Source organism: Triticum urartu, chromosome 2A, assembly GCF_056163025.1.
Source record: "Triticum urartu cultivar PI428250 chromosome 2A, HENAU_Tu73, whole genome shotgun sequence".
NCBI classification, from domain to species: Eukaryota; Viridiplantae; Streptophyta; class Magnoliopsida; order Poales; family Poaceae; genus Triticum; species Triticum urartu.
The window spans coordinates 764,368,988-764,440,917 of record NC_141874.1 but is presented as its reverse complement, the minus strand read 5'-3'; the positions used below and the strand labels follow the sequence as shown (position 1 = coordinate 764,440,917).

General features: G+C 47.8%; 3 protein-coding genes across 3 annotated transcripts; 1 reads left to right on the top strand and 2 right to left on the bottom strand.

Moving 5' to 3' along the window:
- Positions 1–19,529: 19,529 nt before the first annotated feature.
- LOC125540495 (disease resistance protein RGA5) lies at positions 19,530–24,657 on the bottom strand. The gene is made up of 5 exons (XM_048704105.2): positions 24,444–24,657; positions 24,266–24,341; positions 23,091–24,101; positions 22,685–22,892; positions 19,530–21,739 (listed from the first exon to the last, which is right to left on the bottom strand). Exons 1-5 carry the CDS (start codon positions 24,447–24,449, stop codon positions 19,747–19,749), a joined length of 3,294 nt encoding a protein of 1,097 aa, XP_048560062.2. The 5' UTR covers positions 24,450–24,657; the 3' UTR covers positions 19,530–19,746.
- Positions 24,658–24,748: 91 nt separating this feature from the next.
- Positions 24,749–27,667, top strand: LOC125540496 (disease resistance protein RGA4). The gene is made up of 3 exons (XM_048704106.2): positions 24,749–25,101; positions 25,187–27,273; positions 27,358–27,667. The coding sequence occupies exon 2, from the start codon at positions 25,233–25,235 to the stop codon at positions 27,246–27,248; it is 2,016 nt and encodes a 671-aa protein (XP_048560063.1). The 5' UTR covers positions 24,749–25,101; positions 25,187–25,232; the 3' UTR covers positions 27,249–27,273; positions 27,358–27,667.
- Positions 27,668–51,332: 23,665 nt separating this feature from the next.
- LOC125530569 (uncharacterized) lies at positions 51,333–52,368 on the bottom strand. The gene has a single exon (XM_048694948.2). It carries the CDS (start codon positions 52,221–52,223, stop codon positions 51,546–51,548), a length of 678 nt encoding a protein of 225 aa, XP_048550905.1. The 5' UTR covers positions 52,224–52,368; the 3' UTR covers positions 51,333–51,545.
- Between the last annotated feature and the right edge of the window lie 19,562 nt (positions 52,369–71,930).

Sequence of the window (71,930 nt, the reverse complement as noted above, 5' to 3'; positions counted from 1 at the left end):
CGGCTTCCTCCTCCCACCTCGATCCCCGGCGAGCTTCAAGTCCGACTCCGGTGAACCTCGGCGTCCGTGCCCCGGCGAGCCCGATCCAGATCTGAACGTGAACAGTAAACCCTAGGGGGTTGACTTTTTCCCTCTCCCTCTAAATTTTTGTGCATTCTTTGACCGATGATATCTCCGCATCCGTAGCTCCGATTTGGACATATAGTATATAAAAATGTTCGTCTCGAAGAGTACATCATTTCATTCCATTGCATCATTTGCATTTGAGTTCATCTTGATGCCCGAAATGCTGCTAGAAGAAGGCTTCGTGAGTTAGATGGCAGATTCGTTAGTTCATCCTAGACTTTTGTCATTTTTGCTATGATTATTGTGTGCATGATATGCCTGTGAGTCCTTGATACTTTTGTTAAGAATTTTGTCTTCTTTCCAGAGGTGCAACCCATGCATTTTTAGGATGTGTGTGGTGTCTTGTGCAAGCTTGCAAAGAGAGGCACCCGGGAGATCTGTTTTCAGGGACTGTTGTTTTCACTAAGTCTGGGATTTTTAGTTCACGATGCCGTATGTTCAGCTTGTTTCCTAATGATCCGTGCCTCTTTTGAGGATGATCAGTAAGGGACTTTTGTTAATCTTGTTATGCTCTATCCATCCATTTCTTTACTTGCTAGTTTGGTGCATCCTAGATTGAGTCAATCGAGCTCTACTTTTGCTTCGTTGTTATTTTGGGCAGATCGTTAACTCTTTTGCGATTTTGACGGAGTTATTGTGGTTGATCCATGCATGCTATGCCATTGTTATTGCCATGTCTAGTTAGAATTTTTTGCCTTCTTAATGGATGTATGCTTGCCTTGCCATGACTTGCACCGTAGTGAGTGCATCGAGCTCGTTTACATGCCTTCGTGAGTTAAGTTTCAGCATGTCTCAGTTTTCACTAAGTCTGAAAACTGATTGTGTTTCATCTATGTTCGTGTGCTCGTTAGAGTATTTTGCGAACCCTTTTGGCCCCAGGTCACTTTGGGTGTTTTGTTAAGCTTGTTGAGTAGCTCCATGCCATGTTCTTACTTGTCATATTCAGGTCTTCTATCATGTTGTTTTGCTGCTCCGAAGAGAGCATCGTGGTCTGAAATTTCAGGCTAGTGTTAATTTCACTAAGTCTGAAATCTGTTTTGCTTTTGCGTTTTTGCCATGCTTGTTTGAACCTCATAATGGATGAATTGGCCGTGGCTCAGTGCTAATGTTTTGATAAGCATCTTGTGTACATCCCTGCCATGTCTTTTGTTGTCTTGTTTGGTGGCTGTAGCATGTTCTTTGCATTGCGTTTAGATGCCTACTTGCTGTAAATCGCAGACCGGTTCATTTCGTAAAACGCTTGCCATTTCCAAACCGTTACTCCGATTGCAATGATCTTTATATCGTTTTCAAGCGATTTCATCCCCTCTATCCAGTGGCACACTTGGTTTTCCAAGTTGAGGCCAGGTTCATGCATTTCCTGTCATGTCTTGCATTTTGCATCCCGCATGGCATCCCGCATAGCATGTCATCTTTGCATCTTATTGTTTGTCCTTGCACGTGGTTGATTGTATCCTTGTTGCTTGTTTGTGTTGTTTGGGTAGAGCCGGGAGACGAGTTCGCTAACGAGGAGCCCGTTGAGTTTGCTTGTGAGGATCCAGACAACTCTGACAGCTTTGCAGGCAAGATGATCATACCCTCGAAATCACTACTATCTTTGCTATGCTAGTTTGCTTCGCTCTTTTGCTATGCCATTGCTACGATGCCTACCTTTTTCTTGTCAGCCTCCCAATTGCCATGTTGAACCTCTAACCCACCATGTCCTAGCAAACCGTTGATTGGCTATGTTACCGCTTTGCTCAGCCATTCTTATAGCGTTGCTAGTTGCAGGTGAAGATTGGAGCCGTTCCTTTTTGGAACATTTATTTACTTGTTGGGATATCATTACCTGGTAAAGGGTGGAAGGCTCGGCCTCTCGCCTAGTGTTTTATTCCACTCTTGCCGCCCTAGTTTCCGTCATATCGGTGTTATGTTCCCGGATTTTGCGTCCCTCACGCGGTTGGGCTATAATGGGAACCCCTTGATAGTTCGCCTTGATTAAAGCTTTTCCAGCAATGCCCAACTTTGGTTTTACCATTTGCCACCTAGCCTCTTTTTCCCTCGGGTTTCCGGAGCCCGAGGGTCATCTTTATTTTAGCCCCCCACGGGCCAGTGCTCCTCTGAGTGTTGGTTCGAACTGAGCTGCCTGCGGGGCCACCTCAGGGAAACTTGAGGGTTGGTTTTACTCGTAGCTAGTCTCATCTGAGTGTGCCCTGAGAAAGAGATATGTGCAGCTCCTATCGGGATTTGTCGGCACGTTCGGGCGGTGTTGCTGGACTTGTTTTAACCTGTCGAATCGTCTTGTTGTACCGGGATACCGAGTCTGATCGGTGTGTCTTGGGTGGAGGTCTATTCCTTCGTTGACCGTGAGAGCTTGTCATGGGCTAAGTTGGGACTCCCCTGCAGGGATTGAACTTTCGAAAGACGTGCCCGCGGTTATGGGCAGATGGGAATTTATTAATGTCCGGTTGTAGATAACTTGAACTAAACTCTTTTAAAATGAATCAACCGTGTGTGTTACCGTGATGGCCCCTTCTCGGCGGAGTCCGGGAAGTGGACACGGTGTTGGAGTTATGCTTGCGCAGTTTGTTCTTCTAGATTCTCGCTCGCGCCTTGCCTCCTCTTCTCGCTCTCTTGCGCGTATAAGTTAGCCACCATATATGCTAGCCGCTTGCTGCAGCTCCACATATACTTGCCTTATCCTTCCTATAAGATTAAATAGTTTTGATCGCGAGGGTGCGAGATTGCTGAGTCCCTGTGGCTCACAGATACTATAATTCCAGATGCAGGTCCAGGTGTTTCCGCTCCAGGTGACGAGTACGAGCTGAAGTGGGAGTTTGACGAGGACTCTCAGCGTTACTACGTGTCTTTTCCTGATGATCAATAGTGGTGCCTAGTTGGGGATCGATTCAGGGCCTTGTCGCATGTTGGGTTCTTTTCCATTTTGGCGCCGTAGTCGGGGCATGAGTGTTTGTTTGATGGATGTTATCTATGTACTCTGATGTGACGTGGCGAGTGTAAGCCAACTATGTATCTCCCCTTATTACTTATATTACATGGGATGTTTGTGATGATTTCCTAACTTGCGACATTGCTTTCAATGCGGTTATGTCTCTAAGTCGTGCCTCGACACGTGGGAGCTATAGCCGCATCGAGGGCGTTACAAGTTGGTAATCAGAGCCTTCCCCGACCTTAGGAGCCCCATTGCTTGATCGTTTTTAGATGCCGAGTTGTGTCTAGAAAAAATGTTTTGAGTCATTTAGGAATTATATATCGGAGAGCTTAGGAATTCTTTTTACTTCCCAGTCTCCTCATCGCTCTGGTAAGGCATCCTGACATAGAGTATTGACTCTTCTCTTCTCAAATTTCACTAAAATTTTTTTAGGATCACGCGAGTATCTTGGATTTGTTTCGGTGGCTTATGATGAGAATACTGTCTTGGTGCCTCCTGTCAGGGGTTTAGTGGAAGTGTCCCGGGGAGTTGAGCTCTGAGGTGTTGTCATCATAATTTTATCGTTGCAATTCTGGAATACTTGAGATATGTTCGCCGACATCGAAAATCTCTTTTATGCAGTTCGTTGGTGAGATAACCTCGACGCCACCCAGTACTGGGGCTGGAGTTCGGGAGTATCGCCATAACTTGTATAAAGGATGCTTTTCGAAGGTTGAGGTAGATAGTTTCCGAAGGTTTCTTGGTTATGTGTTGAAGGATGGATACAGCTGGATGTAGGTATTGCTAGTTTGGGTGAGATATTATGCTTCCCCTGTATCGCCAACACCTGATTGCGTAACCGGACAATTTCGGGAGTTTCATAGGTGGGAATTCTTGTAGCTCTAGTTCTTCTTCCACGGATATTTGTTTGAGATTGGGATTTCTTACCGATTATTCGTTCTTGAGCCGTACCTTGTGGATTTACTTCTTCTACCTTAATTCTACGTGGCTTTGCAATTTAGGGATATGTGACCACTTCAAGAGAAATGCATTCGTTCTTTTGTTCGGATGTGAAGACTATGTTGCAATTTTCATTCCGTTGGTTTCAGCGTCATTTATCTGTCTATGTGCTAACGGTGGTCAACCTCTTCAGGATGGCTCCCGCTAAGAGCACCAGTCAGAACCAGAATCAAGATCCGCCACCTCCTCCTCCTCCTCCGGAAGCATGGCAAGCTGTGATGGCCGCTACAAATGCAAACACACAGCTGATCATGCAAATCCTCCAAGAGCACAATCAAGGAAGGCAAGGGAATCAAGGCAACAATCAGCACCACTTTGCTACACTGAACCAGTTCCTCGCAAATGGTCCAAAGACGTTCAGCAGTTGTGTTGAGGCTTCCGATGCTGACGATTGGCTTGTGGATCTGGGCAAGCATTTTGAATGCAGCAACGTCAGGCCTGAAGATTTCGTCAAGTTCGCTTCTTTCCAACTCAAAGATCAGGCAGCAGAATGGTTCCAGCAGTGCAAGGATTCCAGAGGTGGACGTCTGATCACTTGGGATGATTTCGTCAAGATTTCCGCGCTCATCACATCCCTCAAAGTGTGGTTGAGAGTAAGCGTAAGGAATTCCGCAATCTGAAGCAAGGCTCTTTCTCTGTCTATGACTACAACAAGTTGTTCCAAAAGCTCGCCCGTTTTGCCAAGCAGGATGTTCCTGATGAGAAGAGCATGATATATCAGTTCAGGGGTGGTCTCAGAGAAGACATTCAGCTCGCTCTTGTCCTCTTTGAGCCGTTGAGATACGATGAGTTCTACAACATGGCACTGAAGCAAGAGGCTGTTCAGTTGAGGTGTGATGCTTCCAGGAAGCGAGCCAGAGATGCTACTCCATCTTCCTCTACTCAAGTGGCCAAGCAGCAGAAGTATTGGCTTCCTCCTCCCCTGTTTCGTCAGCCGTATCAGCAGAAGAGCAAAGGTGGCAGTGGTTTCTCCCACCCACCTAACCCAGGCTTTCAGAACAAGACTTCGTCTCAACCTCCAAGATCGAGTGCTCCGTAGCACCGTCCGCTTTCAGAGGTCACGTGCAACAAGTGCCAACAGAAGGGTCACTACGCCAACAAGTGTTTCAACCAGAGGCGTCTTCCTCCTCCTCCTGTGAGATCGGCAAGTACAGCTGTGGTCAAGCATAATCCCAAGCATGCCAAGGTCAATATGGTGAATGCAGCTCAGGCAGAGGATTCTTCAGATGTCATCATGGGTAACCTTCCTGTTAATGAGATTCCTACAGAAGTTCTTTTTGACTCTGGTGCATCGCATTCTTTCATGTCATTCCCATTTGCATCGGAGAACAATTTTAGCACTAAGGCTTTACCTAGAGCTATGCAAGTCGTCTCTCCGGCTAAGCGACTGAGTTCTAGTATGCTGGTTCCGGATATTTCTATCTTGATGGGTGATTTCAAGTTTCTTGCTTCTCCAATGGTTCTTGGTAACTCCGATATTGATCTTATTCTCGGGATGGATTGGCTTTCTAAGCACAAGGCTCAGCTTGATTGTGCAGCCAAGCAGATTCAATTGACTCATTCGTCTGAGGAAGTTATTATCTTTGCCGCTCGGGATAATACCATCCGCCTGTTTTCTCTCAATGAGAAGGGTGAACTGGACACTATCTCGCAAATTCCAGTCATTTGTGAGTATCAAGACGTCTTTCCAGAAGAGCTCCCAGGAATGCCTCCGCACCGGCCAGTTGAATTCGTTATTGATCTTGAACCCGGCACGGAACCTGTGTGCAAACGTCCTTACAAGCTCGGACCTGAAGAGTTGAAGGAGCTGAAGAAACAACTCGATGAGCAAGAAAGAATGGGTCTCATCCGGCCTAGTTCTTCTCTGTGGGGCTGTGGTGTTCTTTTTGTGAAGAAGAAGGATGGATCGGACCGACTTTGTGTTGACTACCGTCCAGTGAACAAGAAGACCATCAAGAACAAATACCCACTTCCCAACATCAATGAGCTGTTCGAACAACTCAAAGGTGCTTAAGTATTCTCCAAGCTTGATCCCCGTATGGGTTATCATCAGATTCGAATCCGTGAACAAGATATTTCCAAGTGGAAGTTCAACTTCACAGTCTCCACTAAGCACCAATATATAAAACAATGTTTTGGAACTAAATGATGAGATGTGCCAATGAGACTTTGTGGGGGATTGTTGGAATTTTGCTAGTAGGCCTTTGGCCCAAAGCCCAACTAAAATTCTGAAATTCTCTTGGCCCATTCATGCACACATGTGAGTGAAGTGAGTGAGGCTAAAGTTTAGTCCCACCTTGGAAGTTGAGAGAGAGTTGCACCTCTTTATAAGGTGAGCTCTTCTACCACTTGTATGAGCATGAGAAGAGGAGACCTACACGCGCGCTCCTCCTCCTCGCGCGCCGCGCCGCGCCGCGCCGCGGGTTGCCGGATTGAGCCGAGGACAGAGCTATGCACGTTGTCTATATTTTTGCTGCATGGGAAAATTAATGAGTCATTAATTAATAATTAACGGACGCGTTAATTACTGAACCGTTTCCGATTCTTTTGGATCGTGACGACTCGGACGTGGGGTTTACTCACACGACCTACCCGGCCCGCAATATATAGTCAGGCAGACGTCTACCCTAGCCGTCGCCGCTTCGTATGGTTTCTCATCACCATTCCAGATCATTGCGCCGCCAAGCTAGTCTTCTTCATCCCTCCTTCCGGCGTGCACCGCGAGAAGGGACAGCAGGCCTCCGGAACCCCGCCTCTCGTGATCCTGTACGGGAGAGGGGCGATCAGGTTTTTGGGGAGCGCACTCGCGCGACTGCTGGCAGCAACGACTTCGCGAACGACGGCTTCTTCCCCGACCTCGGCAACCTCATCCTCGACGACATGGGCGACAACATCAACGCCGGTGGTGCTGCACCCGCTGCACCGTATGTGATTCTATCCTTTCTGTTCGAGATCGTGGTAGAATTCATGTTTCTAGTATGTGCCCTAGATGTGATATGTTCATCTGCTATGCTAGTTCGCATGATTAGTTTAATCTCTGCTGCTGTGGTCATGATTTATATTCTGTTTATTCGGATTAAATCTCGTGATAATTTGCTCATATTTCCAACAGAAAGCAGACCTGATTCTTCTTTAGCCAAGAAAAATGCTTTGCGTTTGCTTTGCATCCATAGATAAAGCAAGAAGAGAGGGGGGGGGGGGTTGAGAGACTGTTCCCTGGCACTGTGACACACCAACACACCGGCATGGGATGGACTTGGTTGCAACAAAAAGCACGGCATCTTTTCCCAAAAGCCCTCCTCCGTGCGCCATACATCGTCTTTATTTGACTTGCAAAACTATGTGAAACATTTTTACTTTTATTCGGCTTGTAAAACTATGCAATTTTATTCAGTTGAAACTATGTTAGTTGACTATACATTTGAATGCAAAAATTATGTGTGAAACAATGCAAAAATGAGCTATTTGTTAAAATAGGCCGGCCAGCCGGCCACGCCGGCACATATGGATCGGCGCGTTGGGCGCACTGACGACCCAAATCTAAAACAGGGCGGACGCCGAGCGGGGGCCGATCCAAACAGACAAAAAAGGAACAAAAGCGCCGTCCCCACCCTCATCCCCTCGCCGTCGCTGCCTGCTCTTCCCGTTGGCTGCGGGCGTTCGCGGGTTGGGGAGCTCGTGGCGGCGGCCTTCGGATGGCGGCCGGTGTTCATGCTTCACGTCGGCTGCGAGGTGGAGGTGCTGCCGGGATGCGGCGACGGCCTGCGGGTGGCTGGTCATGGCGGGGTGGCGGGGTTTGTGCAGGCCCGATCTAGGCTCGATGGGCCTGCTGCTGTCGTGCACGGTCACGGCTCATGGTGCCACTGTGGTTGGCTGTGGCTTGAGGCGGCAGCTCGGTGGCGGTTCCGGCTTCTGTGCTCGTGCACTGGCCACGGCGTGGAGGCACTTAGTGCTGTGGTGGTTTGGCCCTAGCGTTCTTCATCCGCCAAATCGTCTTTCTGTCGGACTTCGACCTCTTCGATCTGGCTGCTGACTAGTTCCATTTTTTCCGTCAGAGATCTATACAGAATGGCGTGTGTCGCCCCAAAATATCTAGGTCAGAAAGGTCCAGTCGCGCGCGCTCATATTATCAGCTGGCACAGCTTCAAGTGGGCGCGGCATGAAGCTTCGCTTTCTTATCGGAGTCACGGGACATGTCTAAGTCAAGATTTCCAAGGCATTGATAAAGGTAGAGAAAGTCATAGCGGCTACGATTGGAGGTCTTGAAGCATTGGTGAAAAGGTATATTGGATGCAAGGAAGACAGTGTGCTAGGTGTTTCGTGACTTGCAGCAGCGGCCTTGGCAAGCAAGGGGCGTCAACACTGGAGGACGGCAATTTTGGTTGGGCCCCTTGGTGGGAACCCAAGGTCTGGCCTTTATTGCTTGTACCTGGCAATGACCTTATTGAAGACATTGTTTTTGGGTGAATTCGGACTTTCTCCAGAGTGAAAACCCAAGATCTTCGATCGGGCAATGACAATGCTTGTGCATTGTTTCCTTCTTGGAGGCGTTGCTCTGGAGAGCCTCTTTTGTAATCCGGGTGTTGTCCCCAGTGGTGATTAGAGTGCTACTGTTGTTAGTGATTGATCACCGTGGCGCGGCCTTTTTTCTTTCTTTTTTTCATTTTCTTTTTTTGGCTGTGTGTATACTTGGTGCATTTGGAGATCTTTTTAGTACAGAGACCGGGTGTAATTAGTATCTTCGTGATATTAATATATATATTTTTTTTTTGAAAAAAAAAGAGAAGAAGCACAGAAGTGGTCGAAACGCCACAAAAAGAGACAGTGAGACCTAATGAGCCAGTCACGCGTAAAATAGAGGAGCTCTGAGAGTGACGATTCCAGCCAACCCAAATAACAGACGCAAAGCGGATAAAATTTAGCGGGATAATGATAGCCTTTTTTCTGGTTTAAAAAATGCAGTACTAAAGAAGATGCATGCTCTCAATGAAAAGGTGGGCTTTTACCGCTGCAAATTTTACCGAGAACAGACGCAAATCAAAGCGGACGTGTGCGAAATGATTGAGTAAAAAGAAGAGGGTGCACTTAACTGAAATGCAACGAGTCTGGTAAGCCATGTTGTGCTTGAGTCATCGGTAACACACAAACATTTGCAGTGGAGGAGATGATTTGGAGGCAAGGCGACCAAAGTTTTTGGGTCTCCCGTCCCATCCAACCATGTCACCACGTTCATCATAATCAGCACCACGTTCCATTCCCACCCCAAACTCAAAATCATCTACCCCACGTTCAACTATTATTCAACATTTAGCATCTCAAGGAAGGTTCATCAGTTACTAGCTAGTTTCGAGAGGGCAAGTAAACAAAACAGAGTGGATTTCACGCCCGTGATAGTATTTATCCCATTTAGCAGCTTTTTCACAATTTTTCTCAAACCTGTGTCTCGAATTATCTCATTTAATCTTTCTTTTTTCCATTTTTCTGCTGACAGTACACGATGGTTTAGTTTGTTTTTTAAGGCGATTATTTATGTTTTCTTCTTTTACAAGCATCCAAGTGCTATTACTAGTACTCTACTACAGTAGCTCGGAGTAAAAATCGCAGAGATTAGCCATACGAGGACCGAATATGTGCCCTTGTTGTAGATGCCTAATACAGTAACAATAACAATGGGGCTCTGACAAAGAAGTCCGAACGAACGATTGATTAGCGTGAGAAAACCTGCTCGTCCATCCCTGCAAGTACGTACTAGCAAATTAAGCTTTGATTTAATTAAGCGCCGTAGAGACAGAACCGGCCCTGCACTTGCAGTCTGAAAGTAGCAACCACGATCTCTTATCCCTGCGACTGCAAGAAAGAGTGAAACTATTGGCATGGCGCTGACAGATGTGTGCTAATTAAGTAGGGCACCGCAAATAAAAAGCTTGTCAAGCGCAGTGCAGCTCAGGGAGGAGCCTGGCCCAATGTTTAACTAAGCCACCTTAATATTTGCCAGTCAAGTACTCCCTCTTTAGTGATCTAAACGCTCTTATATATCTTTACAACTCTGCAAGCTGCTGCCTCAAATGTGTATGTGTGAGGCTTTGTATCTTTATCTATCTATGTGTGTGTGCGCGTGTGGCAAGCAAACAAGACTCGTTTAAACATAAAACAGACCCGTCTCATGACAAGTGGGCCCGACACTTATCATTGTGATGATAAAGAGAGCTGACATATAGGTCCAGGTGTATTTCGATAATATAACATGGTCAATTGGTTTGACCCGATAATAATAATGTCTAATGGTATTTTTTAGAAAACATCTAACAGAATGATGACATTTTTATGGTCTTTACTGGCATTTTCGAGCAAGCATCAATAAATTCCGGCCACTGGATTCGAACTTGGGTCTGCCAAGGCAGACAACCGTGCTCTTGCCACTAGGCTAAGAGCCCTTCCACTCAATTGTCATTTATTCTAGCTTGATTTTGCAGGCTAATATGGGTTAACACCGTAGAAATTATAGGATGGCTAACGTTTATTGTTGTATTGATCAGACCCTCGTAGGAGGGGCACTCACGTCCAGACGGCCACCCCACAGGCTGCACATCGCCTACTCGGTTGGTTCATCGTCATCGCCATCGACTAGATCGACTCCACCGTTGACCACACGGATGACGCCGGGCCAAGCTACACAACCTCCATCTTACGTTTAGATTTTACATAAAAGTGATGCGGGGGTTGCTAATTGGGCCATGATTAGCAGTTGGGACCCACCCCGGTTAAAATCAGAAGGAGGAGAGAATTTTATGGAAGGTTAAGTAAGCCTACTAGCACCTTTCGTAGATGTAGAATTATTGATTCAATAAACACCCTCGCCGCGGTGACTCGTGCGCCAGATTTTATTTCCAGTCTTTTAGCGTACGATGTAAGTATTGTTTAAATTAATAAAGCTAGTCATGAAGCTCTTTTCCTTAAAAAAACTTGAATAGTGTGCAAGTGCTCCAGTCAGTCGGTCAGTGCAGCCCTCTCCTCTGTCGAGCTCACATGTGAAAAGAATAAAAGATCTACTTCCTCCGTTCCATAATATAAGAGCGTTATTTACACTAATGTCAAAATACTCTTATATTATGGGACGGAGGGAGTAGTTTACTGCTGATTGGCTCTTTTCTTTACCCTTTTCACCGTCTCTGCTAACTAGATTTCCATCCAAAACCGAACGAAACTACTCCCTCCGTCTCATAATGTAAGACCTTTTTTGACACTACACTAGTGTCAAAAAACGTCTTACATTATGAAACGGAGGGAGTATCTGGCTGTCAAAACGTGCAGACACACCAAAGGAAGGAACGAATAGCTCCTGGGTCTGGTCTGGGTGAGGACATTCTTAATCACATTAAGCATGACTTGACACGACGCAAGTTAATTAGCAGCACGAGCACCACTATTCATCACACATTATAGATATATGTAATTAATTAGCTCAAGGTCAGCTTGACATAGTATGATTGATGGCCGTGGCCAAACGGATTGATGGATGATTTGCCACGCGTGGCTTTTCCCGACTCATGCGACCATTCACATCACCGGCATCGACAGGCACTGGTTTGATTTACCGCCTAAATTTGTGCGAGAAGCTGATTTTTTTATTTTTATTTTTTTGCTGGGAGCGGACGCAAAGCAGAGCCCAGAGAAAAGCAAAGTGGAGGTGTGTGAAATGATTGAGGTGTAGACGTGCAGTAAAAAGAAGAGGTGGTGCGTGTAAGGCCAACTCCACCGTGCGACTCCAAACGGACGTTCGTTTTACCCGGATTTTGTCCGTTTAGGTAGGGCAATAGAGTCGTGTCCGGACCGTTTCTGGGATGTGGTGGCCGTGCGCCCAACGTGCGGACGCATCGCGGCCGCGTACACTTTTCTTTGCAAGCTCTTAACTTTCTTTTCATCATTCATTTTCTATACATGGGAATATATCACCAAATTTTGACTAAAAAAGTAAGACCAAAGAAAACAAGAACCACAATAATACATTTTAGAAGATATCCAACTTCCATAACTGCTCCTTTAAGTTGGATTAGTGCCTTCTCGATGCATTCATTGTTTATCTGCGAAGGAGGCTCGATCTTGCATGCTTATTTTTTCTTCGAGTCTAAAGAAGTAGAGGTTGTTTTTTCGCATCTAGTCTCATGTCTAGCCTCTAATCTAGCAACAAGTGCATTAGTCTCATCTCTAGCCTCTATGATAGCTAAAAGTGCACGAACATCTACTAAATTGCGCTCTATCAATATATCGATGTACTCTTCTTCCCAATACCAAAACTTGCATCCATGCTACACAATAAAATTTTAATTTAGCACAACTAGTCAAATCTAAGAGCACAACCGAAGCTAAAAAGAGCACATACCCCGTCGTTTAAGCACTTGATGAACACCCATTCGGGATGTTCCGGCGTTGTAGACACGCGGCGCACGACCTTCTTTGGGCAGTGGTCGCATTTAATGACTGGCAACGGTGCGCAGACGAGCTTTTGGGCTAGCACCGAGCCCGGCCGACCGCCATTCGTGTATCTGCCGGCGGACCAACGACGGTGTAGATCCGAGCGGCTAGAGGAGGAGCCACTGCCTGCATGCGGCCTTGCGGCCATGCCAGGGCCTTCCGGCCCGGTGCCCGGCCAGTCCATGGCGCGGCGCGGCCTCCCACAGCCGGGCGAGCTCAAGACCGACCGGATCCGCCCCAAATCCGGCCGGCGGGTGCGCAAATGAGGTGGCCGTGGTTGGGTAGCTCGGGGGCGCCGAGGGGAAGGGGCTGGGCGAGCGCGCGTCCGAGCTGCACAGCTACAATGGCAGCGGCAGCGACGAGGGGAAGAGTGAGAATGAGTGGAGAAGAGTGGAGGGGTGCGGCTGAAGGGAGGGAGGGGGGCGGATAGAAAAAAGCGTCCCTGTGCCACCGACGGGCGAGCCAGGGGAGGACAGGCGCAGACGGTCCGCGCGCCCGCGTGCTGTCCGTTTCACCCCAAAAGCGGCACAAACTTGGGTCGGGGATGGGTCGAAAGCGGACAGAAAACGGACAAAAGTCTGTTTGCGCCCGCGCGCTGGGCCGTCTGGTTCGTCCATTTTACCCCAAACAGACGCACGTGGACAGGATGAGGTCGCGCGGTGGAGTTGGCCTTATCGAAATGGAGCAGTACTTGCTTGCTTGAGAGGACTAACACATAAACAGTACACCAATACTAAGAGGAAACAATGATCACAAGCCAGAAATCAAACACCAACGGATGAAATGGTCAGGGATCACGCTCTCGCTTTTGCTGCTGCTGCAGCTGCACGCACCAACAGCTACTGTTCACTCACTCGCTCACCCACTCACTCACTGTGAGTAATAAAGTCAACTCCATCGCAAGACCCCAAACGAACGTCCGCTTTGTCCGAATTTCGTCCGTTTGGGTGGCAATAGGTAGCAAAACGGACACGCATGTCCGGCTCTGGGTGAAGGCGCCCAGCGCAGCCACTACTCCAAACTGTCTGCCTCGGCCACGCACACGCCGAGTACGCCCGCGCTCGCCGCGAGCCCTGTCGCGCCGCGCCCGCCGCTAGCCGCCCTCGCGCCCGTCGCCGTCCGCTGCAGCGCCTGCCCACCGAGCTCAGCCGCAACAGCGCCCACCAGCCTCGCTCGCCTTGGCCGCCGCGCCTGTTCCGCGCTCGCGCGCTCGCGTCCGCAGCGCTCCGGCAGCCTACGCCCTGGCCACCGCGCTGCGCTCCAGCCGCGCGTGCCTGCGCCCGAGCCGCCCCCGCCCACGCCGCGCCCCAGGAGCCCGCGCCCGCGCCCCACCCGCCCCGCCTCGCCCCGGCCCGCCCTCGCCCCGCCCCCGCCGCGCCGCGGTACGCCCGCGCTCGCCCTCGCCCACCTCCGCCCCTGCTCGCGCGCCCGCGCCGCGGTCCCCTGCTCGCGCGCCAACCACCGCGCCCTGCTCGCGCGCCAACCACCTCGCTCTGCTCCACGCGCGCTCGCGCTCCACCTCCGCCCCGCCCGCGCGCTCGCGGAGTAGCCGCACGCCGCGCCGGCTGCGCAGCCGCTCGCGCTCCGCCCCGCTCGCGCGCTCGCGCCGTAGCCATACGCCGCGCCGGCCGGGCAGCCGCCCGCGCGCTCGCGCCGTAGCCGCACGCCGCGCCGGCCGCGCCGCCGCTCGCGCGCAGCTCGCTTGCACGCTGCGCCGGCCGGCAGCAGCGCGCGCTCCGCCCCGCCCGCCGCGAGCTCCGCGCTCTGTCCCGCCTCACCTGCTCCGCTCCGCGCCTACGCCGCTCCCCACTCGGGCCGACGCGAGCTCCGCGCTCTGCCTCGCCGTCGCATGCAGCTGTGCGTGGGTAGGTCGGAGAGAGAGAAAAAGGAAGAGAGAGAGAGTGGTGGGGGTGGGTGGGTGACAAGTGGGGTCACCCCGGACGGGCGCGGACGGAGAGGGTGCAGAACGCGTCCGGTTCTATCCGCTTTGACCCCAAATCCAGTCCAAGTTTGGTCTGGAAATAGGGTCAGACGGATATAAAACGGACAAGATGGATTCAGTTCATTGCGCGCTGGGTCGTAGGGTTTGTCCGTTTTACCTCAAACGGACAAAGACGGACAAAATGAGGTCTTGTGGTGGAGTTGGCCTAACTGATTGTTATCAGCAGTTGTACCACTACAGCTACTAGGTGGAGTCATAAGTAATCTGACCAATCTTTTCTACTGGCAAAGCTAGGGAGGACCCCGCCCGACAGAGGGCAGCTAGCTGCACCGGATCTGCAGACTGCAGTAGCGAGGATACTACAGGCTAAACCTGATTAAAGCTGTAGCAAATGCATGCAATGCAACGATCGAGCTTGGAACTTGATCGAATCCCAGACTAGGCACATGCAACTCAGACTAGCTTAATAAGTGGTGCCAACACAAAACCTGTCCTACCCTTTTTTTCCGGAAAAAGACCTGCCCTACCTGAGTATATATCTCGACTACATTACCAATAAAAACTTTGGAACGAGAGAAATGCTCGTGTCTTCCACAACAAGAGTTCCCCTTCGGCGGTCCTCCTCCACAGCATCAAAACCGAGGTGGCAATCTAGGTTACCGCTGGTGCCAAAAAGTTGGGATCAATAATGTTGGGAGAGAAATGCCCATTTGTATTGCCGGTGTGTTGTAACACAAACAATTTCTATTCTCTCTTAATTAATATATGAAGCAATTCTTTTACCTCCATTTAAAAAAGCATAATACAAACTTTATTAGCAACATGTTTATACAGGAGCTAGCAAACTGCTTCTGTTTTTTCCTGTGCTAGCTGCACTCTCAAAGTGCCAACCACTAAGTGCATAACCGATCCTCTATATCAACTTAGTCGAGTAAATTTCGCTTTTTACTCCACTAAGTTTGACCTAGCCGGTCCCCTATATGGCTTATTGGAGTAAATTTTTACTCCATCCCTAAAATTCTGAGTATATTTACTCCATCCCTATGCGTCCGAGTAAAATCGGTGCCTCTTCTCTCCGCCTCGTCTTCTCCCCCCGCCCCGAATGAACGGCAAGAAACGGCCAAAGGAACGAATCGGCTAGACATGGCCTAAGGTAAGAATCCCTTATTCCTGTGCCTGCACTGTTGGTACTAGCATATGTTTAGTAACTTAAAAGGCTTGTTAAGTGCAGTTGAGTCGGGAAGGCTGATCGAGTCAAATGATCAACTAAGCCACCGCCTAATGATCAACGGCGACTTAATGTAAAACATTTTTTTAACACTACAACAATGTTAAAAGAAGTCTTGAAATTTGATGTAGAGGGAGTAATTCGTACATCTGGCCTGTAGGAAAAAGAGAAGAACCTGAATCTGTTAATCTGACGCACGCCGGAACTGGAGTGGCACGCGCGCTCACGCAGGACGCACGCATGGGCATGGCACTCTGCCTTTTCCCTCCCTGCTGCTTTGGATGGAGCCAGCCATGCATATGCTTTTGCTCCCTCTTTCTTTAGCAGCATCGATCAGCGGCAGCAACAAGTGCCTGTGTGTGCGCGTGGCAAACAAACATACACACATAGAGATTGCATTTGCTTCTTCATGGACAGCCGGAGGACGACGACGTCTCAATGGAGGACGCTGCCGATGACGAGCCATCGCCACCCTCCTCCTCCTCCGCGCCCCCTTAATGGTGCATTGCACCATGACCATCGGCGAGGCCCATGCCCATTACATGGACATGGTGCGGGAAGAACAATTGATGGAGGTGTAGGCCAACGCCATCTACAACCACCACCTCCTTCAGGAGAACTTGCAGGCGGAGGAGCAGCTCGCCGCCGGCAGGGCGGTCGTGCCCAACACTGACCTGGCGCAGCAGGCGACGCTGCTCGAGTCCTACCGCTCCACCTCGCCCGCTGGTTGTACCGCCACCGGGTGGCGGAGGTGGCGGCCACGTACAAGGAGTACGACGGGATGCGCGAGGTGGTGTCCGGCGAGACCGACGAGGAGGAGGACATCGCCGAGGTCGCGCTCTGCCGCCTTGACCACGAAGCCGTCACGTCCGCGGGCGCCGCCGGCAGCGAGGGGTAGCTCACCGTCGCTCGTGTCCTAGGAAGACCACCGCTCCCCCCTCCCGTCAACGCCAAGTTTGGTGGGCTCGACATCGGTGGCTGATTAGCCGCTTGGCGACAACATGGAGGCGGACAACTCCACTTCCCGGGTCTTCGGAGGGGAAGGTGGAGCTAGAGAGCGTTGAGGTGGAGCTGGAGAAGGAGAAGTTTCAGTTCTCGGGGCTTATGGCCAGACACGGAGAACGGGCGCTGGTGACCATTTAGGGCGAATATGAGGCGGCCCGGGCATGACCGGGTGCGTCAACCAGGTCAGCCTGACCCACCTCTGGCCCACCATGACCCCACAAAAAACCCCATTCGGATTGAACCCTAACCTCACTTCACTCCGCTCTGCTCCCCCTTTCTACATTTTGTCAACTTTCGATCTCCGGTGAGTATGTCCAGCACCGGCAGCCATTCCGAGAAATCCGACGACGATGAATGGGATGGGTTCCTCCGCGATGTTGCCGGCGACGAGGATGAGCTGGCCCTCCGCATCTCGCTGCTGTGCTTGCAGGTGGATACAGAAGGCAGCTCCGGATCTGGTGCGACGCCCCCTTTCGCCCGCGGATGCATCGCCGACGCCGGAGCTGGCCCTTCCCGCCCCGCGTGCGGCTCGTCCAGGGCAGCTCAATCGGCGCCGAACAGTAGGCAACAACCGAACACTGAGATAAATAGCTATCAACTCTGTATTTCTAGGCTACAAGTCAACCAAGCGTGGAGCTTGATTGACTTGTAGCCTAGAGAAGCCCCCGTGCATTGTAACTGCCTGGAGAAGCTTCCGCCGCAAGATGCGCATCGGACGCCTTTAAGCTCGTTTGGATCTATCCACAAAAAATAGTGGTTCGTTCGATATAGATTTCTCAAAAAAGTAAATCATACTATGCTTGTATTTGAGGCGCACATTACGGCCGCTCATACTCCCTCTATAAACATTTTTTTCAGGGGAAACTTGAGAGCTTTATTAAATAAAAGTGTTTTCTGCGCAGTCAGTCATAGGCTGCTGATCAAGAAGCTAAGAGTATTGTCTAGCTAGCTCTCGGTCATGTCAATCGCGCAAGTATGCTTGGCACAAATATGAGCCAGACTGTTCGCTGATCTTGATACATGCTGGATTACAAAAGAAGTAACACTACTAGCTAGCTCTCCAATCTCTACTATGATCAGCGTGAATCGTGGCGGTTGGTCCAGAGGTTAACAACCTCCAGACAATCCATCTCAAAGACGACTCTCATGAAACCCCTAAGCTTAGCGAAGATGACACCATCTCTTACTGCCATCGCCTCTGCGATGAGATGATCTGTTACGCCTGGATATGGTTTGCTCCAAGCCCCCTGAAAGGAACTTGGTGACCTTGCAACTCCTCCGCCACCCCCTGTGCCTTCCTCTTGCCGAACTGCGGCGTCGGTGTTAATCTTTACCCAAGCAGGATCAGGGGGTCGCCAATCATGTTCTGGTAAGACTAGTGCATGACGACGGGGTACGTCTAGGAGTGCGAGCGACTCCTTGGTTTTCCGAACTGAATGCGCATGATCGAGTTTGTCTTCTCCATGTGTCAGCTTGTTACTTGAGCGCCAAATGGATCACATAACCAAAACGATGATGGCCCGCTCCCAGCTAGTGAATTGACCTTGCATATGATATCTTTGGCCCATGTGTCTGGGTGTAGACGTGGCAAATGGAAGTCGAAAAGCTGCTGAGCCTCCTCCCAAAAGAGTTTTGCATGTGAGCATTTCAACAATGCGTGCTCCAGGTTCTCCTCCATTGCCATACAGATTTTGCACAGGTTTGTCTCTCGTAAATGCCTATGTTTGAGAGTGCTCTCGTATGACAGTCTACCCCTCAACACGCCAGAAAAACATCCGCACCTTGGATATTACATTTAGCTTCCACAAGGCGTTCCACATCCGCTGATTGTCAATTGAGGGACCGGTAGCCTGCCCTTTCTCTAGAGCTTGAGCTTGACGTTCTTTTTGAGTCATTAGAGCTCGGTACGCCGACTTGACGTCCTTTGTAAACATGTTCAACCTGGTTTCAAGCAAGTTATCAACTGTGGTTGTAAAATACAGAAGAATTCCATGGTATTATAATACTCCCTCTGTAAAGAAATACTCCGAAACGCACTTGTATTTCTGAGCCAGGAATGTTTAGATCACTACTAAACGCACTTATATTTCTTTACAGGGGGAGGGAGGCAGTATAATGGAGCAACTTTGAAAGTTTGAATTCCACAAGCTATTTTGAATCCCGTATTGGTAATTGTCGGTCTGAGGATATGGATGGCTCGCGGGGTCTGTGTACAGCGCCGACTAGCCGGGAGCCAGGTCCTCCGGTCGCCGTTGGCCGGCGTCCTCCTCCGCAGACCGCATGGCCGCTTCCCCTGCCTCCCCCATCCCGTCCTCCCCACCGCATCCACCACCCCCTCCCTCCTCTCTCCCCGCTCCCTCTTACAGACCCGTCGGTCTTGTCCTCCGCATTCCTCCAATGTGCCCCTCTGTTTCCGCTGCTTCGGACGTGCACGCCACCTGTTCGACCGTTGGTCCGTCCTGCTCCAACCTCGGCGCCACCGAGCGCCCTTCCTCCGCCGACTGAGCAGGTGCCCTCTAGGTGTTCGTTCCAAGGTCTGGTGTCCTCCGCACGAAACAAGCTGCCTGCTCCCTTGTGGCGCGGTGGGCCTTGAGCCGAGCTGCTGCGCGTGCAGCGGCCAGTTGAGCCTGGCTTGTGCCGTTGCCATCAAGCGCTGTGCGTCATGAGCTGCCTCCTGCGATCGCTGCTTCGCCGGGGATGCGCTGCTTTGGTATGTCACACTATCTCCTCTCCTCTGCACCGAGCCAACCTCTTTTTCGATTCAGCTACTGGAACCTGCCTTGCTACTAGCCCTGGCCTGGTTTCACCTTCAAACAAGAAGGTAGTACATACACACTGAACGTTTTCCCTTGAGCTAGGAAATTGGTTATAATCCGTCAGCATTTCGTCAAAAAAAAAAGAGAAAGAAGATTACACAAATGACATCTTTAGTCTTGGAAGAAAACCCACGCCTGCTCTTATCTTGCTTCTTCACATGTTCCTCCAAACGTTCCATGATCTACTTCTTGCCTTATTTAATCTCCTGACGCTTTTCCTCTATTTTTAAGTGTTGGTTCTCTTATCCTCCTCGGTGCAAAAAATCGCATCAACACATTGTACACTGATTGTAGGAGTGTTTGGGGGATTCCTAACGGCCGCCTCCAATGCAGACTCGGCAGCTTTTATATCGAATTTTTCAGCATTCCGTGCCCCAAGTTTTACGCAGATATCTGTAAGGTCTGTCAAGTGACAGAAGCCAACAATTTCAAAGGTATTTGGCTCCATCTTGTTTGAATTAAAGCCTAACTTCAGCTTTTGGACTTTGGGCATTGCTCCTGGCACAAAGGACAGGCATGGTGCAGCATCCATGAACTTGAAGTACGTGAGTAGTTGGAATCCTCCCCTGTCGATGATGATCCTGTCTGCAGGAGCACTCTGGATATACAGAGTGAGAGCAGAGAGAGAAGGTAGTCCTTTCAAGACATGTATATCATCCACCGTCAGCCCCCCAACTGCAATCTTTAAAATACGAAGGTTGACAAGATCTCCAGTCCACTCGGGCAGTGTGGAGAAGATGCAACATTGCCGCGACAACTCGAGTCTCTGAAGAGTCGGAGGAGGGTAGGTAATGATAAAGCCATCAAAACAAATTCCCATGCTTGAAGTACTAGTGTCATCCAGAGACGAGGCTGCAGGTGCCAGAGTTAAACATTTTAGGCTGATAATTTTCCCGAGAATCAAGCCCAGCCATTTAATGTTGTTCTCCAGACGATCAGTATGTAACTTGGCACAAGTGAGATGAAGATCCCAAAGATTGGTAAGATCGCCAAGGTCCATCACATTGTCAGCTGGGTTACTGCTGAGATCAAAATACCCCAGAGTGCGAAGAGATGTCAAGCGCCTAATATCACTGGGCAGATCAGCCTCACTAGGAAGACCAAGGTACAATAGACGCGGCAGACGAACAATATCTGATGGAACAGCAGATAATCTTGCATCAACTTGCAGTGTCTCCAAGTGTTGCAGCCCTTGAATATTGTTTGGAAGTTTGACGGTGATATTACATTCAATCTTGATATACTTCAGTCGAAACAACTCCCGGATTCTTGTGAGGTCAAAACTCTTCTTGCTTTGATCAGCCCAAATATGAAGAATCAGAACTCGAAGAAGTCCACAATCCATGATGGAAGGTACACACTTGATGAAACCCCCAAATACAAGTGATCTAATTTGGGATGTTATGATGCTTTCTGGTATATACGCACTTCTTACCCCTCCAAACTGGACGGACAATCGGCGAACTTTTTCAGGAAGTGCGAGAGTTGATTGGAAATAGTCCACAGTGATGACGAAATTTTGCTCCCTGGATTTTTGCCTAATAAAATCAAGTACAATGTGGTGAACTGAACATGACAACACCTTGCCATTATAACCGGTGTCCACAGCATGGACTACCCCTCTGCTGACAAGCTCATCAAAATAATCCTCAGCAATTTCTTCTGTGTCTCGCCCTCCCACATCACTGAGAAAACCTTCAACTACCCACTGCTTCACCAACTCATCCTTCTTGATCACGCGGCCCTGTGCATACATGCTGAGATATAGCAAGCATGTCCTCAAATGAGGAGGAAGATCATTGTACAGAAGGTTTAGAACATCTTTCAACCCTACAAAAGTGGAGGGCAAAGAATCTTGTATGTGCTTCCATTTTCCCCTTGCGACAATAGATTCGCTTGCTAACAGACTAGCAATACTTACAATTGCTAATGGTAAACCACCACATTTACTTATAATCTCATATGAAACTTCTTTGATATCTGTTGGACAACCCTCTTCAGAACCAAACGCTCTACTGAAGAATAACTTTCTAGAGTCATGATCATTAAGAGGTTCCATCTTATATATATGGTCTGAGTCATAACTGCAGCATGCCAATGCTACATCATCAATTTCTGTGGTGGTTATTATTCTGCTGCAATAATGACCACGTGGAAAAGCACGGCTAATAATATTCCATACTGATGCAGTCCATAAATCATCAACTATGATGAAGTACCTGCATAATTTTGTAAGTTACATCAGGCCTAACAACAAATTAATATATACCTCAGTCACGAGGCAAAATATATTGCAAATAAGTAAATATGATACCTATTGTTTTAAAGATAGTGTGCTAAATTTTAGCATACGTCCCTACCATTGGTAATACCTACATAACCCTAACTTGTAGATATTTCATGACCATAAGTACATGGATTATAGACGTTAGATGTTTACTTGTGAATAGCCTGATAACTCACATGTAGCTTCATAAGTTTTAACCCAGGAAAACAAGGGTCGTCAGAACATACTGACATGAGATTTAGTTTCTACGATCTTGTCACGGCGAATTTAGTGGTGGAAACCAATTTTAAATTGGTTTTGCCGTCTGAGTGCTAATGTTTTTTGAAAATTTTAAATTGAAAGAATTTTGCTAACATCAGTATTTTTCTCATTAATTACATAACATGTAGGTTTATGAAGAAAATAAAAGAGATGCAAGGAAATAGGTCATGGGTGGCTAGGGGTGCTTGGTAGCTACACCTAGGTACCGAACGGCCGCCAAATATCAGAGACTCACAGTCCTAAATTATGGCGTTTAATATGTACTTCCTCCGTTCCTAAATATAAGTCTTTCTAGAGATTTTACTATGGACTACATACGGATGCATATAGTCGTAGTTTAGAGTATAGATTCACTCATTTTGCTCCGTATGTAGTTCATATTGGAATCTCTAAATTCATAGAGTTGTGTACATCACAGTAAACAACAAGAATCTAAAGAAAAATAATCAAATGTCCCATAAAAGCGCGATCCTATTTGAGAAGTGTAAAAAACACAGGAGATGTTTCTCTCGTCTCTCAACAGTTCAAGAACAACACCTGAAATATTTCTGTGATTTGTTTTCAGAGAACACACAATATGCTTATTTAAACAGTACCTACTTTACAGATTGGTTACCTTTTGCCTTGGAGATGTTTGCTGATACCTTCAATAAGCTCCGGTATATCAGGAAAGCCATGGGGCCTTGGTGCCTTGAGTTGTGAGAGCATGCTGGTGAGAAACCCCCTCATATCTGGATTCCGGGTCACAGTTACGAAAGCCCGGCACTGAAATTTCCATCCATGCCTGTGATACAAGGCTCTGGCAGCTGTTGTCTTTCCAACACCTGCAAATCCAAAAAACAGGAAAAACTATGAAGAACTGTACAACTTGTACATGAATAACTTGAAAAGACATGAATTCAGCCGAGGCGAAGATAGATTATTTTTAGAGGAAACACGTCACTGCACTGCTTATTTATAAAAATGAAGATAGATCATGGAGTAGGGAAGCACATGAAATCCGAGGTGAAGCTAGATTGTACCTGCACATCCATTTATAGGTATCACCCTGAGTGTCTGATTGTCGGCGTCATCGTCGTCTAAAGCCAGCAACTCGACGAGCTTCTTTGGGAGCTCCACAACACCAGCTTTGGTACGGCCGGTGAGGCAGCTCACACCGGCTTCCCCAAGGTCAGCTGGTTTGATAGCCTTGGGAGGTGACCACTCGAAACATTTCCGTCTTTCAGCCGCATCCTTTGCTCGAGCAAGTAATCCTGAAAATTCGTCCTTGGCACGAGCGAGATCGTGATGAGGGCCGCCGCCGCCGGCGTCGCTGTCAATCACCTCGTCCAGGTGATCATCCGCGTCATAACAAAGTTCCCGAACTATCTTCATCCACCACCGGACCATGATGCTAGCGTCCTCATCTTCCGACATTTGCTTCAGGGAGATGCATAATTCCTTGAGAAGACGGATCTCATACGCACTGAGCAGATTTGGAGGCAGAGACTGTATTGGACCGGGAGCCGTGCGCCCATGGAGTTTCAGCAGGAGGGGGCCCACGGGTCCCAGCATGACAGTAACAGGAGCCTGCATCGCTGCCTCAAGAGAAGCAGGATGATAAATGACATCTAGAGAAGAAGAGGAAGAACCAGCATCCGCCATCGCCGGCAGAGTGGATCCGCCACCCCCAGGATTCTTCTTCACCGAGAGCGCCAAGAATGCAACATTATCCTTATCGGCGCTGTGGACGGAGCGCCAAGGGTGCGGGTCCGGCGGCGGCGGGTACACCGGGTGCTGCTTGGCGTCCTTCTTCTTGTCATCCTTGGCTGGGCCGACGGAGATGATCTTGTCGCCGTCCTTCTTCTCATCTTTGGCCGGGCTGACGGAAACGATCTTATCGCCATCCTTCTTCTCATCTTTGGCCGGGCCGACTGAAACGATCTGCGCCGTGGGGAAGTGCTTGCGCAGCTTGCCGACGACGGCGACGGGGTCGGCCGTGCCCACGATCGTCATCTTCTGGTCCTGCATGCTCATTTCCATCTGGTCGATGCCTGAGAAAGCCATAGTTGTTGCCGTCAGAAGTCGATTTCGGTCACGAATGACCAGGTGAACATTCGGGCTATTATTACTTGACCGACGACTCCCTCCGTGATGAGCACGAAGCAGAGCAAGAAACAGGAGTTGGTCGGAAGGGGAGAAGAGTATAACGTAGTACCGTGGAGAGCGGAGACGGCCTTGAGCGCCCTCTGCTTCTGCTTGTCGTCCTGCACGTCCAGCTTCACCACGACCTTCTGCATCCATCCATCAGAGAGGAGATGGCAAGCATAATCAGGAAACCGGGCCAGCGCGCAATCAGAAAGGAAAGAAATCTCGGATCGGCTGTAAGCAATCACCTTCATGGCGGCAATTGATCCAAGCCAACTTCAGGGAAGATGTTGTTTGTGATGGAAGTGCGCGTGCTTCTGTCCGTCCGTCTCTGGCGATGAACTTGTCCGTCTCTAAGAGTGGCGTGTGATTTTGGCAGGTGGGCTTACAGCTCTAGTCTTGTCAGTGCGCTGGCTGTCCTGTCTGGACACTGGATGCACTGATTCCCGTCGTACAGTGCCGCCCTTGTCTCTGCCGGCTTATTGCAATTTTTTTCCGTTCAATAATGCAGCCGACAACACTTTTTTTTTCCCTGTCTCAGTCGATTCTATATTCGTTAGATCTTATTACATTATTGCACTTGACTAAGACTTGGAAAAACCTCAGTCGACTGATAGCTAGCCAATTTTAATCAATCTTGGGATTTTCTCTTTTTTGAGATAATAAAGTGGCGGATCCTTCCGGATGCCCGCCACGTCTATCGGGAGGAAAGTCGTTGAGCAGGCAAGCATATACTGTATCAGAGAAAACGATCCTTCTCCACTCGTCCACTAGTACCTGCATCATCCACATAGTGTGGGTAAACCCATTTCTTCTCCACTCATGCCTCCATCAAGCTCGTAATTGCAGCAAGAGAGAGGACACAAGTCCGAGAAACCATAGATCTCCACTCCACTACTGGATTAGGTACATGCGCCTCCTCCTTCTCCCCACCTCTCCCTCTCCCTTGCGTTTCAAGCATCACTAACCCCACTTTGCCATGCATATGCAGATCTATGGAGGAGGGGTAATCGGCGGAGCAATAGAAAGAGAGATCGATGGAGGCGTTTGCTGTAGCCTTATTTGGCGCAGCGGCCAGTGCCGCCGTGTCGAAGCTCAGCAAGGTAATAGGTGAATTAAGCAAAAGGAGAGAGAGAAAAGCTAGTGTGGCGGTGAAGAATGATGCTAATTACATCAAAAATGATCTCGAGTTCATACAAGTTATCATGCAACAGTGTTTTGATTCCAGTGGCGGACACGTCAGTCCTTTGCAGCTAGTATGCATTGCATTGCTGAGGCGCTTGGCATATGACATCCAAGACTGCATGGACAGCTTCAATGCCGACAAGACGACCTTCACTGAATTTGCCAACGAGATTGCTGGCCTCAAGGCCAGATCAATCGACACGAAAGATCAGATACTGAGTTATATGAAGGTGATAACACTAGCAGTTAACGGGACATCACAAGGGGCAGCTGGGACTGCACACCAAGCAGCTCCTTCTGTCCCCAGGGAGCTTCAGGATCTTCTTAGCGACCAGAGCCGCCAGGCTTGGCTTGTTCGTAACCTTGACTGCTTGCTTTATTTGTGCTTGTTCCCTCCTGAGCATGATGTTAGGACTAAGCCCCTAATCAGGAGATGGCTGGCTGAAGAATTAGTAGAGGTTGAACAAGGCGCAGTCAACAATTTGAAAATCCTCATCACAGCCAGTATCATCTGTTCCACCCGGAGAGGCAACAACGGGGATGTAAAGATATGCCGACCCACTGATGAGACACTCCAATGGATCTCTGAAATGTCAGTCTCCCAGAATTTCATTGTCTTGTGTGACGGCAGGGCCCAATTGCCGGCCGATGAAGCCCGCAGGCTATCTGTGCACCCTCCTGCAAATGTCAAACTGAATTTGCCTCAGAATTTATCTCGTCTCCGGACCCTGGCGGTATTCCCTGCTGCTGGGGCGAATCTCTCCAATTATGAAGCTGTTTTCGATTTTGCCAAGTATGAAATGCTGAGAGTGTTGGATCTGAAAGAATGTGGTCACCTGAGTGATGGCCATATTCAGGCTATCTGTGACCTGGTGCTGATGAAATATTTGAGCATCAATTTGGGCAGCATTGGTTTCATTACAAGGGATATCGGCATGCTGAAACAGTTAGAGACGCTCGATCTGAGTGGAAGCCAAACTGTGACGGTGTTCAAGGAAGTGCTCCTGCTGCCCAAGCTGAAGCACCTCCTTGGCAAGTTCCAGCTTTCTAGAATAGATATCACCTCTGTGCCCGTAGTGGGATGGTTTGAATCAAATCTAGAGAGGTTCCTAAGAGATAAGAGTGTGCTGGAGACACTAGCAGGATTTGTCACCGGCGAGACACTAGGATTTCCACAGCTGATGAGTCTTATGAGGCGGTTGCGGGAGGTGAAGATATGGTGCGGATCCAACGCAAGCAAAAGAAACCTGAAAGATCTTTCAAATGCCATTACGGAATTCATTCATAGAACTACCAGAGAGCCTCATGTTCATTGGTCCCTATCGATCCATTTCGAAGGATCCTCAGGGGAATTTACCAAGAAGATAGTGTCAGTCGCCGGCAAACTCGACTCGCTCAAGCTGCACGGTAACCTCAGCCAATTTCCTCTGTTTGTTGCAGGGCTTAGTGATATCAAGGAGCTGTGCCTCTCGTCCACTGGTCTGAGCTGGGATGTTATTCGAGACGGGCTGACCGATGTGAGGGGATTGAAATATCTGAAGCTTATTGAAGATAACCTTGGGTCCCTCGACATACTGTCTGAAGCTGAGCACCTCAAATCCATTGAGCGAATATTCGTTGTGTGCAAGCAAACGCTGGAAGTAGCAATCAGAGCAGTCGCGCTGCCCGCTCTTGTCTCACTTCATATCCTCTGTGAAGATCTGCATGGCATTCCTGATGAACCCCTCATCGAAATCATTCCCATGGCGAAACTCCAGGAAGTCGCTCTCCATCAACAAGTCGAGGGTGCAACAAAAGATGAAATGCTACGCATTGCAACGGGCCATCCTAATAAGCCCGACGTTTTGTTCCTCGAGTATCCCCAGTAATTAATGCAGACTTAATCAAACAAAGGTCAGTTCTCCTTCATCTTCACTTGAAAGTCTTCAAGTATATATCTTTCAATTGTTATTAAGCCTACTCTTTCATTTTGTGCAGTGGAAATCAGCCAGGGTTTCACCCAACAACTTAAGCTGGACGCTTCTTCTCTCGTCGTGCGGCGGGTTTCATTATAATAAAGGTGTACTACCACAGGTTGTTCGCTTTATCTTTCCAGGTTACTCCTGTGCAGTGCAGCGGAGCACCGTATCTTTTATATGTTTCAGAGAGATAAAACCGTACTCTTACTGTAAATTTTATTTTGCTCCTTCAAATCAGGAAATTTCCTATTAACTGTTGTGTTTGTTTACTCCCATCCATTATTTTAGCTTTGGGCTTTCTATATATGTTGAACAAGCTTGGTGATCAACTGTTATGTCAATTTCGGTGATTAATTGTTGGGTCATGTTTGTACTTTTGATGACTTGTAATACGTGATATAATAATCATGTCCATACAAACAACTTCAATCCCAAACTGGTTGGGGTAGGCTTGAGATGAAACCCATAAGATTTCGAAACCAAGTCATAGTTCTGACACGTGGATAGCTGTCTTTCACGCACCCCTGTCCATTGATACTTCATTAGTGATATTCCAGTTCTTAATATCTCTAATTATCAGTACGCTTTACCCATCACTAGCTATGCATTGGCACTTCTGGAGACCTGTCTTGTATATGCACAAACCATCTCATATTCCAGTTCTTAAGATCTCTCATTATCAGTACGCTTTACCCATCCGCTAGCTATGCATTGGCACTTCTGAAGACGTGTCTTGTATATGCACAAATCATCTCAAACGATGTTGGACAAGCTTCTCTTCGGTCAGCACTACACCAACTTTATGATGTATATCTTTATTTCAGACCTGATCTTTTCTTGTGTGGTTACATGTCCATCTCAACATGTACATATATGCTACACCTAACTGTTAGACATGCCATCTTTTAGTTGGCCAACATTCAGCGACATACAACATCGCAGGTCAAATCGTCATCCTATAGAGCATGCCTTTTAGCTCTTGTCACCGAAAACGACAGAAGCTTTGCGTCACTTCATCCATTAGTCACTCATTGTGCAAAATATGGTGAGCATCTCCAACAGCTTCTTCTTCGGCAATAAATTGTCGCGCGGCCGTCTTTGCAATGGTGAGCGATTGGTCGCGGGCCGATGCGTTAGCGCGACATCCTCATGGACCAAGGTCGGCGCCTCGTCGGACTTGGCGGACGTGGAGTGGCGCGCCTCTCCTGCCTCCCTGGCCGCCCACTCCCCTGCCGATATGGTGGCCTAGGACAATGATGTTTTGATGCGGCCCCGAGGTAGTGCAGGATGCGCCGCATGCCTTCGCGACCGCCAGCGGTAGCTCCAACTTGACGACCTTATTGTGCCAGTTGTGGCGAGGCGGCGGCGCTGGCTCGTTTATCTGGTCGTAAAGGCTGTGCGTCAGCGAGAGCAGCTTCTCCTTCACGTGGCACCCGATTTGGACGCCGAGGTTGTGTGTGGGGGATATGGCGGCTCCTGCTTGATAGGACAGAGATGCGACGATGGTTCCTGCTTGATGCGGCAGCGTGGCAGCGAGTGTGGTTCCTTCTTCACACGTGCTGGAGGCGACGAGGGCGGCACCGGACCACATTTCTGTATGCAGCGACCGCTTCGTCAACAGTTCAATCTGCCGAAATAACTCTTCGTCCGTGGCCGCGGCCTCCGATAGGAGGCACGACTGCTGCTACGGGCTTGGTCCTCCTCGTCGCCGGAGGAGATGACGATCTCCTTATTTTTGGAGGAGCCATTGGCCGTTGAGGAAGATGGCCCCGGAGATCGACGACGGTGGCACCAAGATCCGATGTCGTCGCCTACCGGGGCCGAGAATCACGACTTGGGCATGGTGTAGAGACGATGGTGTTGCCGGTGCCAGAGCAGTGAGGATCGAAGAAGGTGGTGCGGAGAGGATCGAAGAGGGTGGGAGCGGACAGGCCCGGAGAGAGGAGAGGTTTGGACTGCGCCGGAGCACAACTTAAATAGGCGTGACGGGCAGGCGAAGGGACTGGAAGTCGGCTACAATGTGGCACAGCGGCCAGAGTAAGCTTCTCGGTCGGCATGTGTGCATTGAAAGCGGCGCTATCCACTCGTCCGCTCATGTCACTCTGATCGACATCAATGCCGCCAAGTCACGTCCACTCTGGAGCGACGCTGATGGGCATTCGTGCAAGAGGTTTTGTTCGGCGGGAGGGTTTTCGGGTTGGACCGGGTTGTCGAAGGTGTGTGTGACAGGGGTTCGGACACCTGTAAAGCCCCTTTATTTTCCTCCTATTTATGGGAAAACAGATGTCAGACCGGTCTGCGGATCGATGGAGGACCGTGTTGGATGGTAAAACGGGTCCACATCGCTCGGTACGGATGGGTGCGGGCAATTTAAGGGTTAGCGGTGGAGACACCCTAAGTAACATTCTATTGGGAATGGAATTATTGGGGAGCTACTGGAGACGCACTAGTAGAAAACAGGGCTTTGGTCCAGGCCGGGCCAGCCCATTAGTCCCGGTTCAGTCTAGAACCGGGACCAATGTGGGCATTGGTCCCGGTTCGTGAGCCCAGGGGGCCGGCCGGGCCACGTGGGCCATTGGTCCCGGTTCATCTGGACCTTTTGGTCCCGGTTGGTGGCATGAGCCAGGACCAATGGCCCTCGCTCCTGGCCCACCACCATTGGTCCCGGTTGGTGGCTTGAACCGGGACCAAAGGCTCCCCTTTAGTCCCGGCTCATGTCACCAACCGGGACCAATGAGGTGCCTATATATACCCCCTCGCGCAAGAGCAGAGCACAATGCTCTGTTTTTTCTGGCCGAGGGGGAGAGGGCTTTGTGGTGCTCTAGCTCACCTCCTATGCACATGAGGTGTTTGATGGAATGCCCGAGCCACACTACTTACGCTTTCTCCTCTCGAAGCTCGACCTCCAAGCTCCATTTTCCTCGAGATTTGTCTAGATTTAGCGGTCCGTCACGCCCCATCCCCATCTTCACCGTCATCGATCACCCGCGCCGATCTCATCACCGACACCACCGTGGTGAGCCTCTTGTTCTTATCTTCTTTCTGAAAGAAAAATATTCTTACTTGTATGTTTAGATAGATACCTGTATCATTTTCTTACATTTATTATTGCATCTTATATAGTGCGATGGTTTTGGTATCCGCCCCCGTCGGCCCTCGTCCTGTCTATGATTCGGATGTGGTATGTATATTATCTTTATAACTATTGGTTTATTTATTGTTTATGAAAATTATGCCGACCAACGTGACATAGATTTTATTTATCTAGGATGTATGTGAATCGAAAATGCCAATCGACCCTATTGTCGAGAGGTTAAATTTAGTTGAAGAAGAAAACAATTTGTTGAAGGAAAAAATAAAAAAATTGAGGAGGAGAAGATGATATTGGAGTTGCATGTTGCGGATGTCGTCGATGATCACAAGATCAAGATGGATGCAATGCGCTTGAAGATTAGAAAGATTAGAAAATATGCCATTCATACCGAGGCTTGGTATCATGATGCCGTTGGATCAATTGTTACCTTGGTTGCGATTATGATCGCATTTGTTTTCGCATTGAAATGTTTTACATAGTTTCAGTGTATGGTTTAATTAATTAGATGCTCTGGAGAGCTATATGTTGTTAGATGAGAACTATGTATGCACTTTGGTTTTAATATGATGATGAACTTCTATTAATTTGGACACTTAATTATATATAATGCACGCAGATGAACCGGCAATGGATGTACGGTGACAGACACACCCGCGAGTACATTAAGGGCGTGCATGAGTTTCTCGATGCGGCTGAGGCAAACAAGCAGAATGGTTTTATGTGTTGTCCATGCACTGAATGTGGGAATACGAGGTCTTACTCTAACCGGAAAATCCTTCACTCCCACCTGCTTTACAAGGGTTTCATGCCACACTATAATGTTTGGACGAGGCACGGAGAAATAGGGGTTATGATGGAAGACGGCGAAGAAGAAGACTACGATGACAACTATGTGCCCCCTGAATACGGTGATGCTGCAACGGGGGGAGCTGGTGAAGATCAAGAGGAACCAGACGATGTGCCCAATGATGCTGCAACGGGTGAAGCTGCTGAAGATCAAGAGGAACCAGACGATGTGCCCGATGATGACGATCTCCGCCGGGTCATTGTCGATGCAAGGACGCAATGCATTAGTCAAAAGGAGAAGCTGAAGTTCGATCGCATGTTAGAGGATCACAAAAAAGGGTTATACCCCAATTGCGAAGATGGCAACACAAAGCTCGGTACCGTACTAGAATTGCTGCAGTGGAAGGCAGAGAATGCAGTGGCTGACAAAGGATTTGAGAAGCTACTGAAAATATTGAAGAAGAAGCTTCCAAAGGATAACGAATTGCCCGACAGTACATACGCAACAAAGAAGGTCGTATGCCCTCTAGGATTGGAGGTGGAGAAGATACATGCATGCCCTAATGACTGCATCCTCTACCGCGGTGCATACAAGGATCTGAATGCATGCCCGGTATGCGGTGCATTGCGGTATAAGATCAGACGAGATGACCCTGGTGATGTTGACGGCGAGCCCCCCAGGAAGAGGGTTCCTGCGAAGGTGATGTGGTATGCTCCTATAATACCACGGTTGAAACGTCTGTTCAAAAACGAAGAGCATGCCAAGTTGATGCGATGGCACAGTGAGAACCGAAAGAAAGATGGGAAGTTGAGAGCACGCGCTGACGGGTCGCAGTGGAGAAAAATCGAGAGAAAGTACTGGGATGAGTTTGCAAAGGACCCAAGGAATGTATGGTTTGCTTTAAGCGCGGATGGCATTAATCCTTTCGGGGAGCAGAGCAGCAATCACAGCACCTGGCCCATGACTCTATGTATGTATAACCTTCCTCCTTGGATGTGCATGAAGCGGAAGTTCATTATGATGCCAGTTCTCATCCAAGGCCCTAAGCAACCCGGCAACGAAATTGATGTGTACCTAAGGCCATTAGTTGAAGAACTTTTACAGCTGTGGAATGAAAACGGTGTACGTACGTGGGATGAGCACAGACAGGAGGAATTTAACCTTAAGGCGTTGCTGTTCGTGACCATCAACGATTGGCCCGCTCTCAGTAACCTTTCAGGACAGACAAACAAAGGATACCACGCATGCACGCACTGTTTAGATGACACTGAAAGTATATACCTGGACAAATGCAGGAAGAATGTGTACCTGGGCCATCATCGATTTCTTCCGACCAACTATCAATGTCGAAAGAAAGGCAAGCATTTCAAAGGCGAGGCAGATCACCGGAAGAAGCCCGCCATGCGCACCGGTGATCACGTGCTTGCTATGGTCAATGATTTACACTACGTAATCTTTGGAAAGGGTCTCGGTGGACTAGCTGTTCCGAATGACGCTGAGGGACACGCACCCATGTGGAAGAAGAAATCTATATTTTGGGACCTACCCTACTGGAAAGACCTAGAGGTCCGCTCCTCAATTGACGTGATGCACGTGACGAAGAACCTTTGCGTGAACCTGCTAGGCTTCTTGGGCGTGTATGGGAAGATAAAAGATACACCTAAGGCACGGGAGGACCTGCAACGTTTGCACGAAAAAGACGGCATGCCTCCGAAGCAGTATAAAGGTCCTGCCAGCTACGCTCTTACGAAAGAAGAGAAAGAAATCTTCTTTGAATGCCTGCTCAGTATGAAGGTCACGACTGGCTTCTCGTCGAATATAAAGGGAATAATAAATATGCCAGAGAAAAAGTTTCAGAACCTAAAGTCTCATGACTGCCACGTGATTATGACGCAACTGCTTCCGGTTGCATTGAGGGGGCTTCTACCGGAAAACGTCCGATTAGCCATTGTGAAGCTATGTGCATTCCTCAATGCAATCTCTCAGAAGGTGATCGATCCAAAAATCGTACCAAGGCTAAGGAGTGATGTGGCGCAATGTCTTGTCAGTTTCGAGCTGGTGTTCCCACCATCCTTCTTCAATATCATGACGCACGTCCTAGTTCATCTAGTCGACGAGATTGTCATCCCGGGGGCCGTATTTCTACACAATATGTTCCCCTTTGAGAGGTTCATGGGAGTCCTAAAGAAATATGTCCGTAATCGCGCTAGGCCAGAAGGAAGCATCTCCATGGGCCATCAAACAGAGGATGTTATCGGGTTTTGTGTTGACTTCATTCCTGGCCTTAACAAGATAGGTCTCCCTAAATCACGGTATGAGGGGAGACTGACTGGAAAAGGCACTCTTGGAAGAGACTCAATAATATGCAGGGACGGATATTCTTGGTCTCAAGCACACTACACAGTTCTACAGAACTCTACCTTGGTGACCCCGTATGTCGATGAACACAAGAACAGTCTGCGCTCCAAACACCTGGAGTAGTGCGACGACTGGATTACATGTGAACACATCAGGACTTTTAGCAGTTGGTTGGAAACACGTCTCAGAGGTGACAACACTGTTTGTGATGAGTTGTACTTGTTGTCCAGGGGACCATCTTTGACTGTATTGACTTACAAAGGATACGAGATAAATGGAAATACATTTTACACGATCGCCCAAGATCAAAAGAGCACCAACCAAAACAACGGTGTCCGCTTTGATGCAGCAACTGAGAGCGGAAAGGATATATATTATGGTTACATAGTGGACATATGGGAACTTGACTACGGACCTGATTTTAAGGTCCCTTTGTTTAAGTGCAAATGGGCCAATCTGTTAGGCGGCGGGGTACAGGTAGACCCACAGTATGGAATGACAACAGTGGATCTGAAAAATCTTGGGTACACTGACAAACCGTTCGTCCTAGCCAATGATGTGGCACATGTTATCTATGTGAAGGACATGTCTACCAAACCGAGAAAAAGAAAAGATAAGGAAGCGAATACATCATACGATGAGCCAAAGCGCCACATAGTTCTTTCAGGAAAAAGGGACATCCTGGGAGTGGACGGCAAGACAGACATGTCTGAAGATTATGAAAAGTTTCATGAAATTCCTCCCTTCAATGTCAAGGCTGACCCAAGCATCCTGATAAAAAATGAAGATTATCCATGGTTACGGTGCAATAAGCAAATGACACAAGCGAAAAAAAAGTGAAGACTTTCTCCCGCAACTATTATGATGATACCATGCCAAATTTGTAACAGACGAGTATGCTATGCCAACTTTTTCAGAGTTCATTTGAAAACTATGAATTTAGGTGGAATTTTCACTGTAGGTGCATCTATGTTCAAATTTTAACTATTCAAATTTGAAAACTAATGGCACTAACAGAAAGTTTATATTTTTTCTAAAACTAATGACAGTAACAGAAAGTTTATAATTTTGCTGACCTAAAAGCAAAAAGAATTAAAAAATAAAGCAAAAAACAAAAGAAAATAAATAATACAGAAAACAAAACAAAAAAAACTGGAAAAAAAATAAAAATAGCAACAATAAGTATTTTGTTGTAAGTAGAAACAAAATAAAATAAATAAAGCAACAAAGAAAACAAAAAAAACTAAAAAAGTGTTTTCAAATTTGAAAACTAATGGCACTAACAGAAAGTTTATAATTTTTCTAAAACTAAAAGCAAAAAGAATTAAAAAATAAAGCAAAAAACAAAAGGAAATAAATAATGCAGAAAACAAAACAAAAAAACTGGAAGAAAATAGGGCTCACCCCTATAATATTTGTTATGACTAACTAAAATTACCAAATTGAGTATAATGATAAAACACAGTAATATTAAATAGCAGGAAAAAGATTGACTCAAAAATAATTTTTTATAGTAAAGTTATTCATAAACTAGTGATTCACACAAATTTAAAAAAAATCAAATTTGAACTATTCAAATTTTAAAACTAATGGCACTAATAGAAAGTTTATAATTTTTGTGACCTAAAATAAAAAAGAAATCACTACAAAACTATAAGTATTCAGTTCTAAGTAGAAACAAAAAAAACAAAAAAGTGCCACCTAGTAGGCCCCCACGGCCTGAATACGACTAGAAACCCTACATTGGGCCAGGATTCAGGCCCGCGGGAGGCCCAGTAGGCCCACATGCACATATTGCAGTGTTAGGCCCGAAAGCCTGCTTTAGAGAGGAGCTCGAGAGGGAAGGCGCACCGCACCTTATAAACAGGTGCGCCTCCCTCTCAACTAGCGAGGTGGGACTAAATATTTGGGTTCGGGGCAGCACAGGCCTTTGGTCCCGATTGGTGGCACCAACCGGGGCTAAAGGGCGGCATTAGTCCCGGTTGGTGCTACGACCCGGGACTAATGCCCCCCCTTTAGTCCCGGTTGGTGCCACCAACCGGGACCAAAGGCCGCCGCTTCCCGCCCTTTGGGCTGTTGAAAAGATGCCTTTGGTCCCGGTTGGTGGCTCCAACCGGGACTAAAGGGGGGCATTAGTCCCGGTTGGTTTCACGAACCGGGACCAATGCTCTTGCTATATATACAACACTTGTCAAAAATTTCATTCAGTTCCTCATTCTCCCCGCCGCTGACGCTGCCCTCTGCCCCGACGCCCTGCTCCTCGTCGTCGCAGCCCCCGTCGTCGCCCGCGCCCCGCGCCGCCCCATCGTCGCCCGCGCCCCCGCCGTCGCCCGCGCCCCGTGCTGCCCCGAGCCCGCCGTCCTCGTCGCCCCTGCCCCGTCGCCGCCAGGCACTGCCCCGACGCCGCCCGCCGCCCGCCCCCGCCAGCGCCGTGGTCGTCGCCGACGCCATCGCCGCCGCCGCCGTCGCCCTCGCCGGCCGCCCCCCTTGTGAGCCGCCGCCGTCGAGGCACTTTTCATAGCATTTTTTTATGTATGTTTTTTCATATATGTATTAATTTTTTTGTTTATAGCTATATGATGAATGGATGTGGCTATATATGTATGTATGAATATAATGTTCATAGCATTCTTTTGTTTATATATGTTTTTTAATATATGTATTAATTTTTTATTTAGTTTGTTAGTAGATATCGATTTTAGGTTAGTGCATTTTAATTAGGTTAGTGTAGAGGAAAAAGTAAAATAAGGAAAAGGAAGAAAAGAGGAAGAAGGAAGAAGGAAGAAGAAGAAGAAAAGGAAGGAGTGGAAAAAGGAAAATAAGAAGAGGAAGACTTCTTTTTTCTTCATGGATATATGCTAAAGAAAACGAGGGGGGTGATAGATGATGATGAGGGGTCGAGAGTGGGACGAGAGGTCGAGAGGTGTCGAGGGGAGAAAAAAAATGTTATCAGGGACGAGGGTCGTCGAGAGGTCAAGGGTCGAGGGTTTCAGGTCGAGGGTTCGAGGGTTCTATAGGGTCGAGGGTCGAGGGTTCCAGGGTCTTCTAGGGGTCGAGGGTTCCAGGGTCGTCGAGGGTTCGAGGGGTCAAGGATCGCCGAGGGGTCGAGAGAGGTTTCCTAGTGTCAAAGTATTGAAGAAATCCATGCCTTCATCATTAGCCGGAAGTAACCAGGGCATGTTGGTACGAAGTTCTGCAAAGTTGTTCTGGAATGGAGTCCCGGATTGGATAATCCTCCTTTTGGTATGAATTCAGCAATGGCCTTCCAAATAGCGATATTCGGAAGGCTCTTGCTGAACTTTGTACCAAAAAGCGAATTATCCTATCTGGGACTCCGTTCCAGGACAACTTTGAAGAGCTTTGTACCATCATGCACATGTTACTTTCGCCTAATGATGAAGACATGGTTTTGTTGAGTCCTTTGACACTACGCAACCTCCCGACCCCTCGGCGATCCTCTCGAACATGAGAGGAAGAAGAGGATCGCCGAGGGGTCGAGGGTTCCAGGGTCGTCGAGGGTTCGAGGGGTCGAGGATCGCCGAGGGGTCGAGAGAGGTTTCCTAGTGTCAAAGTATTGAAGAAATCCATGCCTTCATCATTAGTCGGAAGTAACCAGGGCATGTTGGTACGAAGTTCTGCAAAGTTGTTCTGGAATGGAGTCCCGGATAGGATAATCCGCCTTTTGGTACGAATTCAGCAAAGGCCTTCCAAATAGCGATATTCGGAAGGCTCTTGCTGAACTTTGTACCAAAAAGCGAATTATCCTATCTGGGACTCCGTTCCAGAACAACTTTGAAGAGCTTCGTACCATCATGCACATGTTACTTTCGCCTAATGATGAAGACATGGTTTTGTTGAATCCTTTGACACTACGCAACCTCCCGACCCCTCGGCGATCCTCTCGAACATGAGAGGAAGAAGAGGATCGCCGAGGGGTCGAGGGTTCCAGGGTCGTCGAGGGTTCGAGGGGTCGAGGATCGCCGAGGGGTCGAGAGAGGTTTCCTAGTGTCAAAGTATTGAAGAAATCCATGCCTTCATCATTAGCCGGAAGTAACCAGGGCATGTTGGTACGAAGTTCTGCAAAGTTGTTCTGGAATGGAGTCCCGGATAGGATAATCCGCCTTTTGGTACGAATTCAGCAAAGGCCTTCCAAATAGCGATATTCGGAAGGCTCTTGCTGAACTTTGTACCAAAAAGCGAATTATCCTATCTGGGACTCCATTCCAGAACAACTTTGAAGAGCTTTGTACCATCATGCACATGTTACTTTAGCCTAATGATGAAGACATGGTTTTGTTGAATCCTTTGACACTACGCAACCTCCCGACCCCTCGGCGATGCTCTCGAACATGAGAGGAAGAAGAGGATAAAAAAAGAAGAGGAAGAAGAAAAAAAAAGAAGAAAAGAAAGAATAGAGGAGTTCTTTGTTGGGGAACGTAGTAATTTCAAAAAATTTCCTACGCACACGCAAGATCATGGTGATGCACAGCAACGAGAGGGGAGAGTGTTGTCTACGTACCCACGCAGACCGACTGCGGAAGCGTTGACACAACATAGAGGAAGTAGTCGTACGTCTTCCCGATCCGACCGATCCAAGCACCGTTACTCCGGCACCTCCGAGTTCTTAGCACACGTACAGCTCGATGACGATCCCCGGGCTACGATCCAGCAAAGCGTCGGGGAGGAGTTCCGTCAGCACGACGGCGTGGTGACGATATTGATGTTCTACCGACACAGGGCTTCGCCTAAGCACTACAACGATATGATCGAGGTGGAATATGGTGGCAGGGGGCACCGCACACGGCTAAGGAACAATCTCAATGATCAACTTGTGTGTCTAGAGGTGCCCCCTGCCTCCGTATATAAAGGAGCCAAGGGGGAGGGGGCCGCCGGCCAGGAGGAGGGCGCAGGAGGAGTCCTACTCCTACCTGGAGTAGGACTCCCCCCCCCAATCCTAGTTGGACTAGGATTCCCCGAGGGGGAAAGAGAGAGAGGGGGGCCGGCCACCTCTCCTAGTCCTAATAGGACTAGGGGAGGGGGAGGCGCGCGGCCACCTTGGGCTGCCCCTTTCTCCTTTCCACTAAAGCCCATTAAGGCCCATATGGCTCCCGTGGGATTCTGGTAACCTCCCGGTACTCCGGTAAAATCCCGATTTCACCCGGAACACTTCCGATATCCAAATATAGGCTTCCAATATATCAATCTTTATGTCTCGACCATTTAGAGACTCCTCGTCATGTCCGTGATCACATCCGGGACTCCGAACTAACTTCGGTACATCAAAATGCATAAACTCATAATAACTGTCATCGTAACGTTAAGCGTGTGGACCCTACGGTTCGAGAACAATGTAGACATGACTGAGACACATCTCCGGTCAATAACCAATAGCGGGACCTGGATGCCCATATTGGCTCCTACATATTCTACGAAGATCTTTATCGGTCAGACCACATAACAACATATGTTGTTCCCTTTGTCATCGGTATGTTACTTGCCCGAGATTCGATCGTCGGTATCCAATACCTAGTTCAATCTCGTTATAGGCAAGTCTCTTTACTCGTTCCGTAATACATCATCTCGCAACTAACTCATTAGTTGCAATGCTCGCAAGGCTTAAGTGATGTGCATTACCGAGAGGGCCCAGAGATACCTCTCCGACATTCGGAGTGACAAATCCTAATCTCGAAATACGCCAACCCAACATGTACCTTTGGAGACACCTGTAGAGCTCCTTTATAATCACCCAGTTACGTTGTGACGTTTGGTAGCACACAAAGTGTTCCTCCGGCAAACGGGAGTTGCATAATCTCATAGTCATAGGAACATGTATAAGTCATGAAGAAAGCAATAGCAACATACTAAACGATCGGGTGCTAAGCTAATGGAATGGGTCATGTCAATCAGATCATTCAACTAATGATGTGATCCCGTTAATCAAATAACAACTCTTTGTTCATGGTTAGGAAACATAACCATCTTTGATTAACGAGCTAGTCAAGTAGAGGTATACTAGTGACACTAAGTTTGTCTATGTATTCACACATGTATTATGTTTCCGGGTAATACAATTCTAGCATGAATAATAAACATTTATCATGATATAAGGAAATAAATAATAACTTTATTATTGCCTCTAGGGCATATTTCCTTCAGTCTCCCACTTGCACTAGAGTCAATAATCTAGATCACATCACCATGTGATTAACATCGATAGTTCACATCATCATGTGATTAACACCCACAGTTCACATCGCCATGCGACCAACACCCAAAGGGTTTACTAGATTCAGTAATCTAGTTCACATCGCTATGTGATTAACACCCAAAGAGTACTAAGGTGTGATCATGTTTTGCTTGTGAGAGAATCTTAATCAACGGGCCTGCCACATTCAGATCCGCATGTATTTTGCAAATTTCTATGTCAACAACGCTCTGCATGGAGCTACTCTAGCTAATTGCTCCCACTTTCAATATGTATCCAGATTGAGACTTAGAGTCATCTAGATTAGTGTCAAAAACTTGCATCGGCGTAACCCTTTACGACGAACCTTTTTTTCACTTCCATAATCGAGAAACATATCCTTATTCCACTAAGGATAATTTTGACCGCTGTCCAGTGATCTACTCCTAGATCACTATTGTACTCCCTTGCCAAAATCAGTGTAGGGTATACAATAGATCTGGTACACAGCATGGCATACTTTATAGAACCTATGACTGAGGCATAGGGAATGACTTTCATTCTCTTTCTATCTTCTGCCGTGGTCAGGATTTGAGTCTTACTCAACTTCACACCTTGTAACATAGGCAAGAAACTTTTTCTTTGACTGTTCCATTTTGAACTACTTCAAAATCTTGTCAAGGTATGTACTCATTGAAAAAACTTATCAAGCGTCTTGATCTATCTCTATAGATCTTGATACTCAATATGTAAGCAGCTTCACCGAGGTCTTTCTTTGAAAAATCCTTTCAAACATTCCTTTATGCTTTGCAGAATAATTCTACATTATTTCCGATCAACAATATGTCATACACATATACTTATCAGAAATGCTGTAGTGCTCCCACTCACTTTCTTGTAAATACAGGCTTCACCGCAAGTCTGTATAAAACTATATGCTTTGATCAACTTATCAAAGCGTATGTTCCAACTCCGAGATGCTTGCACCAGTCCATAGATGGATCGTTGGAGCTTGCATATTTTGTTAGCACCTTTAGGATTGACAAAACCTTCTGGTTGCATCATATACAACTCTTCTTTAAATCCATTAAGGAATGCAGTTTTGTTTATCCATTTGCCAGATTTCATAAAATGCGGCAATTGCTAACATGATTCGGACAGACTTAAGCATAGATATGAGTGAGAAAATCTCATCGTAGTCAACACCTTGAACTTGTCGAAAACCCTTTGCGACAATTCTAGCTTTGTAGATAGTAACACTACTATCAGCGTCCGTCTTCCTCTTGAAGATCCATTTATTTTCTATGGCTTGCCGATCATCGGGCAAATCCATCAAAGTCCATACTTTGTTCTCATACATGGATCATATCTCAGATTTCATGGCCTCAAACCATTTTGCAGAATCTGGGCTCATCATCGCTTCCTCATAGTTCGCAAGTTCGTCATGGTCTAGTAACATGACTTCCAGAACAGGATTACCGTACCACTCTGGTGCGGATCTCACTCTAGTTTACCTACGAGATTCGGTAGTAACTTGATCTGAAGTTTCATGATCATCATCATTAGCTTCCTCACTAATTGGTGTAGGTGTCACAGAAATCGGTTTCTGTGATGTACTACTTTCCAATAAGGGAGGAGGTACAGTTACCTCATCAAGTTCTACTTTCCTCCCACTCACTTCTTTCAAGAGAAACTCCTTCTCTAGAAAGTTTCCGAATTTAGCAAGAAAAGTCTTGCCTTCGGATCTGTGATAGAAGGTGTACCCAACAGTAACTTTTGGGTATCCTATGAAGACATATTTTTCTGATTTGGGTTTGAGCTTATCAGGACGAAACTTTTTCACATAAGCATCACAACCCCACACTTTTTAAGAATGACAACTTTGGTTTCTTGCTAAACCATAGTTCATATAGTGTCGTCTCAACGGATTTAGATGGTGCCATATTTAACATGAATGCAGCTGTCTCTAATGCATAACCCCAAAACGATAGTGGTAAATCGGCAAGAGACATCATAGATTGCACCATATCTAATAAAGTACGGTTACGATGTTCGGACACACCATTACACTGTGGTGTTCCAGGTGGCGTGAGTAGTGAAACTATTTCACATTGTTTTAACTGAAGGCCAAACTCGTAACTCAAATATTTTACCTCTGCGATCATATCGTAGAAACTTTTATTTTCTTGTTACGATGATTCTCCACTTCACTCTGAAATTCTTTGAACTTTTCAAATGTTTCAGACTTGTGTTTCATCAAGTAGATATACCCATATCTGCTCAAATCATCTGTGAAGGTCAGAAAATAATGATACTTGCCACGAGCCTCAACACTCATCGGATCGCATACATCAGTATGTATTATTTCCAATAAGTTAGTTGCTTGCTCTATTGTTCCGGCGAACGGAGTCTTAGTCATCCTGCCCATGAGGCATGGTTCGCAAGCATCAAGTGATTCATAATCAAGTGATTCAAAAAGCCCATCAGCATGGAGTTTCTTCATGCGCTTTACACCAATATGACCTAAACGGCAGTGCCACAAATAAGTTGCACTTATCATTATTAACTTTGCATCTTTTTGGTTTCAATATTATGAATATGTGTATCACTATGATCGAGATCCAATGAACCATTTTCATTGGGTGTGTAACCATATAAGGTTTTATTCATGTAAACAGAACAACAATTGTTCTCTAACTTAAATGAATAATCATATTGCAATAAACATGATCAAATCATATTCATGCTCAACGCAAACACCAAATAACACTTATTTAGTTTCAACACTAATCCTGAAAGTATAGGGAGAGTGCGATGATGATCATATCAATCTTGGAACTACTTCCAACACACATCGTCACCTCGACTTTTACTAGTTTCTGTTTATTCTGCAACTCCCGTTTCGAGTTACTACTCTTAGCAACTGAACCAGTATCAAATACTGAGGGGTTGCTATAAACACTAGTAAAGTACACATCAATAACATGTATATCAAATATACTTATGTTCACTTTGCCATCCTTCTTATCCGCCAATCACTTGGGGTAGTTCCGCTTTCAGTGACCAGTCCCTTTGCAGTAGAAGCACTTAGTCTCAGGCTTAGGACTAGACTTGGGCTTCTTCACTTGAGCAGCAACTTGCTTGCCGTTCTTCTTGAAGTTCCCCTTCTTCCCTTTCCCATTTTCTTGAAACTAGTGATCTTGTCAACCATCAACACTTGATGTTTTTCTTGATTTCTACCTTCGTTGATTTCAGCATCACGAAGAGCTTGGGAGTTGTTTCCGTTATCCCTTGCATATTATAGTTCATCACGAAGTTCTACTAACTTGGTGATGGTGACTAGAGAATTCTGTCAATCACTATCTTATCTGGAAGATTAACTCCCACTTGATTCAAGCGATTGTAGTACCCAGACAATCTGAGCACATGCTCACTAATTGAGCGATTCTCCTCCATCTTTTAGCTATAGAACTTGTTGGAGACTTCATATCTCTCATCTCGGGTATTTGCTTGAAATATTAACTTCAATACCTGGAACATCTCATATGGTCCATGACGTTCAAAACGTCTTTGAAGTCCCGATTCTAAGCCGTTAAGCATGGTGCACTAAACTATCAAGTAGTCATCATATTGAGCTAGCCAAACGTTTCATAACGTCTACATCTGCTCCTGCAATAGGTCTGTCACCTAGTGGTGCATCAAGGACATAATTTTTCTGTGCAGCAATGAGGATAAACCTCAGATCACGGATCCAATCCGCATCATTGCTACTAACATCTTTCAACACAACTTTCTCTAGGAACATATCAAAATAAACACAGGGAAGCAACAACGCGAGCTATTGATCTACAACATAATTTGCAAAATACTACCAGGACTAAGTTCATGATAAATTTAAGTTCAGTTTAATCATATTACTTAAGAACTCCCATTTAGATAGACATCCCTCTAATCCTCTAAGTGATCACGTGATCCAAATCAACTAAACCATGTCCGATCATCACGTGAGATGGAGTAGTTTGATTGGTGAACATCACTATGTTGATCTTATCTACTATATGATTCACGCTCGACCTTTCGGTCTCCGTGTTCCGAGGACATATATGTATATGCTTGGCTCGTCAAGTATAACCTGAGTACTCCACGTGTGCAACTGTTTTGCACCCTTTGTATTTGAACGTAGAGCCTATCACACCCGATCATCACGTGGTGTCTCAGCACGAAGAACTTTCACAACGGTGCATACTCAGGGAGAACACTTCTTGATAATTAGTGAGAGATCATCTTATAATGCTACCGTCAATCAAAGCAAGATAAGATGCATAAGAGATAAACATCACATGCAATCAATATAAGTGATATGATATGGCCATCATCATCTTGTGCCTGTGATCTCCATCTCCGAAGCACCGTCATGATCACCATCGTCACCAGCGCGACACCTTGATCTCTATCGTAGCATCGTTGTCGTCTCGCCAATCTTATGCTTCCACGACTATCGCTACCGCTTAGTGATAAAGTAAAGCATTACAGCGCGATTGCATTGCATACAATAAAGCGACAACCATATGGCTCCTACCAGTTGCCGATAACTCGGTTACAAAACATGATCATCTCATACAATAAAATTTAGCATCATGTCTTGGCCATATCACATCACAACACGCCCTGCAAAAACAAGTTAGACGTCCTCTACTTTGTTGTTGCAAGTTTTACGTGGCTGCTACGAGCTTAAGTAAGAACCAATCTCACCTACGCATCAAAACCACAACGATAGTTTGTCAATTTGACTCCGTTTTAACCTTCGCAAGGACCGGGCGTAGCCACACTTGGTTCAACTAAAGTTGGAGAGACTGTCGCCCGCAAGCCACCTATGTGCAAAGCACGTCGGGAGAACCGGTCTCGCGTAAGCGTACGCGTAATGTCGGTCCGGGTCGTCTCGTCCAACAATGCCGCCGAACCAAAGTATGACATGCTGGTAGGCAGTATGACTTATATCTCCTACAACTCACTTGTGTTCTACTCGTGCATATAACATAAACATAAAAACCAGGCTCGGATGCCACTGTTGGGGAGCGTAGTAATTTCAAAAAATTTCCTACGCATACGCAAGATCATGGTGATGCACAGCAACGAGAGGGGAGAGTGTTGTCTACGTACCCACGCAGACTGACTGCGGAAGCGTTGACACAACATAGAGGAAGTAGTCGTACGTCTTCCTGATCCGACCGATCCAAGCACCGTTACTCCGGCACCTCCGAGTTCTTAGCACACGTACAGCTCGATGACGATCCCCGGGCTCCGATCCAGCAAAGCGTCGGGGAGGAGTTCCGTCAGCACGACGGCGTGGTGACGATCTTGATGTTCTACCGACGCAGGGCTTCGCCTAAGCACTACAACGATATGATCGAGGTGGAATATGGTGGCAGGGGGCACCGCACACGGCTAAGGAACGATCTCAATGATCAACTTGTGTGTCTAGAGGTGCCCCCTGCCTCCGTATATAAAGGAGCCAAGGGGGAGGGGGCCGCCGGCCAGGAGGAGAGCGCAGGAGGAGTCCTACTCCTACCGGGAGTAGGACTCCCCCTCCCAATCCTAGTTGGACTAGGATTCCCCGAGGGGCAAAGAGAGAGAGGGGGGCCGGCCACCTCTCCTAGTCCTAATAGGACTAGGGGAGGGGGGAGGCGCACGGCCACCTTGGGCTGCCCCTTTCTCCTTTCCACTAAAGCCCATTAAGGCCCATATGGCTCCCGTAGGGTTCTGGTAACCTCTCGGTACTCCGGTAAAATCCCGATTTCACCCGGAACACTTCCGATATCCAAATATAGGCTTCCAATATATCAATCTTTATGTCTCGACCATTTAGAGACTCCTCGTCATGTCCGTGATCACATCCGGGACTCCGAACTAACTTCGGTACATCAAAATGCATAAACTCATAATAACTGTCATCGTAACGTTAAGCGTGCGGACCCTACGGTTCGAGAACAATGTAGACATGACTGAGACACATCTCCAGTCAATAACCAATAGCGGGACCTGGATGCCCATATTGGCTCCTACATATTCTACGAAGATCTTTATCGGTCAGACTGCATAACAACATACGTTGTTCCCTTTGTCATCGGTATGTTACTTGCCCGAGATTCGATCGTCGGTATCCAATACCTAGTTCAATCTCGTTACCGGCAAGTCTCTTTACTCGTTCCGTAATACATCATCTCGCAACTAACTCATTAGTTGCAATGCTCGCAAGGCTTAAGTGATGTGCATTACCGAGAGGGCCCAGAGATACCTCTCCGACATTCGGAGTGACAAATCCTAATCTCGAAATACGCCAACCCAACATGTACCTTTGGAGACACCTGTAATGCTCCTTTATAATCACCCAGTTACGTTGTGACGTTTGGTAGCACACAAAGTGTTCCTCCGGCAAACGGGAGTTGCATAATCTCATAGTCATAGGAACATGTATAAGTCATGAAGAAAGCAATAGCAACATACTAAACGATCGGGTGCTAAGCTAATGGAATGGGTCATATCAATCAGATCATTCAACTAATGATGTGATCCCATTAATCAAATAACAACTCTTTGTTCATGGTTAGGAAACATAACCATCTTTGATTAACGAGCTAGTCAAGTAGAGGTATACTAGTGACACTAAGTTTGTCTATGTATTCACACATGTATTATGTTTCCGGTTAATACAATTCTAGCATGAATAATAAACATTTATCATGATATAAGGAAATAAATAATAACTTTATTATTGCCTCTAGGGCATATTTCCTTCATTCTTCTCCTCTATTCTTTCTTATCCTCTTTTTTTTCTTCTTCTTCCTCTTTTTTTATCGGGAACGAGGGTCGTCGAGGGACATAGATGTAGTGTCGTCGTTGTCGATATATACCCCCTCCCGATAGCTAACTATGATTAGGTAGCTAGTTCTACGTTTGGCACTAATATATCCATCTGTCTTGTTTGAATAATAATTGCCATGTTGTAAATATTTGTAGAAACTATGGACACCTCCCTAGACGAAGCAAAAGAAGCGTTGTTGAGGGACATAATCGCAGAAGGAAGTGATGCCGTCTCGTTGTTTCTCAATGAAACTGATGGTCTGGAAGGAGAGGGTGAACAAGCTGGCTACAGTGACCTAATGCCGGTGCAAGAAGAAGAACATGAGGACGGCTCCGGTGACCCAATGCCGGTGCAAGAAGGAGACCGTGATGACGGCTCCGGTGACCGAACCGAGTCCGGCCAGGTATATATATATTAGTTAAGCCTGTGCTGACTAGCTGATTGATGCATTCATTGTTTTGGTACGTACACATATTAATTAAGTCTTTGTTCTTTTTTCTAGCCCTCCGGATCGAGCACAACTTCGGTAAAGAGACGAGGCCCGAAGGAAAAGTTGAGCTCGGATGAAAAGTTTGGGATCATAGCAATCGCGCCCGACGGCCAACCGATTGAACCCCTCCGAACAAAGAGCGCATTTGTTGCTCAGTGCGGGGTTCTGGTTAGGGACAAGATCCTGATAAGCATCCAGCAATGGTTTAAGCCGGCTACAGAAGACCTGAGGTGTCTTATGTCAATGATATGCAGAAAAATGATCTTTGGACTGAGCTGAAGTCAAATTTCACCCTACCGCTAGAGGATAATCCAGAGAACCCAATTAAAGAGAAATTAATCAAGTCTTTTGCTCTTAAGAGGATGGCAGAACTATTCAGGAGGTGGAAGAAAGAGCTGAATAAGTTTGTCGAAAATAATGAGACACCAGAATTCAAGGGCAGATATGAGAAGATCAGAGATCACTGGCCCGCATTTGTGGCCCACATGACATCGGAAAAGAGTAAGAAGATGTCGGCGACAAACAAGCAAAATGCTGCGAAGAAGATGCTTCACCATCGCATGGGGTCAGGTGGCTACCTCGTAGCCCGGCCTAAGTGGGCCAAGACTGAGAATGATCTGGTTCATAAAGGGATCGAACCAGAGACAATTAGCTGGCCAGACCGTTGCCGGACTTGGTTCTTCGGGGCTGCCGGAACCTTGGACCCTGTAACAGGGAAGTGCATTTGGACGAACGATCAAATGGACATACCAGTCAGGAAGCTTAAGCAGTATATCGAAGCAGCACAGCAAGGGAAGTTCTTTCCAGACAGAGAGAACGACGAGCTCACAATGGCCCTCGGGAATCCTGAGCACCCTGGACGGACACGAGGCACGCCAGGCTCCATTCCGTGGAAGGTTGGGTTTCCGGACGCAGGCAGTTACAAATCCCATGAGAGGAGGAAAAAAGTGCAGCAGACCCAAATGCAGGCGCTGCAAGCAAGGGTAGACGCGATAGAGGAACGAGAAGCAAATCGCAGCAAACGTACTGCCGAAGCCTCCCCCGAAGCTACCCTGCCATCTCAGCGCAGAAGCAGCGTGGCTTCCACCGAGCTGCTTCAGCCGGAGCATGCCTTGATGGCTCCTGCCAGCTATCCCGTGGATGCTATCACGGAGTCTCAAAATTGCCACCTTATGACGCAATGGATGAATTTGAAGGTCAAGGCGGCTGTTGGCTCTGTTTATCCTACTGAACCCGGTGCAACTTTTCACTGCCAGCTGATTCCAGAAGGATATGCTAGGGTGATGGTGGATGAAATAACGGAGGGATTTAAGGACCTCCAGCTTGACCACCCTACCGGTGAAGAGGAGACTTGGCTGGGGTCTGCTCTGAAGACTCCATGCCTATGGCGGAAGGAGCTCATCAACCTTCCGAACTGGACGCCTCCGCCTCCTCCTCCTCCTCCGGCAAGTCAGGGCACTCCGCCTCCTCCACCGCCTCCTCCTCCGGCGAGTGACGATCAGGGCCCTCGGCCGGCTCCTTCTCCGGCGCGTGGCGGCACTCCGCCTCCTTCTCCTCCTGCGCCGACGTGCCTGAGCAGCCAGCCTCCTCCTTCTCCGCCTCGTCAGCAAGGGCGGAAGAGACCTGCCGCCGCTCCAGCTGCTCCGGCGCGTCGTAGTCCTTCTCCTCCGCCTCGTAAGCAAGTAAAGAAGACAACCGTTCCGTCTGCTCGGTCGGCGTCTAGCAGTACAACCAGAGGCGGGAGGACATACAGATTCGATCCTTCTCTGAAGACTCCAGAGAAGTTACCATATGAGAGGACCCCGGAGGAGAACGCCGAGATCGCGCGAACCGAAGTGGATGACTGGTTTCAAGGGTTGAGAGCAAAGAGACATCCACCTCCGGAGGAGAAGGTAGATCCGGTGAAAGTGAAGCGCACTCTGGCTGCCCTGGCAAAACCACCCAAGTCTCCGCCGAAAGGCAACTATGAGCGCATTATTGCAAAGACATGGGCCGAAGCGGAGCGGTCGGGAAGTACAGTCAGTGATCAAAGGCTGAAAGAACGACGAGCAGCTGGGAAACAAATTGCCCAGCTTGGCGAACAAGCGAAGCAATCGTGCCCCCCCCTCAAGGTGCCTAGCGACATCGTCGATCCGAGGATGGTGCTCGGTTATGGCAATGTTGACGATTACCTACCCGACGATGTACATTATGATACCATGGAGGTGCAGATACACAGATACGAGTACAGGAAGCCTCTCGTCAAAGATGAAAAATCTTTAACAACGATGATGCGAAGATTACATGATTGGTACTTGAAAATCTGCAGAGAGTCTGGGGGGAGGAGTACTTTGTATGCGAGAGTTAAACCAGAGCATGATCTCGTTGGAATTGAACTGTTGCCTATTCCATTTGAGGAATTCTATCAGTTTTTCAATCAATTGGCCCTCGATAAAACAACGATCACCTGCTACTGTCTGTAAGTACTACTACTTCTGTCATTAAGTCTCTCTATATAGCTCATCTCTTTCATTGCATGTATTTATAATTATCCTCACTATATTATGCAGAATGAAGATCGCCGAATTGAAGAAAAGACAAATCGGTGATATTGGGTTCGTTAACACATATCTCATAGATGCAACTGAGGTTGAACATCATCCCGGAGATACCGAGGCCAACTTACTACGATCATTCAAAAAAATGAAAACAAAGATATAATACTCTTTCCTTACAACTTCAAGTGAGTGTTACTGTCTTGTACATATTCGGTTTCCCTTATATATTAGTCCAGGTTATAGTAATGTAATTGATGAGTTATGCATGCGTGTGCAGTTTCCACTATATTCTCCTAGAGATTAGGCTTGAGCAGGGAGTAGTAACCGTCTTGGACTCTAAACGAAAAGATCCCCAGGAGTATGCGGACATGACTGAAATTCTCAAGAAGTAAGTTAAATCGATCATTATCCACCATATCAGCAACTTTGTTCATTTCCTGATATCAAGTAATTGTTTTCTTTGTCCGGCAGGGTTTGGAGAAAATTCACCAGAAAAGTTCTGGGACTGCCGAAGGAGCTGGAATTTAGACACCCCAAAGTAAGTACTATAGTAGCATGTTCCGCGCATCTCCTAGTGATTCAAGCGCTAGTTTCATCAATACCATTTAGCATTCTTGCTTATCAGTTTGATTCACCTCCATTTCTTGTAAAGTGGTTGTGGCAGGAAAAAGGGAATGATTTTTGTGGATACTACGTCTGCGAGTCCATCCGCCACACGACCTGTGAGCGGGGCGGGTACTCTGACGAACAATATGAAGTACGTAAATAACAACATTCACAATTTTATTTTATTACCATCATTTGTATTGAGTTTCATTCATTCATATATATATGTATTGACCACATTTCTTCAAATTAGATGTTTCGGAAGCGGGATGAACTCCTAGCACCAGCTCGCATGCGAGCAATTCAAGAGGAATTGGCGGCATTCTTTCTTGACCAAGTGATCGCTGAAGACGGAGAATACTATGTGGACCATGAGTCCGTATGATTATATTTGTAAGAGATAATTATTGTATATATGTAGCCGGTAGTGTCGGATAGATATACGAGAACTTGTTGTTCGACCAATCTCTCGGAGAAGGAGAGGTGGTCGACATCACTTCTCTCTGTATGCATATATGTTCATGACAATCTTCTGTTTCCTTCGTTTGCTTACTAGCTAACTAGCGTGTCTAGTCCTCTCTATATGTATGTATAGTACGTAGCGTCGACCAAGCACGGACGTAAGAGAGGACACTTCTCTCTATTAATTATAGCTAGCTAACACAATATATGAAACACCTAAATTAACCCCCCAAAACCCCCAACCCCCCCCCCTTTCAAAAATAAAAAATAAAAACCCCAGCCACAGAAATGCTGACGCGTGGATGCCTATTGGTCCCGGTTGGTGCCACCAATCGAGACCAAAGGGTCTCCTGCCTGGGCTCTGCACTGCCCACGTGGAGGCCCATCAGTCCCGGTTTTGGATTGAACCGGGACTAAAGGGTCGGGGCATTAGTACCAACACTGGCCCTTACGAACCGGGACTATAGGCTCTTTTTCTACCAGTGACGCTCAATTTGGGTAAGCTTGACTACGTCTGCTATACATGTGGCTGTTTTTTTTAACAAAAAGATAATTCGTAAACATTTATTTCTTCTATTTTTTTATGAAAATGTTTCTTTTGAAAATGATCGGATCTACTATAAAAGTTCATCAAAAGTACAAAGCATCTTAAATATAATAAAAATTATATCAAGATCCACGCACCGAACAACCACCACAGCTCACTCAATTGTACTCTTTTTGACGGGTCCTCATTGCTACTTCCATTATGTAAATAAAGGGAGATAAATGTTGCAAACTACAAGCGCTTTATGTTTTCAGAAAGATGAGGTGCTAGTATACATTTGTCAAAAGACGATTTTCCTGGGCTTGTCAGGTATGCACTCGACCTCATGGAACACGACGTCATCAGGGTCAGGGCCTGGCACCGGCGGTGGCGGGCGCCGCAGCGCGAGCGGGCAGCTAAGCTCCAGCCCACGGTTATTGCCGATGCCGAGCGTGATCCCCACGGAGAGGCGCATCTCCACCTTGAAGACGCCCGTGGCGTTCTGCTTCTTGAACAACTCGGCCGCTGCAGGGTCGAGCACGTAGGGGACCTCCCCGCCGCCGCGTAGGAGGTGCAGGTCCCTCTTGAGCGGCTTGTGGTCATACCCCTCGTCCGCCACGGTGACGTTGTAGAGGCGCCGGTCGTCGAAGAGGAAGGTGGCCACGAGAGGCTTGGTGTACTTGATGGCCATGGCCCCGTTGGGGTTGCGAACGGTGAGGGCCACCGAGACGGAGATGTTGTACGCCCGTGCGCCTGCGGGGGCGAAGCTGCTGAGGCGGGCGTCCTGGACGTAGGCCTTGATCTGTGGGGCAACGGCGAAGCGTAGCAGAAGGAGCACGCCGGCGGCAAGGACGGCGAGGGCAGGTAAGGTGAAGAGCAGACCTTTGAGCAGCGACGAGGCATTCCTTTGCGCTTGCAGGTCGCAGCAGAGATCGCGGAGCCTGTGGGAGGACCGGGAACTGGATGTTGTTGTTGCCATATCGGTCGATCGAGTCCCCCCCAAACACTCAAAAATTACTCATTTAATAAGCTGTGAAGCTTCGATTGGTGAATTTGGCCATCCATGCATTATGCTTAATATGGGTCTGGACGCTTGATGATTGAGCGAAAATCGGGGAGTTGGTTCGCCCTATCATGGTCATCTTGAAAGAAAACCAGCCTGTTTATTGTGCGGTTGGCTTTATAATATAAAGCGGGGCGAAAGCCTTTTTCGATAAAAAAAACCAGCCCGACGAACTGCACAAACGATATTTTTCTCTTCGTAAACTAAGATAAGCTGTGGTAAATCCATCAATGTGTTCTTTTTTTTTGCTGGAAAGGGACTTTTCATTGATCAACCATGATGATTACATTCAGATTCGGCAATGCTAGCTATCTCCCTAGGGGAATTTCGGAGCTGCTTGACACTGTTGCGAGTGACCCATACAAGCTAGGGTGTGACTCGCCACATTCGCGTGCCTGCTGACCTTTTCTTTTTTGAAAAAGAGAGCAGTCTCTCCGATTTCCACATATTAGAAACCACAATGTCTTGGGATGAAACATTGCCGACCTTAGCTAGACTAATGTTTCTTTCTTGAACCAAAATTCTTCTGATCTCACTAACCCAGTACGCATACCTTGACCATTCTACATCTCTGGATTGTGTTTCATAGGTTTTGTTGACGTTCCATGTGATCCAGAGCCTAACTAACGGGTACGGTTAGGGCCTCTTTGATTCATAGGATTGTCAAAATGAAGGAATAGGAAAAATGCAGGAATAGGGTGACATGTCCCATAGTATCCTACATGATTTGAAAGAATGTTTGATAGCATTAGGAAAAACAAAGAAATTCTACAAAGAGGTTTGAGTGGATGAAAATTTTCCTCCAAAATGTAATACAAATGGATCATATGAAAAAATTCCTAAAGATGCCAATCCTACGAATCAAACGAGCATCACAGGAAAAATTCCTAAGAGTTTAAATCCTCCAAAAATCCTATGCAATTCCTTTGAATCAAAGGAGCCCTTAGAGGCGTGGGTGGTGACAGTACCATGCAAAATTCTAATATGCATGCTCGGTAGGCGGTAGCTTGTTATGGTGACGCAGTGGTCATTCGATGGCTCAAGAACTTCAATGTAATTTTTTATTATATTGATAGGACAAATTTTTGTAACAGATCTTAGAAAAAAAAACAGCGACCGTGAAAGAACATTAATGGCGTTGCATCTGTGTACATCCCATGGACTGTAAAGAGATACTAGAAAATTCGTCCCTCCCCTGATCTCTATCGGAGACTGGCATGCCATGACAAGATGCCGACATGAGTGCGAGTTCTGACCAATTATTCATGCCAGACAGGCATGGCCTCACCGTCCTTAGCCCCACAGCGTCCTCGGCGGCAAGGAGGCAAGTGGCTCCTTGCCATCTTGTGGATCAGCGTCATTTGGTGGGTCACGATTCTCTTTTCTCACAGTGCCAAGGGTTTTTCCAAAGTGGATCAAGATGCGCAATGATGCAAAGTGGATGGGAGTGAGCGATAGTCCTGGACAAAGTCTTCTATTTTCTTCGCTCGACATCAACCAATAATGCACAGACACATGAACAGTATCTATACTGCAGGAATAGTAGTCCCTCATCAGTAGCGTAGGGAGAAGAAATATAGGGCCTATCACAAGAATTTTTCCTATCAGGATGATAACTCTGAAAAGCAAGATATCCTATTATTTTTTTAACTCAAGGGAAATACAGTCGGGCGGAGCTGATTCGAATCCCTCGGGCGAGATAAGAACAACACCTACATTCAACCATCCTTTTTTCCCATTAGCAAGAACATTTTTCGCATATCATAAGGAATTCGAAGAACTACTTCAAATACAATATCAGGAAGCACAACATGGGGAACTTTAACATCGACGGGCTTGCTAGCTAAATGGCAATTGGCACATAGAATTCATCCAGTAGATTCTCGTGGGTTTTCGTAACCCTCTTGCACAAAAATGCGATATGCATTTGAAATAGATGTCCATGTTATTACGGGCCAGTTCTTTTGGCGGCTTAAAAAATAAGCCGCCTCCTCCCTAGCTTTTGTCATAAGCCCTCTTCCTTATTTATTGGGGCTTCTGAACTAGTTATGGGATTACTAATCTAGAAGCCTCCATGAATTTTGGGAGCGGCTTATTTTTTAAACTGGGGAGAGGCAGCTTATTTTTTAAGCCGCCCAAAAGAACTGACCCATATAACATGGTTGATACATCCTTTACCCAAGAAAAAAATATTTCTATATTCCATGTCCAATCGCAAATCCTAGAATTTCTACAATAAATTACATATGTAGGTAAGCGAATCTAGTTCCCTATACACGAATCTGTTATCATGAAATAGTGTATGTAGGGGCTAAATCAGTTAAATCTAGCTATTTTTCTTTGACAAGCAGAGAACTAGGAGTAAACATATATGTAGTTTTAGAGCTTGGGGGGGGGGGGGGGCATTGGTACCATAATGATCTTATTTATTGTCATGCATGACCATACTCCCTCTATCAATGAATATGGCGTGCTTCCCAAAATTTGATTTTGACAATAAATTACATCAATAATAATATTTTTTGTGACTTCAAATTATACCATTAAAATTCTTTTCAATATGAATTAAACGGTATATTTTTTATGACATATAGGCTAGTCATAATGGGAAGTAACTTAAACTAGTAACTTGCATACTACCTCTATAATGGGTAGTATCATATGTGTGCTATCATGCAAAGCTTCATTTATTTAGATATAGACTTATTTTGCCTCGGCACGCGTTATGTTAGGATAACATATTATGTTACCACAAACACATCTCTCCTCATTATCTACTTGCCACATAGCAAATTTGCCTTGTGGTGCGTTATGTTTCTAGCTAAGTTACTCCCACTATGACCAGCCTCTGCAGGCTGGTCATAGTGGGAGTAACTTAGCTAGTAAGGCCAACTCTAGCCGATCCCCTATCCGGCATTAGTGGAGTAAAAATTGGCTTTACTCCTCTAACCGGCTCCTACTCGATCCCCTATTTGGCATTAGTGGAGTAAAAAAAAATCAGTTTTACTCCCCTAACCAGTACCTAGCCGACCCCCTAAACCGAATAGAGAAGGATATTTTTTACTCTGCCGCTTATCCGACGCCTATATTGGTGGGCCGCTACCGCTTGTGTTGGGAATTGTAGTAGAAAACAAAAAAAATTCGTCCTGCGATCAAACCAGGAACACTATGAAGATGCATAACGGTTTAGATCGGATCATTATCAACTACAGGTTGCAGCAGAGGAAGAGTCGGTGTAAGTCGTACTTGAAGTCCCTTGAACGGTTCACGAACGATCTCTCGAACAGAAGACCGAAAGCACGACCTCTCCACAGTTTGCAAGAATACATGCTTCACGATACGGTAGCACTTCGCCGTCTAGAGGTAATCGTCGCTGGAAAATTAGAGAATGAAGAAAAGAACCTCACGAGGCTTCTCTATTATGAGGATTGGAGAGAATAGAACTAGATCTAGTCTAGATCAAACTACGCGAGAACTAGAACAAGAGAGAACTAGAGGGGGCTTCAAAACTTGTGTTCCAGGGCTAGCCCTGTCCGTCTATTCATATGTTGAGCTCTGGGGTCGTAACTTGGGGAAGGGGCCTCCCCAAAGTCGGGTTGGAACGCAAGCAAGAGTCCTCCTCGGATCAAACACGAAATGCCAAGGTTCCTCGCGTTTCCGAAAAAGCCAGGGACCCTGTTGTCTGGTCCCTGTCCTTCGCAAAAACTCCTTTTTGCACCAAACTAAAGCCTCATGGGCCTTACCCCTTGGCCCAACCAATGTGTCCTTGCACCGCGACCCTTCAGATTTATCCGAAAGGTTTTGCAATCTTCTGGACATCACCAAAAGTTCCTAGGACCTTCCCAGGAAGTGGTGGTATTGTGCGCACCCATGGAAACCGATAGAAGAAACGGGGAAAGCAAGCAGAAAGGGCAAAAAAGCAAAGCTATCTAAGGCAATGCGCGGCGCTTCCTTTTGCTTCCAAGAACCTCCTTACAACTGTCCATACATTTTTTCCATTCTCTGATTAGCATGTCTCCACTTCTTTCAGAAATCCGGTATGGACAGTTGAGATTCGTAGGATGACCTGGATATATGTTCAAAACACGAAGGCTGCCATTCTGATACATCAAATAAGGCACACAATCCTCTGGGATTCTCTGTTGAAAAACATAGTAATAACTTCATAGTTAGTAATGATGTACTAGTTTTAGAAGTATGCAAAAGATGCACGGATGTCGTAATAGTAAAAAAATCTTACCCGGGTATCTCCATGGTGGTTACCGTAGTTCAACACGTGCACTAGTGGCACGTATTGACCATAATGTTGAGAAGTTTGATTGTAGATATTATAATTCTCAAGATCAGTACAAAATTCGACCAGATGATTTTTCTCCTGATAAGTTAACTCGGAGCTATCGATGTAGTGGGTTTTGTCTACCATGTTCCGCACATTGTTTAAACAACCAAAATAAGCTTTCAATGGAAATAAGCTGTCAACTATTTTGAAATAAACAATATAAATTAGTTAATAATTAACTATGTTTGAGAAACTCACATAGCGGTAGAACTGGAGGCGTATCAATAAGGACCCAAATGTCTATATTGTCTTGGTCGATGTCAGGATCACCAAGATCCATGGTGACAAGCATACCCTCATCAAAACCATACATCTTGCAAAATGCTTCTCAATTTTTGCAACCAAAATGGGTTACGCTCTCAGCATTATACAGATTTACTTCAAAATCCACATCATGATGGGTCCTTAGGTGAATTTTCTTCATTTCAAAATTTTCATGGTCTTCAAAATCCATCCTCTCCAAGACATAGCGTCTTGCATGGCATGGGATAAGCTATACTCGAATTGTAAAAGATGAAAATTACACGTTGATATAGTTGAAGTAATGCTTAATTATGAAAAAAACACTTGTCGCCGTTGCGTACCGTTTCAACATCGAAGGTCTCCTCGAGCTTAATGCTGAAGCGCCGATCATCGTCCAGGTGAGGCCTGTCGCACAAACCTCGATCGTCGTGGCACAAGCCGCACTCCCCCGGGAGACTTTCGTCGTCCGATGACGACATTTCCTACGTTCATAATTCAAAGATTAAACTTGTACAATTAAATATATGTACTATAAAAACTAAATTAGATCATTATTATTCATCACGGGTTGACTATCGGTTTGTCGAGTCTTTTCTTGAAAACTCTCAGCTCACGTGGTGTATACATTTGACCGTTGATGATGGTCGCTCGTCCTGTCCCCGAGTGCATTACACCAAAATTTCTAGCACACGGGAACGAAGGAGAAGCGACCCCCACGACAACAGTCGGGATTCTACGTCCCCTCATATATATATGGTGGAACTCTCCCTCACTGATTCCTCTCTGACATTTGCGACCATTGGTAATGGTAGCTCCTCCTTTCGTTCCCGAGTGCATTACACCAAATTGTCTAGCACACGGGAGCGAAGGAGAAGCTACCCCCACGACAACAGTCGGGATTCTTCGTCCTCTCATATATGGTGGAGACTCGACAGACTTAAAGTCAACCCGAAATATCGTTTAATTATCTTTATAAAAGAGGATTTGGCTGGTCTCACCTCGAGGTCGGAGGGGGTCGGTGACGGGGACGACGGCGGGGATGATGGAGGGGCCGGGGGCTCCTAGATTTCTGCGAAAACAAAAATCCTATAAGCTATCAACTAATCATATGCATACGCCTTGCATAGTGCTTTCCAATTTTAGCATCCAAAGTAGGAGTAGTTTTCCAATTTGAGCATTCAATAAGAAAAATCAAATCGCAAAATAAAGTAGTATTCAAATAAGGATGCATTCAATTATAAGCAAAACTACATCATCTCCATGCATCCGTACATCGTCAAATATTATCACTAATACACCTCGAATACTATCATACATATAGCATCGCCAGTACAGCTAGAACCGTAGCACCCGACGGGTATTGACGCGGGCGGTGGACACCAAAGAGAAGGAACCATCACAGGATCGCTCCAGTGAGATCCCTGAAGAACCTGCCAGGTATTGTCGAACCTGCCCTCCAACGCAACCATGTAGCGACGGACGTGCTCGTCCTCCTCGCTGACACGGTGACGTACCACCTCCGCGGTGTCCGGAAGCCTCAGCACCGTCACTGGCCCACGCGACCGCCACCAAACAAGGATCGGGTCAACGACGGGCTGGCTCAACACCAACCTATGCCCCCGGAAGGTAGCACCTCCCAAAACCAGCCCGGCGGAGCCCAGTCCTGGCGCGGCCTCTTCTTCCTCCCCCCTCGTGCTCCGCGGCTGGCGCACGAGACGACCGGTAGAGAGGGGGCGCCGGGCTTTGGAGGGGCCGGCGGCGCGGCGGCGTGCTCGGACTTCGGCGGTGGGGTTGCCTGGTGCGGACGCGCCCTCGAGCAGCGGGCTCGTTTGTGGCTTGGCGGCCGCGGGGGATCCCGATCTGGGCGATGGCGTGTTGGCGCAGATCTAGTTCGGCGAAGAGATGGTGATACATGTGTAATATGGATAGTAGATATAGGTTTTTGTAATCTGAAAATATAAAAACAGCAAGGTAGCAAGTGGTAAAAGTGAGCGAAAACGGTATTGCAATGCTTGGAAACAAGGCCTAGTGTTCATACTTTCACTAGTGCAAGTTCTCTAAACAATGATAACATAATTAGATCATATGGAAATCCATCAACGTGCGACAAAAGTCACTCCAAAGTTTCTACCGCGAAGAACATAAGATGAAATTGCTTGTAGGGTACGAAACCACCTCAAAGTTATTCGTTCCGTTCAATTCATTGGGCTAATCCTACAAGTGTCACAAATAGCCCTAGAGTTCATAGTAAAATAACACCATATGACACACATCAATCAACCCTAATGTCACCTAGATACTCCAATGTCACCACAAGTATCCATGGGTTAATTATACGATATGCATCAAAGAACTTTAGATTCATAATATTCAATCCAACACAAAGAATCTAAGAGTGCCCCAAGATTCCTACCGAAGAAACAAAGACAAAAACGTGCATCGACCCCTATGCATAGATTACCCCAATGTCACCTCGGGAATCCGCGAGTTGAGTGTCAAAACATACATCAAGTGAATCAATAGAATACCCCATTGTCACCACGGGTATCCCACGTAATACATACATCAAGTGTTCTCAAATCCATAATAGTATTCAATCCGATAATAGTGAAACCTCAAAGTTAAAACTCAATTCATTAAAAGAAGGTAGACGGGGAGAAACACCATATGATTCAACTATAGTAACAAAGCTCGCGGTACATCAAGTTCGTGCCAAATCAAGAACACGAGAGAGAGATAGATAGATAGATAGATAGATAGAGAGAGAGAGAGGGAGAGAGATAGAGAGAGAGAACACATAGCTACCGGTACGTACCCTCAGCCCCAAGGGTGAACTACTCCCACCTCGTCATGGAGACCGCCGGGATGATGAAGATGGCCACCGGTGATTGTTTCCCCCTCCGGCAGGGTGTCGGAACGGGCTCCCGATTGGTTTTTCGTGGCTATAGAGGCTTGCGGCGGCGGAACTCTAGATCTAGGTTTATTTCCAGGGGTTTCTATATTTATAGGAATTTTTGGCGTCAGGAACAAGTCAGGGGGGTCCACGAGGCGACTGTCGTGGTTCTAACTCTGATAGTGATGTAGGGGGGTATGTATGGAGATGCTAGATCTTAGCTATGGAGGAGTTGTAAGCACACGAGGATTACGAGTTCAGGCCCTTCTCGGAGGAAGTAACAGCCCTACGTCTCGGTGCCCGGAGGCGGTCGACTGAATTATGTGTGTATGAATAACAGGGGTGCGAACCCTTGATACTGAGGAGGGGGGTGGCTTATATAGAATTCGCCAGGCCCCTCCAGCCCTCAGTAATGCAAGGTTTAAAGTACATTAAGACTGGGGGTTACTGGTAATGCCCCTAATAAAGTGCTATGATGACCATAAAAGCTACTTAATGACCGACCGTTTGCGCGCAAGGTGACTTTAGATCTCCTGGCAGTCGAGTGGTTGGAATTTGGTCGAGTGATTGCTTCGTGGTCGAGTGTCTTGAATCTGTCGAGTGGGATACCTCCAAGTCGATTGAAAGGTGACTTCTTCTAGGGATGTCCTTGGGTAGGGTAATTAGGACAGGTCCATGCCCCTATCCTAGGTACATAGCTTCATCATTAGCCCCCGAATGGATCGAGGTTCGAGTGGGGAAGGAGTTGGGGATCTTTCCGACTGGTTCTTCATGTTATATGAACGTCTTGTTTTGGATCAATTGTCACGGATGATGTCGTCAACTTCTTTCAGTCGCCTTGATCCATTCTTGGCCTCTTGTCGAGTGAATTTCTTTACTTGTGAAGTTCCGAGTGACGGTGTGAAAGGGATCTTCTGTTTGACGAGTTGTTCTGCGGCCCGTGGATTTTGCGGGATTTGAATTTTGGGAAGCGCGCGGGACGGGGGCGGTCGCAGTAATCGGATGGGATAGGACGGAAGCTCCTTGATCCTCGCGCCACCTTTTTCGCCACGTACCGCACGCGCGCCTGTTGCGGTATTTGACGAGATTGCCTGGACCTACCAGTCAGCCACTCGGAAGCGACCTCTTATAAGCTGCCGGCTCGGGACCCCCGAACAGTGCGCCTTCACTTTTCCCCCTTCCTTCACAAGATCCTCCACCACCTCCGCTCCCACCTTGGTGCCGTAGGTCTGTTCGAGCATTGCCGGCGACGATGGTGAAGGAGAAGACGTCGGCTCTAGAGCGCGCGAAGAAGGCGGCGGTGCAGGGGAAGGGGAAGTAGTCCGCTCGGGGCGGATCTTCCTCGAGGACTGCTCTGCCCAAGGATTGGATCCAGGGTGACTGGATGCCGTCGGTGATTCGGCAGGATGATCTCGATGATCTGGTCGAGGGGGGATTCATTCCCCACGAATCTGCGCGCCTCCCGGGGAAAGAAGTCGAACCCCAGCTTCTTGATGGTGAGTGCGTCCTCCTCGCCACCCATATCGATCGCGGATTCTCTCTGCCTCCTCATCCTTTTTTCCAGAGCTTCTTGAACTTCTTCGGAGCGCAGCTCCATCACTTTACTCCCAATTCTATTGTGTATCTTGCTGCTTTCGTTTCCTTGTGTGAAAACTTCTTGGGTTGCCGCCCCCATTGGGGACTCTTCAAGCACATCTTCACTTGCCGCTCTCAGTCGGTCAAGAAGGCCAAGTCGAGTGACGAACAGACGCAGGTGCTCCAGCTGTGCGGGGGCCTGGCGATCCAGATGAGGGGAAAAAGTTCCTTTCCGTCTATCACTTTTCCCGAGTTAGTCCGTGGGTGGCAGTCGAGTTGGTTTTACTATAAAGACCAGGTGACCCTAGGACAGTCGACTGGGCTTCCCCCTTTTTCTCTGAATCGAGCACAAAAACCTGCCTCTCTGAAAGTGACGCCGGAGCAAAAGGCGCAAGTCAAGGTGCTGGTTGGTCGAGTGGTTCAGCTTGTCCGCGAGGGTGTGACTGGCATGGACTTGTTGGAAGTATTCCTTCGGAGGCGCATCCAACCGCTTCAGGCTCGTGACCACCCGATGTGGCTGTACTCGGGTCTCGAAGACACCACTCGGATTCACCCAGAGGAGGTCACTGACGAGATGTTGGAAGGGTGGCTGTCAAGTATCACAGGGAACAAGGACAACCCCCGAGGAGCCAGGAGGATTCCTCCACTCGACCAAACATACCAAGTGGACAAGGTCTGACCTTGCGTTTCTGACTGTGATCTTGCTTTCTTTATTTGTTCTTTTTGGATCAGTAGATTGACTTTTGTCTCGTTTGTTGTCCTCTAGGCCACTACTGAGATGTACTCGACACCCAATGGAGCACAGGAGCAGGCCGAGGAAGGAGAGGCGAGCGGAGGCAAAAGTGGAGATGAGGGAGAAGAGTGGGAATCTGACGGCGAAGGAGAGGGGGATGAAGACGACGACTCCAGTGAAGAGGAGGAGGAAGAAGTCAAACCTTCCCGCTCGGAACGGCGATCCAAGCTTACACACGACCCTGCGCGGGAACGTGGTAAGGCGACTGTCCCTGTTGGGCAGTCGTCGAAGCGCCCTCGGACCTCATCTCCAGCGCCGACAGAAAAAGCTCCCAAGCACCCACGCGCGACGCCGTCCAAGCCGCCCAAGGCTCCGCCCAAGATGAAGATGACTGTCCCCACCATTTCTGGGTAATAGTAGAATTTGTTTTCCTTTGTCGAACATGATGGACTCTTGCTCGACTCATTGAATAAGCTGACTGACTTTCGAAATTTGCAGTGCTGCCACCTCGGAGATCTCCGCCAAGGATGATGATCAAGAGATGGAAGACGCGGTTACCTCCAACCCCGGTACGATTACTGATGCTCTGCTTTTAGTCGACTGGCGATTTCTTATAAATCCGGTCGATTGGATTTTTCTTGTAGCTCCTCCTCATGTCATTGACTTCCCTGTGATGACGACAAAGTGCCGCTGAGGGCACGAAGGAACAGGAGGGCGCCGGCTGGCAAGACCCCACAAACTACTCCGGCGTATGAGGCCGCAGTCCGGGAGGGTGGTGATACCACTCGGGTTTCTGTGACCTTCGCTGAACCTCTGACGAGTGTCCGGCCTTCGACGTCGACTACAAATCCGCCTTCGCTTTTTTCCACACACCACGTCCCTGAGGACCAAGTGGATGCCGCTAAAGAGGCTATACGCCAGGCGAGGATCATGATGGAGCAAGTGAAGGTGGTTCGAGAAACCAGCCAAGCAGCTTATGACGCGAGCTCAGCTCTTCAGAGCAACGTCCAGGTCAGTCGATTCACCGCTTGTTTTGTTAGGATATGCTATCTGAAGAATCTCTTTTCCGAAGATCTTTATATCTATAGGCTCACTGGGTGTGTCTATTAATCTTTTTGACGAGTGGGGGCACGCTAAGTGCACCCACTGGGTGTAGTCCCCGAGACTACGGTGGACTGCTGGCAGTCGACTATAGTCTTTATATTGTGTTGCTTTAGCTGAACTTCTTCACTCGGTCTGGTCAGGCCATGTTGAATGGAACTGTACATGGTCGGTTGCGGGTAGTCGATTTTTTTTGGTCGAACCAGTGGGGGCACGCTGAGTGCACCCACTGGGTGTAGTCCCCGAGACTACTGTCGAATGTTTTTGATTCGGCTGTAGTCTTAGAAACGCCATCATTGTCTCTTGGTTACTCGGAAGCAACTTATCTTGGATGTCTGTCGACTGATTTTTTGCAGAAATCCTACGAACTTGTGGCTCGCTACACTGAGTTGGAGAACAAACAGATCCAGCTGAACCTTGACTTGAAGCTTATTCAGAAGAACTTGCAGAAGGCGAGGGATGAAGCAAAAGGTATGGCTGGTGAGCTTTTGTCGACTGTCCTTTCTTTCTGGCCGTCCTCGATGTTGATCTCACTTGCTGTTTCACAGACAAAATGGAGGAGGCTCTGAAGAAGAAGGATCAAGACCTTGCCGAAGCGCAGAAGGAGGCCCTGGACAAAACGAGGCTTGCTGAAGAAAAACTGGCTTCAGTCGGTACTCTTGAAAAGGAAAACTCCAGGCTGAAAACTGCTCTCGACGCGGCTAATCGAGAGGTCAGCCATCTGAAGAATGGCAATATAGCTCTGAATGACAAGGCAAGTGAACTGGCGGGGAAGAGGAACGATCTGGAGGCTTATCTCGGTGGACTCGCCAAGAAGTTGTTCGTCATGCTCGAGGGTAATTACTCCGGCCCGACTGACTTGCAGTTACCGAATCTGCGTAGAGCCACTGACTTATCCTTGAATTGTGTTTACAGAATTCTGCCAGAACTTCGAAGAGGAGACCAGTCGAGTGGAGACGGACTTGGACCCCATCAATTCTCCAGTGAAGGACGAGGTTGCTATGAACGTGCTCCGACTAGAATCTCGTGTTGCCGGCGTTGTTGACTATCTTGCTCGGTTGAAGGTTGCGATGTCACGGATCGACACGTCGCTCTGGCCTAGGACGACGTTTCAGAATGACCTCGAGTCCCTGATGACTCGACTGAATGAAGTTCCAGGTCAAGTGGCGGAATGGAAGAAATCTTCTGCTAGATGTGGCGCTGACGTCGCTCTGTCTCTGGTCCGCGTCCACTGCAAGGAGGCGTGAGAAGAAAAGTTAGCCACCATCCAAGTTGCCAATACCAGGAAGCACAACTTTCAAGACTTCATGGAGACTTTCATTGCTGCTGCCACTCGCATTGCAGACGGGATCGACTTGGACGAGTTCGTCGCCCCTTCCAGTCTTCCGCATGAGGAATAAAAACTTTTATGCATCACTTTAAATTTGCCTCGGAATGCCGAGTGGATTTTGTAACCGTTAAACTCTGTCGAGCTGGAGGCTCGAGTACTTTGATCTGCGGTCTAGAACCTTTGGATCTTCTCTGAACTTGATTTATCGTTGAATATCTTCATGAATTATCTGTCGAGTGGAACTTGTTCTTCACTCGAAATAACTTTGTATTTGTGGTGCAACTCCGAAGGAGAAGGTAGCAGTCGATTTGCACCTCGTCGTCCTTGCGGATTGGGATGTGTTCCGTACTTAGGCGAGCACTGGGCTGCAGGTAAGCCTCCGAGTGGAAGGTCTACTCTCCACTCGGTAGGATTTTAAAAACTTAGGCGAGCACTGGACTGCAGCTAAGCCCCCTAGTGGGAGGTCTGCTCTCCACTCGGTAGGATTTTTTTGAAACTTAGGCGAGTACTGGACTGCAGCTAAGCCCCCGAGTGGGAGGTCCGCTCTCCACTCGGTAGGATTTTTCCAAACTTAGGCGAGTACTGGACTGCAGCTAAGCCCCCGAGTGGGAGGTCTGCTCTCCACTAGGTAGGATTTTTTTAAACTTAGGCGAGTACTGGACTGCAGCTAAGCCCCCGAGTGGGAGGTCTGCTCTTCACTCGGTAGGATTTTTTCAAACTTAGGCGAGTACTGGACTGCAGCTAAGCCCCCGAGTGGGAGGTCTGCTCTCCACTCGGTAGGATTTTTTCAAACTTAGGCGAGTACTGGACTGCAGCTAAGCCCTCGAGTGGGAGGTCTGCTCTCCACTCGGTAGGATTTTTAAACACTTAGGCGAGCACTGGACTGCAGCTAAGCCCCCGAGTGGGAGGTCTGCTCTCCACTCGGTAGGATTTTTAAACACTTAGGCGAGCACTGGGCTGCAGCTAAGCCTCCGAGTGGGAGTCTGGCTCACCACTCGGTAGGATTTTTAAACACTTAGGCGAGCACTGGGCTGCAGCTAAGCCTCCGAGTGGGAGTCTGGCTCACCACTCGGTAGGATTTTTAAACACTTAGGCGAGCACTGGGCTGCAGCTAAGCCTCCGAGTGGGAGTCTGGCTCACCACTCGGTAGGATTTTTTAAACACTTAGGCGAGCACTGGGCTGCAGCTAAGCCTTCGAGTGGGAGTCTGGCTCGCCACTCGGTAGGACTTTTACACACTTAGGCGAGCACTGAGCTACAGCTAAGCCTTCGAGTGGGAGTCTGGCTCACCACTCGGTAGGATTTTTTTTACAAACTTAGGTGAAACGGATTCGCAGCTAAGCCACCCACTGGGGGATTTCACACGCAAACAAAAGCAACAACAATTATAGGAAAATTTGTAACACTCTTGTCCTTGATAAATAGACTACAGAAGTTTTTCTTATTACATCTCATCCGAGTGAGAATTCAAGTGTGAAAGGGGCGGAGCAGTTCTGCATTCCAAGCTCGTGGCTCATCGATCTGGCGATCGACATTGTAAAGGTGATACGCTCCATTGTGGAGGACTCTGGTGACGATGAAGGGACCTTCCCAAGTAGGAGCGAGCTTGTGTGGTTTCTGTTGATCCACTCGGAGGACCAAATCTCCTTCTTGGAAGGCTCGACTCTTCACATTTCTGGCATGGAATCAACGCAAGTCTTGCTGATAAATGGTCGATCGGATCATAGCCATTTCTCTTTCTTCTTCCAGGAGGTCGACTGCGTCTTGCCGGGCTTGTTCTGCTTCATCTTCGGTATAAAGCTCGACTCGGGGTGCATTGTGAAGAAGATCACTCGGCAGGACTGCTTCCGCTCCGTAAACCAGAAAGAACGGAGTTCTTCCAGTCGACCGATTCGGGGTGGTCCTCAATCCCCACAGAACTGACGGAAGCTCATCGACCCAAGCGCCTGCTGCGTGCTTGAGATCACGCATCAGCCGAGGCTTTAGTCCTTTGAGAATCAGACCATTTGCCCTTTCTGCTTGTCCATTCGACTGGGGGTGGGCGACCGATGCGTAGTCGACTCGAGTGCCTTGAGAGGCGCAAAAAGCTCTGAACTTGTCTGAATCAAAGTTTGACCCATTGTCGGTGATGATGCTATGCGGGACTCCATATCTGAATGTTAACTCTCCGACGAAACTGATAGCAGTGCAAGCATCAAGATTCTTGATAGGCTTAGCTTCAATCCATTTGGTAAACTTGTCGACTGCCACAAGCACATGTGTGAAACCGCTCCTGCCTGTTCTCAATGGGCTAACCATGTCCAGTCCCCAAATAGCGAAGGGCCAGACGAGTGGAATGGTCTTCAGGGATGATGCAGGCTTGTGCGACATGTTGGAGTAGAACTGGCACCCTTCACACTTGTCGACTATCTCTTTTGCCATTTCATTCGCTCTTGGCCAGTAAAATCCCGCTCGGTATGCTTTAGCCACAATGGTCCGAGAGGACGCATGATGACCACTGGTCCCCGAGTGGATATCATCAAGGATTATCTGACCTTCTTCTGGTGTCATACACTTCTGACCGACTCCAGTCGCGCTTTCTCTATACAATTGTCCCTTTATGACTGTAAAGGCCTTGGATCGACGGACGATCTATCGAGCCTCTTCTTCGTCCTCCGGGAGTTCCTTTCTCAGGATATACGCGATGTACGGTATCGTCCAGTCAGGGGTGATTGCCAAAACTTCCATGATTAGGTCGACCACTGCCGGAATTTCAACTTCAGTCGGATCAGTGGCACTCTTTGGCTGCGGGGCTTCATTTGTAAAAGGATCTTCTTGGACTGATGGCGAGTGGATGTGTTCCAAAAACACATTGCTGGGGATGGCTTCTCTCTTGGAGCCTATCTTTGCCAAATCATCAGCCGCTTGATTTTTCAGTCGGGCGATGTGTTGAAGCTCTAACCCCTCGAATTTCTTCTCTAACTTTCTCACTGCATTGCAATAACCAATCATAGCTAGACTTCTGATGTCCCATTCTTTCATCACCTGATTAACCACCAAATCTGAGTCGCCATAGACCATGAGGCGACGGACGCCGAGTGAAATGGCCATGCGCAACCCATACAAAAGTGCTTCATATTCTGCTTCGTTATTGAAGGAATTGAAGTGAATCTGGAGAACATATCTGAGCTTATCTCCTCGGGGGGAAACCAATACTACCCCAGCACCGGAACCATTCAACATCTTAGATCCATCGAAGAACATGGTCCAGTGCTCCGAGTGAACTTGAGTCGGAAGTTGCTGTTCGATCCACTCGGCGACGAAATCTGCAATTGCTTGGGACTTGATAGCTTTCTTTGCCTCAAACTTGATATCTAGGGGAAGAAGTTCAATCGCCCATTTGGCCACTCGACCAGTTGCATCTCTACTGTGCAAAATCTCTGATAGTGGAGCGTCGCTGACGACTGTAATGGAATGATCAGAGAAGTAATGTGCAACCTTCTTCGTGGTCATATAAATCCCATATACAAGCTTCTGGTAATGAGGATATCTTTGCTTTGAAGGAGTCAAAACTTCAGAAACATAATATACTGGGCGCTGAACTTTGAAGGCCTTTCCTTCTTCTTCCCGCTCGACCGTAAGTACTGTACTGACAACTTGTCCTGTGGCTGCAATGTAAATCAGCAAAGGCTCCTTGCTGATTGGGGCAGCAAGCACCGGCTGGGTGGAGAGCAGAGCTTTCAGCTCTGTAAATGCTGCATCAGCTTCTGGAGTCCACTCAAACTTGTCGGACTTCTTCATCAGTCGGTAAAGAGGCAATGCCTTTTCACCGAGGCGAGAGATGAATCGACTTAAAGCGGCCAAGCATCCTGTAAGCTTCTGGACGTCATGCACACACACATGACGTTTCATCCGGAGTATAGTACCAATTTTTTCAGGATTGGCGTCGATTCCCCGTTCGGAAACGAGAAAACTGAGCAACTTCCCACCTGGAACTCCGAACGTGCACTTTGACGGATTGAGCTTGATATCATACCTCCTGAGGTTGGCAAAGGTTTCAGCAAGGTCAGTCAGCAGGTCGGAACCCTTCCGTGACTTGACCACAATATCATCCATGTATGCCTCCACATTCCGACTGATTTGAGTGAGCAAACACTTCTGAATCATCCTCATGAACGTGGCTCCGGCATTCTTGAGGCCGAATGGCATGGTGACATAACAGAAGCACCCGAATGGAGTGATGAAAGCTGTTTTGATCTTGTCGGGCCCGTACAGACGGATCTGATGGTACCCGGAATAGGCGTCTAGGAAAGACAAACGCTCACATCCCGCAGTCGAGTCGACTATCTGGTCGATGCGGGGGAGAGGAAAATGATCTTTCGGGCAGGCCCGATTGATATGCTTGAAATCAATGCACATGCGAAGTGACTTGTCCTTCTTGGGGACCATGACAACATTGGCGAGCCACTCGGAGTGGTAAATTTCTCGGATGAACTCCGCTGCTAAGAGCCGAGCCACCTCCTCGCCAATGGCCTTCCTCTTCTGGATGGCGGACCGTCGAAGATGTTCTTTCACAGGTTTAAATTTTGGGTTGACTCGTAGACAGTGCTCAGCCAGCCCCCTGGGAACTCCACGCATGTCAGTAGGCTTCCATGCGAAGATGTCCCAGTTCTCACGGAGGAACTAGATGAGCGCTTCTTCCTATTTGGAGTCGACCGTCGTTGAGATGTGAGTCGGAGCAGCGTTTGGATCGGTCGGGTGAATGTGAACTGCCTTCATTTCACCGGACGACTGAAAAGCTGATTCTGAAGCAGGCTTCTTAGCTCGTAGCAACTCACTCGGATCTGCAGTCTTCTGGTACTCTTGCAGCTCGACCACCGCCATCTGAGCGTCAGCAATCTTTGAGCCTGTCTGAAAACACTCTTCTGCTTTCTTCCGATTGCCTGTAACAGTGATCACACCTTTGGGACCAGGCATCTTCAATTTGAGATACACATAACATGGTCGAGCCATGAAGCGTGCATAAGCTGGCCTGCCCAAAATAGCGTGATAAGCACTTTGGAAATCCACAACTTCGAATGTCAACTTTTCCTTGCGGTAATTCTTGGAATCACCGAAAACCACATCAAGAGCAATTTTGCCGAGTGACTCGGCTTTCTTCCCAGGAATGACTCCATGGAAACTCATGTGACTGGTGCAGAGCCTAGACATCGGAACGCCCATCCCTTTCAATGTTTCTGCATACAGTATGTTCAAACCCCTGCCTCCATCCATCAGGACTTTGGTCAGTCGAGTGCCTTCGACAACTGGGTCGACCACCAGAGCTTGCCTCCTAGGGGTGGCAATGTGCGTAGGGTGATCAGACTGGTTGAATGTGATGGCAGTCTGGGACCACTTCAAATAATTGGGTGTTGCCGGAGCAACCATATTTACCTCACGGTTAATAACCTTCAGTCGACTTTTGCTCTCAACATCAGCAAAAATCATCAGGGTGGAATTGACCTGGGGGTACCCATCGTCACTATCTTCCTTGTCCACAACTTTGTCCGACTCCTTTTTCTTATCTTTGGACTGCTTGCCCTGAAACTGCTGGATCAGAAGCCGACACTGTCGAGTGGTATGCTTTGGGTAAATGAGTTTACCCTCTTCATCTTTCTTGGTGTGGATGTGACACGGTAGATCCAAAACATCATTTCCATCTTGGTCTTTAACTTTCTTGGGGTTCCAAGGTCCTTTGGGTTTTCCCTTAAATTTTCCCTGGGTTACGGCCAGGGCCTCCCCAGGAGCGGCTGGCTCGGCTTTCCGCTTCTGTTTCCGACTGGAATTTCCTCCGGTTTCCTGGGCGACTGCTTTATGCTTGCCACTCCGGAGTCGATCCTCATCTTCACCATTAGCGTATTTGATGGCAATCTCCATCATCTGATTCAGAGACATCTCTCCGGTTCGACCGAACTTCAGATTCAATTCTCTGTACTTAACGCCTTCTTTAATGGCACAAACTGCTTGATGATCTGGTACATTTTCAACTGTGTGATGCAATGTGATCCACCTCTAGATGTAATCCCTCAGAGTTTCATTCGGTTTCTGCATGCAAGACCGCAATTCCGTAAGGCCTGCAGGTCGCTTGCATGTTCTTTCAAATGTGGTGACAAACACTCGGGAGAGATCCTCCCAAGTGTAAATGCTGCTGGGTGCTAATTGATTCAGCCACGCTCTGGCCGAGCCCTCTAACATGAGAGGCAGGTGCTTCATGGCTACCTCATCGTTCCCACCGCCAATCAGGACAGCCACTCGGTAATCTTTGAGCCAAGTATCGGGCTTGGACTCATCGGTGAACTTACTAACTCCAGTCGCCAACCTGAAGTTGGGAGGGATTACAGCGGCTCTGATGGCTCGACTGAAACACTCCGGCCCTGAAACATGTACTCTGCTACTGGTAGGCGCATCTCTGTCGTGGCCTTCTCGGTGAGCTCTATTCCTGTCGACCAAACCTTGAACGAGAATGGATCTCGCATCAAAGCCTAGTTCCCTGGGGTCGACTGGAATTCTCCGCCCAACACTATGAGGGCGTCTGTCAACCTGCTGTCGAGGCACATATGATCCACTCCTCGGGGGAGGGGTTGGCACTCGACGTCGATCATCACGATCGAATCGGTGATCATACTGCTCATTCCTTCTGTACTGATCACGCCGGTCTCCACGTCCCTCATGCCTCGGAGGCGATCTTGGGCTGTGAGCCTACTGGACTGTATCCGCTGCAACGGATCGACTGTGGATCCTGTTCCACGACTGAGAAACAGCGGAATTCTGGTCTCCCACTGCCCGGAGCAACACTCTGATTTGCAACAAGCCTCTGCCAGCCTCTGACTGGGAGGGCTGAATCGACTCTGCTATGCGGGCCGCAGCCGCCAAATTCTGAATCGGAGTACGATATACCTGCGGGGGCGGAAAGAGTTGACGTCGACTGGATTCTAGAGCCCGTTGACGCGCTCGCTCGTCGAGTATTCGCTGGAGATTCTCCAGTCGAGTGCGCTCGGCCAAGTTAGCCAAGCGCGCGTCCTCGAAGGCTCGGGCCTCGGGGGTTTCTCCAACGATAGGAGTGTGGAGTGCATCCATGTTCCGGCGGCGAAGCTCCTCCCGCTGCAACGACGTGAGAGGCTCGGGGAGATACTCCTCGTGAGGACGCGACGGGTCGCCCCCATCCGCGCTTCCGTCAGCGCGGGGGAAACCGGGAGGACTATGTGGCCCATCGATCACTAGAACCTCTGCAGCTGGGTCACTGCTGTCGCATTCGGATGCGGTCTCTGCGGAGCCAGTCGAACAGGCCGTAGAGGGATTCATCGGGCTTGATTGCCGCAACTTGTGGGGTGGCCGACTGGCGGGCCACCGCATGCCTCACCCACCTCTGAAGCCTCGACCGACCGGAGCGCT

Coding starts and splice junctions, on each gene's coding strand:
- LOC125540496 (XM_048704106.2), top strand. CDS start 25,233: ATGGAGGCGTTTGCTGTAGCCTTATTTGGCGCAGCGGCCAGTGCCGCC.
- LOC125530569 (XM_048694948.2), bottom strand. CDS start 52,223: ATGGCAACAACAACATCCAGTTCCCGGTCCTCCCACAGGCTCCGCGAT.
- LOC125540495 (XM_048704105.2), bottom strand. Junction 24,102..24,265: donor GGCCGTCTCCGCTCTCCACG/GTACTACGTTAT, acceptor TGGCTTTCTCAG/GCATCGACCAGATGGAAATG. Junction 21,740..22,684: donor AAACATCTCCAAGGCAAAAG/GTAACCAATCTG, acceptor AAAATTATGCAG/GTACTTCATCATAGTTGATG.